Source organism: Lucilia sericata, unplaced genomic scaffold (genome assembly GCF_015586225.1).
Source record: "Lucilia sericata isolate MDLA Ls3-8-SP2 unplaced genomic scaffold, ASM1558622v1 Contig001932F_arrow, whole genome shotgun sequence".
Lineage (NCBI taxonomy): Eukaryota > Metazoa > Arthropoda > Insecta > Diptera > Calliphoridae > Lucilia > Lucilia sericata.
Window position 1 is genome coordinate 15298 of NW_023995808.1, and position 72089 is coordinate 87386.

The following is a 72089-nucleotide window of genomic DNA, read 5'->3' on the forward strand; positions in this document are numbered from 1 at the left end:
CTAGTCTATAGTCTAGTCTATAGTCTAGTCTATAGTCTAGTCTATAGTCTAGTCTATAGTCTAGTCTATAGTCTAGTCTATAGTCTAGTCTATAGTCTAGTCTATAGTCTAGTCTATAGTGTAGTCTGTAGTCTAGTCTATAGTCTAGTCTATTCAAGTGGAGTCTAGTCTACGGCCTAATCTAGTCTAGTCTATAATGTAGTCTATAATCTAGTCTAGTATATAGCCTAGTCTATAATCTAGACATGTCAAGTGATAATATATTTAATTAGTGTACCTATAATTATTCCCTTAAATGTTAAAATGTAAAAACCAGCACCACTATTTTTTAGTTGTTTCTTAAAAAATGTTTCATAAATAAATAAAACAACTATATTAAAATTTATTGTTTAACGTAATAACAATTTCTATAACGAACAGATGTAAGTTTTTTTGCAAATTGTTTTATTGGGTTTTTTATCTTGTAAGACCGCGCGTGGTTTACATTATTCACGCGTTAATAGTAACTTGATGTTAATTATTATTTTTATACTTTATCCGTTATTAGAACTAAAGTGAAAATGTTTATAACGATTATTACGTTTACAAAAGATTAATCAACAAATCAAAATTACAATTTGTTACATAAAACACTACTAAAAACAAGTGGTAAAACAATTAACAAAATAAGTATTTATTAATGGGGTTTTAATACATTTATAATATTAATATGTATAGTAAGTGTGAAAACAAATCAATTTTGAAATGTTTACGGAAATCTTTGAAATGTCTATGCAAAACATTTCATATCTATTTTTATTTAGTCGATAGTTAGTTAATAAGGATCTAATTATTAAACTTGAATTTCATGGGGTTTTAACGAAATATTACGGCTATTAAACAATTATTAAATAATTTTTTTTTTTTTTTTTTACTTAATGTATAAAATGTTTATTAATAGTTTAATTGATCTTTGTTATAAACCTTTTAAAATTGGTTTCCTACCATGACGAAAAATATCAATAAATTTAAATCACCTGTTAAAAATTGAGGAAAAGTAAATGTAACGCTTGATTTGTGTGGCTAATTAGAATTTTATATAAAAATTACTTCATTTTTATTGATATTACTTATTTTTTTTTCAATTAAGTTGTAATCTTTTTTAATTAAATAATATTATTTTTAATATTAGCTAAAACAATAGAATTTAGGCAGCACGTTTTTGGTTGTTAATTACTTTTTTATAATTTTATATAATTTTCCTATAAGTTTCATTGTCGTGTATGTTTAAAGCTCAATGGAATTCTAAAAATAGCTTAAAATATTTACAATCATTGCATGTTGTCAAAATATTAGATTGAAGGTTAAAAATATGCCTTAGTGACCTTTATACATAACTTTTATGGGAAAATAGAGTTAATCTTCACATTTGTGTATAAAAAGGGGGGGGGGGGTCGTTTTCCGATTTTCTCAATCGGCTTCCGCTAAAGATAAACATTAGTTAATGATCATCTTAGCTAATTGCTGATAAATATGGAATGTTTTTAGAGGGAAATTTGAGACTCAGTGCCTAGGAAGTAACATCTATATTCTCCTCAGCAAACTCTGTAGTATCGTCTCTAAACACATTCATTACGACCTCAACAGTTTTTTATATATGTATGTAACTTTGTCTTTAGATACTATGGCGATCTCTTATAAACTCGTCTAAATAGTCTCGTCTTTTGTTCAAGATCTCGTTTATAAACACATTTAAATTTTCGTTTAAAAACACATCCATAAACTTGTATACGTCCCAAAAATGTATTTATTAACTCGACTAAAGTCTCGTCTGTAATCTTGTGTAAAAATTTGTTAATAGTTTCGTTTGTAGTTTCTTCTATATCCTCGTCTATAGTATCTGTATATAAACGTTTGTCTACTAACTCGTCTGTAGTTTCGTCTTTTTCATAAACTTGTCTGCCCATAAACTTTGTCATAAACACGTCGTAGGCTCCTCTATAACCTCGTTTTCATATACATCTATAGCCTCGTCTATATGTTAATGTATCGTCTAAAATAGCTTTAAACTCTTACCCCCTTATTTACAAACAACATTTTTATTTTACACAGAAAAAATAAATTTTAAAAAATTTTCAATTAAACGATTAATCAAAAATTTTAAAAGGGTTCAATTCATTTTGTATTTGAATCATAAAAATGTATAATCAAATACGTATTTAACAACAACAAAAATATAAAAAAATAAAAATTTTGTATACGAAATCAATTATAAGTAGTAATTGAATATACAATTTTTGTTATAGGTTGAACTTCAATAAATAAAGTAATTGAAAACGAGGTTTTGGTAATTGAAATCGTTTTTCAGTTTTTTCTGTGTATAAACGATTTATAAAACAAAATTTCCATATAAAATCTAATTTATAAACTGTTTATAAAATAAAAATTTTGTTTGTGAATAAGGGGGTTAATCTCGTCTCTAAGGTTGTCTACAAACTCAATTATAGTTTCGTATAAACTTAAATGTATTCTCGTCTAAAAACTAGTCTATAATATCGCCAATATAAACGTCTCGTCTAGTCTGCTGTAGTCTCTATATTTTATTGTACTTTTTTAACTCGTTCGTAATCATCCCTAAACACATCAAAAAACACATCTGATAACTAGTCATAAGTCACTCTATAACTCGTGTACAATTTGGTTCATAAACATATCTAAAAACTTGTCTGTTGACACGTCTATAATATCGGCTATAAACCCATCTCTAATCACGGTTATGGGGTCTATAAACTGGTCTGATGTATATTTAGTCCTTCTATATACTCGTCTATAAGCTCGTTTTTAATCCCATCTGTAAACTCTTTAATGGCCTCTTCTTCAGTCTGATCTATAATCTCGGCTATAAATCCATCTCTAATCACGACTATGAGGTATATAAACTCATCTAAAGTATATATAGACCTTCCATAAACTCGTTTTTAATCCCATATGTAAACTAGTTTATAGGCTCTTCTTCAGTCTGATCTACATATCTGCTGTAGTATGGTTTATATATTGTCTGTCGTCTAGTCTATAAATTTATCCATAAACTCGTCTGTAGTCTCGTTGAAAGACTAATCTGTAGTATCGTCTATAGTTTCATCCATAAATTCATCCTTTAACTCATCTGAAGTCTTCATAGCCTTTCTATAAACTCGTCGATAATCCCGTTTATAGCGCCATCTGTAATCTCGTTTATAGGCTCGTTTGCAGTTTGATCTATATACTTTTCTGTAGCACATCACATCACAAGAACTTTAACAAACATGTTGACTCGTCTAATGTCCTTCTATAACTCGTCTAAAATCTCGACTCATCTAAAAACTATTCTTTAGTTTCATCTATAAATTCATCCATTAATTCATCTGAAGTCTCCATAGCCTTTCTATAAACTCGTCGATAATCCCGTTTTTAGCGTCATCTGTAATCTCGTTTATAGGCTCGTTTGCAGTCTGATCTATATACTTTTCTGTAGCACATATATGTATATAACAAGCACTTTATCAAAAATGTTGACTCGTCTAATGTCCTTCCATAACTCGTCTATAATCTTGACTCATCTAAAAACTCTTCTTTAGTTTCATCTATAAATTCATCCATTAACTCATCTGAAGTCTCCATAGCCCTTCTATAAACTCGTCGATAATCCCGTTTTTAGCGCCATCTGCAATCTCGTTTATAGGCTCGTTTGCAGTCTGATCTATATACTTTTCTATAGCACATCACATCACAAGCACTTTAACAAACATGTTGACTCGTCTTATGTCCTTCTATTACTCATCTATAATCTCGACTCATCTAAAAACTCTTCTTTTGACAAGTCTAAAATGTCATCTATAAACTCGCCTATAATCTCGACTATAAAGTCGTCTATAGTTTCATCTATAAATTCATCCATTAACTCATCTGAAGTCTCCATATCCGTTCTATAAACTCGTCGATAATCCCGTTTTTAGCGCCATCTGTAATCTCGTTTATAGGCTCGTTTGCAGTCTGATCTATATACTTTTCTGTAGCACATATATGTATATCACAAGCACTTTAACAAACATGTTGACTCGTCTAATGTCCTTCTATAACTTGTCTATAATATCGAATCGTCTAAAAACTCTTCTTTATCTTCATCTATAAATTCATCCATTAACTCATCTGAAGTCTCCATAGCCCTTCTGTAAACTCGTCGACAATCCCGTTTTTCGCGCCATCTGTAATCTCGTTCATAGGCTCGTTTGCAGTCTGATCTATATACTTTTCTGTAGCACATATATGTATATCACAAGCACTTTAACAAACATGTTGACTCGTCTAATGTCCTTCTATAACTTGTCTACAATCTCGACTCGTCTAAAAACTCGCCTTTTGATAAGTCTATAATCTCATCTATAAACTCGCCTATAATCTCGACTATAAACTCGTTTAAAGGATCGTAGAGAAACTCATCCATTAACTCATCTGAAGTCTCTATAGCACTTCTATAAACTCGTCGATAATCTCGTTTTAAGCCGCATCTGTAAACTCGTTTATAGGCTCATCTGCAGTCTGATCTATATATATGTATGTAGCACATATGTGTATGTATATCGCATGTAGCATAGCCTATAAATCCGTTCATAAACTCGTCTAAATTCTCGTCTATAGTATTTTCTTTACCTTAACTATAATGTCGTTTACAAACTGGTCTAAAAACTCGTCTAAAGTTTCGTTTATAAAATTATCTATAAACTCATCTATATATTGTAAATATGTACTAACAGAAATTTTCTTTCATTTAAAATATTATTTAAAAACAATAATTAATCAATACTTAAGTAGTCATTAAAATATTTAACTAATAAAGTCATCTAATTAGAATGTTTTTATTTCTGTTTTTTGTTAAATAATATTAATCATAAATATCATTAGCGTTAGTAGTAAATCAGTTTAAATATTAATAACAAAATCTGTTAACACTAATAAAACGTATAAAGTGCTTAAAACACTTTCTATTAACTTTTGAAAACAAATTTAAAAAAAAAATACTACTATTACTCATTTTTTAACTCCTTGGAATTGACTTATACAATAGCAAAATAAAGTTTATTTTTGTTTGGTGTTTTTTTCTATTGGTTCCCTAAACAATTTAATAATTTAACTGTAGTTTTTTTTAATTTATTATGGTTATTTGCAATTGAAACAATATAATTATTTCAAACAATTTTTTTTTAATGAAAAATAAAATAAAATACAATGACTACAAAAAAGGTAAATAATTGGCCTTCATTTGGTATAATTTTTTTTTTTTTTTTTTTTTTTTTTGTTTGTTTATTATTAGAAATGCAAACAATTTTGCGCAAAAAAAATCAAATCAATCATAAATTTGTTTAAATTAATATTAAATAAAGAATATTTTATTCAATATTAGCTATAAGGTCAAAAAAGGTTATTGTATAAAATTCACAATTTAAATAGAAAAAAATGGAATTGAAATAAATTTGAAAAAAAAAAAATAGAAAAATATAGAAATGTTTGTGTGTAAATTTTAATTGATATAAGGATATCCGTTTATAAAATGTTTATAAATTCATACATATTTACTATGTTTGTGTATAATTTTTTTTATGTTTATTTATATTTACACATGTATAAGCAATAAAATATTATTAGTTTATAGTTAAACAATAAATACTAGTTTTATTTGTTAAAAAAAAAAAAATTAAAAAAATTTTTATAACAAGTGTAAAACCATTAATATGATTTATGATCCATGATCAATAAACTTTAATTATAATAATCATCATAAAAGAAACACTCTTTTCACATTAAAAAAAAAAAAAATAAATATAGAATTTTTACTACTATTATACAATTTCCTACGTAATTTTATTTTTAATTATTCTAATATGTTTCACAATTGTTATTGTATAAAAAACAGCAAAAAAAACGTATAATAAGGTGTTAACATTTGTTAAAAAAAAACTTTATTTTTCATTACAAATCTCAATCAAACAGCATGTTAAAAAGTTCATATTATTGATAAATTAATAAATGAAACCGTTTAAATAAATCACATAAATTATTGTTTTCTAAATGTCTATTAATTATGTTCAAAAGCTAATAAAAATTTATTTAATTAATTATAATATTATACTAATTTTCTGCTTTTTAGCTAAATGTTAAAAATTTTTAATCCTCTTAAATTATTTGCCAAATACTATTTATTTAAAAAACAACTACTATAACAAAGCTTCACATAAAATGCTTATATTTTTTTTATACATAAATAAAACAAAACATGTTTGTTTTATTTTTAAAACTATTGAAATGCTAAATTGTTAATAAATTTTAGTTGTTTATTTTCTCCTAAATAAAAGGAATTTTTAATTTAATACATGATCATTAAAGATCAAGTTTGCGTTTTTAAACATTTTTACTCATAAAACAAAAGCATACTTTAGGGAGCATTCAAAAATGCTTTTATAAAGTTACCAGATTAATTATGTTAATTTAGCAGTTTTATTGAGAGCTCTTAAATAAATCATTGTATTTACAATGCTAATATTTGTCCTACAATATAAGCTTTATAAAATCCTATATAAACTCTTCTGCAGTCTTGTCTAAACTGATTGTCTTCTATAAATTGCTTTATAATCTTGTCTCTTCTCATTTCGGCACTAAATTCGGCTCTCCGCACTCTTCTAAAAGCTCATCTCTAAACTCCTCTATAAACTGCTTTATAGTCTCGTATATAGTCTACAAAATCGGCTAAAAACTGGTCTGAAGTATCATCTATAAACTTATGAGCACAAAATCTGCAAGATCTTCTAAAAGCTCATCACTAAACTCCTGTATATGTATATAATCTATAAAATCGTCTATGAACTGATCTGAAGTATCGTCTATAAACTCATGAGCACTAAATTAGCTTAAAAACTCCCCAAGCTCTTATTTAACTTTTCTATAAACTGATTTGTGCTCTCGTATGTAGTCTACAAAATTGTCTAAACATTGGTCTGAAGTCTCATCTATACAATTATCAGCACTAAATTCGCCTAAAAACTATCGAAGCTCTTCTAAAAGCTCAACCCCAACCTCCCCTATAAACTGATCTGTGCTCTCGTATGTAGTCTACAAAATGGACTAAAAATTGATCTGAAGTATCATCTATAAACTCATCTGCACTAAATTCGCCTGAAAACTCTCGAAGCTCTTGTAAAAGCTCATCTCTAAACTCCTCTATAAACTGATCTGTAATCTTGTATGTTGTGTATAAAATTGTCTAGAAAGTGATCTGTAGTCTCGTATGTAGTCTATAAAATAGTCTAAAAACTGGTCTAAAGTAACGTTTATAAACTCATTACCACTAAATTCGCCTAAAAACTCTCGAAGCTCTTCTAAAAGCTTATCTCTAAACTTCTCTATAAAACTGATGTGTAATTTTGTATGTTGCTTATTAAATTGTCTAAAAACTAATCTGAAGTATCGCCTATAAACTCATCAGCACTACATTCGCATAAAAAATGATCTTTAGTTCAAAATCGAGCATACGAGCAGCGAAGCGAGCGAGACGAGCTATCTAGCGAGCACGAGATCTAGCGAGCGAGCGAGCTAGAGCTATCGAGGAGCGGCGAGCGATCTATCGAGCGAGCGAGCAGCAGCTAGGCACTAGCTAGCGAGCGACTATGCTACTAGATCTATCGAGATCTATCTAATCTATATCTATCTAGTATATCTAATCATCTATCTATCTATCTATCTATCTATCTATCTATCTATCTATCTATCTACTATCTATCTATCTATCTATCTATCATCTATCTATTCTATCTATCTATCTATCTATCTATTATCTATCTATCATCATCTATCTATCTATCTACTCTAATCATCTACATCTATCTATCTATCTATCATCTATATCTAATCTACTACTCTTTATCTAACTATCATATCTATCTATCTATCTATCTACTATCTATCTATCTATCTATCTATCTATCTATCTTCTTATCTATCTCTATAAAGCCTCTAAACTCTGGTCTATAAATATACTCGTTTACAACTATATAAACTGGTCTATCGATCCATCTTAAAGCTCCTTTTTTATCCTTTTAAATAACAAAACACATTTAGATATTTTTTTTATAAATTTTTATATATTTTTTTTCAATATGGTCAATTATATATTTTATTTTCATTACATTTTGTTTTTTGTTTTTTATTTATATTTTAATTTAATTAAACTTATTTGATAAGATGCAGAATAAAACTGCATTATTATGTTTGTGGTATTTTTTTTTAATTTTTATTTAATATAAGCCAACTATGTATGTACTCGTATGTCTGTATATTTATACGTTTTTAATAATTAATTTATATGTTTTTTGTTAATTTTTATTTTATATTAATATGTATATCATAATAAGTGTTTATTTTTTTAATGATTTTATTTAAAGTGTTTTTTTTTTTTTTTTTGAGTAATTTATTAAATATAAATATTTTTTTTGTATTATAAATTAATTGTTTGCCATTATGTTTAAATTTACACTAAGGTACTTTTACTGTGTTTTATTATTTTTATTTTTTTGTATTTATTATTTAATAGAGATTATTTGCAAAAGTTTTTTCTTTATTATTTTAAATAAAACAATTATAAAAATGAAGATAAATTATGGTTTTTTTAAAACAAAAAAAGTTAAAAAAATATAATAGTTTACAATATTTATGATTAAGTTAATAAGGTATTTATAATTAAAAAAATATTAAAAAGTATTTAACAATTGAAATAATTAAATATAAAACGTTTTATATTTAAATGTAGTTAATATGTATGTATGTTTGTTAGAGAGTATGTAAAACATAAAAAGCATTTATTTACTATGTATGTATTTGCTTTTTTATTTAGATGTTTTTAACTTTTTCAAGAATGAAGCACAAAGATCTAATTTATAATTTTATTTTTGACTTTTTTTTATAAATTTAATATAAATAACGAAAACTAAGACACTTTTTTTTTAAATGATTTTTTTTGTTTGTTTTTGTGAGAGCTTTTTAATTTGAGGTTTATTATTTATTATATTTATGTATGTTTGTGTTTGTTTTGTTAAGCTAAAGCTACTAATATGACATGAGTTTTATTTAGAATATTTCAAATAATGAAATATTTTTTTTATTTAATAAGTTGTTTTTTTGTTATAAAAACGTTATTTTATTTTAAAGTTAACAAATTGTTTTTTTGTTTTTTTTATTTTTATTTAAATATGTTACCAGGAATGTTAACTTTATTTGTTTTATTTGCTCAAAAACTCAAAATTATTTCCCAAATAAAAAAATCATATGAAACCATAACAAACTTATTTGTTTATTTACACTGTTTTTTTTTTATATAAAAATAAACTATTAGTTTTTTTAATAAAATTACAAAGAAATTAAAAAATGTACAAAATGTATTTATTGTTTTTGTGTTGTTTTAAATTTAATTTAAAATTATTTTGTACAAATTAGTTTAATAGTTTTTTTTCTTTTATATTTCAAAATTAACATTTTAGAAAAAATATTTATAATTTTTGTTTAGAATTAGAAAAGGGGTAATATAACATAATTAATCACTTCACTTTATGTTTTGTAACTAAAAAATTCAAAATTATTTTGAAAAATTTTCATCTCTAAACTAGTCTATGGAATCTTTTTTATACACTCTTCTATAGTCTTTTTGATAAACTGGTCTATAATCTTTAATTCGACATTACAATTTGAAAATTCGCTTATTTGCAATTTAAAATACGTTTTCATTCGATATATAATGAACATTTTGAATTTTGGGATGATGTCATTCTATAACGAACAAGAAAATCGAAGTCAATTCGTTTCGAAATCGAACTATTGGCGAAAAATCTAATAATAGAGATGAATATGTTAAAGCCGAACAAAAATTGGAAATTTCAATAGAATTTTTATTCGAATAGAAATTTAATAGAAGTTCGAATTTTCAATAGAAATTCGAAATTTTGTTAGAAAATTGAATATTATAAAAAAAATTTTCAATTTCGATCTAAATATCAATTTTTTCATAGAAAATTGATTTTCGTAAAGATTTGAAATTTCGATAGAAATTCTAAATTTCGATTGGAATTGAAAATATCGATACAAATTCGTGTAATCAAATATTTGAAATAGAAAATCGAATATTATAAAAAATGTTTTAATTTCGATAGAAATTCTAATTCCAAACTGAATATCAATTTCTGATAGAAAATTGAAATTTCGAAAAGATTCGAAATTGAATTCAAAGTTTTGATAGATTTTCGATATTTTTATAAGAACTCAAGAATTCTATTTTAAATTCGAAATTTTGAAGAAATTTAAGATTTTGATAGAAATTCAAGATTTTCATAAAAATTCAAGATTTCGATAGAAATTAAAAATTTCGTTAGAAATACAAAATTTTTATAGAAATTCAAAATGTTGATAGAAATTCAAAATGTTGATAGAATTTCAATATTTTGATAGATTTTCGATATTTTGATAAAAACTCAAGAATTCTTTTTAAATTCAAAATTTCAAAGAAATTTAAGATTTTAATAGAAACTCAAGATTTCGATAGAAATTTAAGATTTCGATAGAAATTCAAAATTTCTATTTAAATTCAAAATTTCGAAAGAAATTCAAAATTTCGATAAAAATTCAAGATTTTGATAGAAATTCAAGATTTTGATAAAAATTCAAATTTCGAATAAAATTCGAGATTTCAAGATTTTGATAAAAATTCAAAATTTCGATAGAAATTCAAAATTTTGATAAAAATTCCAATTTCGAAAGAAATTCGAATTTTTTATAGAAATTCAAAATTTCGATAGAAATTCAAAATTTCGATAGAAATTCAAAATTTTTATAGAAATTTAAAATTTTGATAGAATTTCGCTATTTTGATAGATTTTCGATGTTTTGATTTCAAAGTTTTGATAGATTTTCGATAGAAATTCGATATTTTGATAAAAACTCAAGAATTCTATTTCGAAATTTCATAAAAATTCAAGATTTCTATAGAAATTCAAAATTTTGATAGAATTTCGATATTTTGATAAAAATTCAAGTTTTCTATTTAAATTCAAAATTTCGATAGAAATTTAAAATTTTGATAGAAAATTCCAAATTCGAAAGAAATTCGAATTTTTTATAGAAATTTTAAATTTTGAAAGAAAATTGATTTTTTTATGGAAAATCAAAAATTTTTTAGTAAATAGAAATTTTGATTGAAATTTAAGATTTCGATAGATATTTCTATAGAAATTCAAAATTTCGAAAGAGATTCAAATTTCAGAAAATCGATGTAAATTCTAAATTTCAAAAGAAATTCAAATTTCGAAATAAATTCAAATTTCGAAAGAAATTCAAATTTCGAAAGAAATTCAAATTTCGAAAGAAATTCAAATTTCGAAAGAAATTCAAATTTCGAAAGAAATTCAAATTTCGAAAGAAATTCAAATTTCGAAAGAAATTCAAATTTCGAAAGAAATTCAAATTTCGAAAGAAATTCAAATTTCGAAATAAATTCCAATTTCGAAAGAAATTCAAATTTCGAAAGAAATTCCAAATTTTGAAAGAAATTCAAAATTTTGAAAAAAATCCAAATTTTGAAAAAAAAATCATAATTACGAAAGAGATTCAAATATTGAAAGAAATTCAAATTTCGAAAGAAATTCCATTTCAAATTCAAAATTTTTATGGAAGATCAAAAATTATGTAGAAAATCTTGAAACTTCGATAAAAATTCAAACAGAATTTTCAGAAAAAAGTAGAATTTTTGAATCGAAACAGATAAGTTTTTTAGGAAATTTTTGATTTTAGAAGAAATATAAAATTTTTGAAGAATTGAGTTTTCAAATAAAAATCTAAATTTTCAAAAGAATTTTTCTCAAATGTTCAAAAAAAAGTTACTTCGAAATCGAACATGCGGACAAAATCTAATTCTTGAAAAATTAAGTTTTCAAAGAAATATCGAAATTTTAATGGAATTTTTGAAATGGTTGAAAAAATGTCCTTATTGCGGAGAAAAACTAATTGAATTTTAAGACAAAAAATCGAATTTCGGAAAAAAAATCTAAGAAATTAAGTTTTCAAAGAAATTTTATTTAGTAGAATTTCGAAATGTTTATAGAAAAATCTAAAAATTTTAAAAAAAAAAATTTTAGAATATAGAAATTTAGTTTTCTATTTGTATAGAAATATTGAAAAAATAACACTTAAACTTCAATAAAAATCTAAATTTTCTATAAACAATAAAAATTTCTTAAGAAAAATTTTATTTTTAGTAAAAATTTACCAAAAAAAAAAATTTCAAAACTTTTGATGAAAAACTTGACTTGCTTACTTAAAAAAGTTTAGATTTTAGCAATTTTTTTGTTTAAATTTTCTTATATATTTTTGAAAAGAAAATCATTCAAAATCATAATTTTCTAATTACAAAACTCGGTGAAATGTAGTGTTTTTAACTGGTTTTATCAATAATCTTAACTTTTGCTTTTGTTTTCTTTCTTTCTTTTAATTACAAATAATTTAGTTTCTGGCTATAATCTTAAAAACACATTTTATTTTTTTAATATATTTTTGCAATTCAACAATTTAATAGTTTTAATCTAAATCATAGTTATTTTCTTTTTTTATAGATTTTCTTCAAAATTACTTAAAATAACTTAAAGATTAAGGTGAATAAGTAATATGTTTTTTATGTATGTATGTATGTTGTATCTTAAAATTTAAAACGTAAATTTTTAAGGTTTTTAGTTTAATATTTAAAGTTTTGGTTGTTTTAAACTTAATGCTAAAAAGAAGAAAACTTAATAATAAAATTAATCTTATCAAAAAAAAAACAACTACAAATATATATATTTTATATTTTTTTGTGTTTTTCTTTCTATCTCTACTTTTGTTATTTTAGATTTTGTATTTGTCTTCTTAGCTAATGAGTTGAAAATGTTAGATTTTGAACTTTAAATATTTGTTTTAATGAAATTTTAAAGTTTTCTTTTTTTTGTGGTTTTTGTTTTAATGTTTAGTTTGTAAATTTAATGTATTAATGTTAAATATTTTTTTGTTTCTTTATTTAAAAAAAGAAATAATAAAGTCATATGTATGTATATGCAGTTGTATGTGTGTGTTAAGTCATTTTGAGCTATTGTATAGTAAAGTTAATAATAAAACAAACAAAAAATTAATTTGAATTTCAGTTCAAAAATTGCACTTGGAAAGTTATAATAATAATAAAAAACAAAACAATATTGAAAATGTTTAATTTACTTTTAGTATTTGAAAATTTATAGTTATAATAAAACATAAAGAAATAATATATAATTTACATGATTTCCAATGAATCCGAAATATTTATATAACTCAGTGGTAACAGTTAAAAAAAAAACTTTAAGTTTTTGTTATAATTTGTCTAGTAAAAGGCGGTTTTTAATGGTTAAACGTATTTTTGAAACAATAACAGCAATAATGATGAAAAATGTTTTAAGTCTAAAACATTTTAGACAAATTTGTGTAAAACAATTTTAACTTTTTCCAAATCTTTTAAAAATGAAAAAGAAATGTGTGTGAATGTTTAATTATAGAAAATATTCCCACGACCAGCGTTGAAATCCCCAACATTACTTTAATGTAATTGATTGTTTTGATGAGAATTATGATGAGTATGAGCAGTGTTATCTTGCTGTTGTTGTGAAGACATCATATTCATTTGTTCGGCTGTAGCTTCCGCATCTAAGGATGTTGATTGTTGTTGTTGCTGTTGCTGCTGTTGTTGTTGTTGCCCATTTTGGGCGCACTGCTAGAACCATGGTCTAGGATTTGCTGCATCATATGGTTTAGGCATACCCAACGATGAAGATCTATAGGCCGATGGCGGCGGTTGACCATAACCAGCCGCAGCAGCTGCTGCCGCTGCAGTTGCTGGACCACCCAACAGTGACGAAGGATTAAATATCATACGTGTATGATAATCATCATGTCGTAAATATTGTTGATACAACTGTGAATTGGCAGCATCCAATTGTGAGGCAGCATTCATAAAGTAAGGCGAGGCTCTGGTTGAGGGATGTGCTGCTAGAAAACTATAAGGATTGGGTGTGGCTGCTGGATTTAAGGCGGCCTGGGTTTTATCCATAACACTGGCTGCTGCAGCCGCTGATGAAGCTGAAGCATCATTGGCTGTGGCACTTCTGCTGTGGGCGGGTGCTGGTGGCATATAGTAGGGATTAGAGGCATCTCTAAATTGATCTAAATAACTGCTACCAGTTTGATCGCCATATAAACCCAGAGTACTGGCTGTATGGCCAAAGTTGAAAGCACTTCCTGGCACCATGCCAGCGGCAGTTTTTAATGAAATGGCGGCTGCATCTAAAGCAGATGTAGCCGAAGATGAGGTGGTCGATGAAGAGTTATTGTTGGCATTTGTACTGGAGTTTTGTGATCCCACAGTAGCTTGAGATGAATTTGAGGTGGATAGTGGAGAACCAACGCCGGTCGATTTGAGGCCAGCATAAAGTTGAAAACTTTGCAAAGCTTGCATATGATGGGCTGTAGCGGAGGCTGTGGAATTTTGTGTATTGGGATTGTATTGTGAGGAGTGTAGCGCCTGCTGCTGCTGTTGTTGTTGTTGCTGCTGCTGATGAGCCGCTTGGGATTGATGATGTTGGTGTTGTTGTGCTTGATGCTGTTGCTGCTGCTGCTGTTGTTGTTGCTGTAATTGTTGGGCCTGTTGTTGGGCTTGTTGTTGAGCCTGTTGCTGCTGAGCTTTGGCTGCGGCGGCTGCCTGCTCTGCTGCTATAGTAGAGGCCTTCTTTTTGCGTCCTCTTTTGGCGGGTGGTGGCTTTTGAGGTTCTACATGTTGTGTATGTTGTTGTTGTTGTTGCTGCTGCTGTTGGGCTTGCTGAGCTGCAGCATTGGCCTGCGCATTATTACCCGCCAAATTATGTAAATAACTAGAGGCAGAGGGCATTTGATGTGGATTACCATAGATACTGGCACCCGCTGTACTGGCCGCATTACCCGCCGATTGCATAGAATTCAAATAAAGTTGTGAAGCTGCTGAGGTCAGCCCTTTAGAGGCTGTAGACGCTGCTGTTGCTGAATTGTAGGTATGAGCAGCCGGTGGCATAGTTTTGTCATAATAATTACTGGCCGCCGATTGGCCGGTAAGACCCATTAAAGAGGGATCTCCCAAGGGGTGTAGAAGAGAAGCTGCTGGATTATTGTAGGTTTGCGCTGGGGGTGGTGGTGGTGTGGGTTTATTATAGGCCGACAAATGATGTGTATGCGTTAGATGATGGGAGGCTGTCATGGCATTTAGCAAAGGATTATTTGAGGCCGATACCGCATTTGCCGACGTGGAGGATTCATGAGTGTTTACAGAAGAGTTGTTGTTGGCGGTAGAAGCTGAGTTTTTATCGTTCGCTGTGGTAGAGTGTTTTTGGCTTTGCGTCTGATGTTGTTGTTGTTGACCATAATTATGGCTTAATTGTTGATGTTGCTGCTGTTGGGTTGTTTGTTGCTGTTGTGAGTTTTGTGCTAATTTACTTGCATTGCTATTGTATAAGCTATGTTGTTGTTGTTGCTGCTGCTGTTGTTGTTGTGAGTGCATTGTATGATGTTGCTGATGTGCCATATAGGTGTTGTCTGTGTTAGACATATTTAAAGGTTGTTGCAAAGAGGATTCGCTCGATTTTTGTTGCTGCTGCTGTTGATTATGTTGCTGCATTATATTGCCACCAGCTGAAGCACTTGAAGTTGCATAACCCATGGGATTTTTGTTTAACATATCTAAAGTTGATTTATTTTGATGCTGCTGTTGCATAGTTTGATTTTGTTGTAGAGACGACTGTTGTTGCTGTTCTGCTGTAGTCTGCTGTGGCTGTTGTTGTTGGTGCTGCTGCATTAAATGTGCTGCCAAATGTTTATTTTGTTCTTGCTGCAGGCTCTTGTGAGCCTGTTGCTGCGTCTGTTGTTGCTGCTGGGACGTTTGTTGTTGCTGTTGCATTTGACACGCTTGTGTATCTTTGGTATAGTCTTTAGGGAAACCCAGGGAAGCAGCATGATTGTACATGGCAAAGGCTTTTTCAGGAGCTATATTGCCCAATTGTTTGCCAAATGCCATGGAGCCCAAGAAAGAATCAAACATTTGAGAATATTTACTCAATTGTTGTTGTTGCTGCTGCTGCTGTTGTTGATCTTGTTGGGAGGTAACAGCTTGAGTTTGTTGTTGTTGCTGTTGTTGGGATTGTGTTGATTGTTGTTGCATTTGCTGTTGAGATTGCTGCAACTGCTGTTGTTGAGTTTGTTGTGGCGCTTGACTTAACAAAGCCGAAAGAGTAGATTGTTGCTGCTGCTGTTGAGAAGGTTGATGTTGTTGATTATTTTGCTGTGTTGCCACTTTATTTTGCTGTGTTATTTGCTGCTGCTGCTGCTGCTGTTGTGTTGCTTGTGTCTCATCACATTTCTGCATTTTCCTAGCAGTGCCTCCACTATAATCCATTCCTAAAAGATCATCTCCAGGTCGTTTTAATGGATTTGCGACATGTTGAGATTTTTGTGCATGTGCCTGTTGATGCATATGTTGCATAAATGCAGCCATATCACCAGAATTCGAGCAAGATCCCAAACTACTGGGAGTATTCGCCTGCATACTATAACTTTGTGCAGCCGGAGATGAGGCTGCCGTTGCAGCTGATGAGGAGGAATTGGAGGAAAGACTATTATTACTTGTCTTATTTTCTTGATTCAATTCATCGATTGTTGAGGTGGTGGCTGCCGATTGTTTACTGGCCGCCTCTGCTTGATATTGGGCGTATGTGGGATATGACGGTTTTGTTATTAATGATTGTTGCTGTGTTAGATTTGTTAATAGGTTATGTTGCTGCTGTTGTGTTTGACCTTGTTGTGTATTTTGGTTTGTTGCCGCTGTCATGGTGGTATCCCTCCACTCAGTAGGTTTATTCTCTGTTGTTGTTTTGCTATTATTGCTGTTCAATAGAGAAGGATTGTAAAGATTGTGTAAGGTATCATTTGTTTGCAGTTGTTGTGTTTCTTTAGCATGTTGTTGCTGTTGAGACTGTTGTTGTTGCTGTTGTGTTGTCTGTTGCAACTGCTGTGTTACCTTCGAAATGGGTGGCACATATGAATTGCTATTAGCATTCATTGTTTGTCCCAAATTTCCCGCATTATCCGTCATTTGTGAGGAATACATTCCTGTAGATTGTTGTTGCTGTTTCTGTTGTTGTTCTTCCAATGTGGAAGATTGTGTTTGTAGTGGATTTGTGGTGGAGCTCTTATTAGGCTCTCCATAACCCATTACAGTGGCAGCCCCAGTAGTATTGTGATAATTTGGCGTTGTGTTTGACAAAGAAGTCTGACTGTATGTGGGCGGTTGAGGTTGCGGTATAATTGTCTGTTGTTGCTGCTGCTGTTGAGATCCCACACTAGGAGGTTGCTGTTGATAGGGTGACATAACTGGTTGTTGATATGGTGAATGTTGTTGTGGCTGTTCGGCTGGGGAGTTCGCCAGAGGAGTGGGTGGTTGTGTGGCCGCTGATGAGGCTGGTGAGTCAATGCAGGCCAAAGGACTGTGTTGCTGCTGATTCAAAGGAGAATGAACACTGGAAGCTGCCGATCCGACAACAGGTGTATGAGCCGCCGGACTATGGGCATGATTGGCGGTTGTATAAGGCGACTGTTGCGGCTGTTGATATGGAGAATTCGGTGGATGATAGGGACTTTGATGAGGCTGTGGTGTAGTATGAGGCGTAGTATAGGGAGAATTTTGCGGTTGCTGATAGGGTGAGTGGGGATTGGGTGTACTTGGACTCATAGAACTGTTATAATCCGATTCTTGAGATTTCGGTTGTTTATATTGATCATATAGATTTGGCAAAGGTGAAGTAGAAGAGTATACTGGTGTCTTAGAGGCTTCCGAACCAGATGGATTGTAACTATTCGCTCCCCCATAAGGTGAAGTACCACTTAACTCGGGCGTCGAAACATTTGGTGAAGATGCTGAGGAATATATATGCTGCGAGTACTGGGGATAGGGAGAAGGCATTTCCCTGGGACTACAACTTTTATCAGGACTACTCTTGGTGGTAGTGTCCTGATAGAAATTAACTTTAATCGTGCCATTTAAGGGATAAGGAGAAGCCGGTTTGGTTATGTCATCCGGTTTGGGTGATACCATTATGGGCGATGCTCCGATAGGTGAAGCACCAATTGGTGAGGTATAAGAGCCAGCATTGTAGGAGCCATAACGATCTTCTATAGTTATGCGTGGTGAATCAGGATCCTGTGAAAAACTGGAACGTTCTGATATAGTGCTGCCAGTGCTGGCTTTGCGTTGTCTGGGTGCAGAGGGTAGCGAAAAGGTTTCTCCTATTAATGAGCTAGAAGTGGGACTTTTGGCTGCTGTAGCATTATTTGAAACAGAAGACAACGAGCTTTTTTCTTGTGACTTCTCCGAGGAGTTTTCATTACTTTCGGTTTGCTGTTGCTTTTCCTCTTCCTCTGATTTTTTAGCCTTTTTGGGTGCGCCAAAAGCTTTAAACCAGGCACTTAAGTTAGGTTTTTCCTTGGCAGCATCAGCTGCCGTCGTAGAGGCGCTATTATTCGAATCAACTGCTTTTTCATTAGCTGTTGTGGGAGAGTTTGCAGAGGTTAAAGTTGTTGCATTTAAAGCAGACAATGTTGCTGTTAAGGTCTCAAAAGGTCTGGGCTTTTCTGCTGATGAAGTGGACTTCAAATCTTCCTCTAACTTCTTGTCTTTTTCTTCGTTTGTTAGCAAATGTGTCGAGCTAGTTAGTGAGGAGCCAATTTTGGGGAATGGCAGTAAACCTTCCAAAATGTTTTCTTTTGGTTTTGATTTCTCTTCCAATTCCTTTTCTTTTTCACTATTCAAAGCTGGACTTAATGCTGCTTTATTTACCGTCTTCGAGGCCAATTCATCTATGAACGAAGGCGTCGAACCCATGGCAAAATCGTCGGTTTTTATAACAGTGCCCAAACTTAATTTTGGCACATTGTCTGCAGTTTCCACTATTAAGGAATTTTTAACTTCTTTAGTTTTAGCTGCCACTGGTCCCAGGGGAAACAGTTCATCTGGTTTATTGACATTTTGTATAAGATTTCCCTTAGCCTTGCCGGGCTGCAAGCGGTCAATAGTACGCAATAAATTATCTTTTCTTCTGGTATTCGAGGCCGCTTGCAGTTTTTCTTTCAGAGACTTTCTCTTGTCCTCCTTTGCCATTTGTTTTTTGATGTGAGGCGGTGGCGGAGGATGTAACAAGAGTTGGGTGGTAGTGGGTTCCTTTGGCTTGGGCATAGTTACCGTAGTCAAAGAAGGAGCTATGGTTGTGGGTGGAGGTATGAGTAGAGGAGTATTTGCTACAGCTACCGAACTTAAGGAAGCAATAGAAGGCGCATTTATTGTGGATGAATTCGAGGAGGCATTAACCGAAGTACTGCCTACCGAATTGCCCGAAGTAGTTGAATGAGGTGGTGAGGTGTTAAGTCTAGCTGCTGCTGCTACTGGCAGCAATTCACTTATAATGTCTTTCTTTGGTAAGTTCGAGTCTGATGAGGAATTATTGTCCGCCACTAGTTCATCAAAGGCCTCTTGTAGTTTTACTGGCATTAAGTCATCTTTGGGATTCGAAGGACCATCCAATTTAGCAGTTATGGCCGGATCGAAATCATCCATCATATAGCGAGAGGGTGAATTAGAGGCGGATGAGAATTCAGAGAATCTGGGTGTATGTTCCAGCCAGCGATTAATATCTTTAAGTGTCTGTTCAGTTTCCACATCCAGAGCTTCTAGATTGGCAGAATTATTGTTGGCAGAGGGCTTTTGATTATTTAAATTGTTTGCCGCATTGTTTTTAGTTGATTTTTTATTGTTATTTTGATTTGCGGTAGCTTTTTTCTGCAAAGCTTTTTTAGGTGGAGGAGGAGCTTGTGGCTTCTCTTTTTCTTTTTCCTTTTCTTCCACTCTGGGTGGTTCTTTAATTTCCACTATTTCTTTTATAACCTCACAAATGGCCACAGATTGCGCTGTGCTGGCCAACGGTGATAAAGGTGGCGAGTCTTCTATTAAAGCCGCTTTTAGTTTTTCTTTCTTTTTTGGTGGTAATTTATCATTCGCAACAGATTTCTTATCTTTTACCGCAGGCACTGCTGTTGCTGGCAATTTGAAGGATTTTTCCTCATCTTCTTGCTCTTCTTCGGCCATTATTACCTCCTCGGGTTCTGCTGGCTTTTCTAATGGTTTTTCTATTTCAGTAGTTTTCTTTGTCTCTTGTGTTGGCTCCTCTACAATTTTTTCCGGTTCTGGTTTGGTTTCGGGTACTTCCAAAGCCTTTTCCAAATTCTTTTTAGCTTTTTTATTATCACGCGACTTTTTACCTCTTGTTGTCTCTGTGGCCGGTTTCTCTGGGGTTTTATCGGAGGCTTCTGAAACCGTCTTACTAGATGAGTCGCGTTTTCTAGAGCTCTGAGTTTTAGTAGTCGTTTTTGTTTCGGCAGCCAAATTCTGTTGATTGAGTAAAGCTCTGCTACGGCGGTATTTAATGAGTTCGTATTTATCCAAGAAAGGCAGTAACATTTCCAGTTCAGCTTGTTCGGCAGCTGCTGCAGCAGCCGCTTTCTCTTTTTCTGTCAGTTTTTTCTTATCACTAGATGTTGTTGTTGTCGTGTTGGCGGTGGAGGATGAAGATGTTGATCTTTTACGTTTGTTTTCTTTTTCCTTTTTATTGTTTTTGTTATTTTTTGGTGTGGCTTTCTTTTTCACAGGTTCGGGTGAGGGTTCTCTAGATTCCTCGGTTGTATGACTAGAAGTGGATTTTAAATCTTCATTATCGGATTCAGGGCTTGCTTGTGGTTGCAAATTGTTTAAAGAAGTGCTTTGCACTTTCTTTACGGTTGTCAAAAGTTCAGAGAGATCTTCGTTAAGGGCACTTTTTGAGTATTTTTTGTGTAAATCTACTTTGAAGGGTGACATGCTGCGGCTGTCCTCATCTAGTATATCTTCTTCCAATTCCGAGGCAGAAGCATTTAAGGCAGCTATAGCGGGTGGTGGCAAATCCTTGTTAGTTAACAGGGAGGTTTTTCTCTTGTTTGCAGCCTTCGTGGGTGTGGGAGGTGGTGGTGGATCTTCTTCGGGTTCTTCAGGCTCAGATTTTATATCTTTATCTTCATCTGCTTCCGAGTTGGAGTCTTCCTGTTCGGATTCTGTGATTTCGGCCTTGGATTTATATTTACCTGCTGTTTTTGTGGAATCTTTCGTTTTGGTTTTACTTTTGGAATTGTCTTTTTTCTTTCTACCCGTTCCCTTTTTCTTTTGATTTGCCGTTTTTCCTGCTTTTGACTTTCCTTTTTTCGTAGACTTTAGTTCAAAATTCTCATCGTCTTCATCATCTGGCTCTTCTTCAGATTCTGCATTTATGAAATCTTCCTCTTCTTCGGTTAAATCCATATCATCCTCTTCAGCCTTTTGTTTAGATTTCGTCGACTTTTTTGATGACTTTTTAGATTTGGCATTTGATTTGGAATTTTTCTTATCATGTTTTGATTTCTTATCCTTCTTCGTAGAAGAGTCCTTATAAGTTTTGGACTTTTTCGAAGAGTTTCTACTCTCTTCCAAATCCTGTATGTCTTCAAATTCATCGTCATCATCTTTGAATTCATACTGATCTTCCTCTTCACTCTGTCTATCATCTTTACGCTGTGTTTTGGATTTTCTCTTACGTTTTTTATCCTTATCTTTACGTTTCCTTTTGGCATTAGAGCTCTTATGATCACTTTCCTCTTCATCCTGTTTCTCATCATCTTCACTCTCTTTGCCAACGCCGCCGATATTCTCCTCCTCATCGCTAGTCACGACCTCTTTTGTTTTATCCTTCTTGCCATGTTTCTTTTTATCTGTGGGTTTATGGTTGTTGCTTTTCTTATTGGCCATTTCCTGATTTTCTTTATCTTTAGCCTTTTTATTGAAATATTTCTCACGGAAAACATTCATTTTTGCATCGGCCGCCGGATAACTTAAATTCGGATCATCTTCGTCGTCATCGGATAAATGATCGAAATATTTTTTGGTGGCTTTGTCAAAGGCTTCTTGCAGTTTATTCACCATTTCGGTGTATTCTATAAGAAGAAAGCATATATTTTTATGAGCTCTTATTAGGAATTGTTTGGAGTGAAAACTTACCATTGTCATTGCCATTATATAAACGACAATTGTTAACAATTAATTTGAAATCATTACGGAAATCACTGAATTTTTGATATTCGCCATTATCGAGTTTATCTTCCATTTTCAAAAGATCCATAGGTCTGAAATAGTGAACAAATTAAGATCAATTTTATGCCAATTGAAAATAGATTATAAATCGTTTACAAAAAAACAACTTTTTCTCCTTAATATAAAAAAGCTTTCTTTTACCAATAAAGAACTTTTTTATAAAACAAGTTTTGTTAAGTGAAAAATATTGCTTTTCACTTAAAAAAGCTTTTTTCTAAAAAAATTTGTTTCCCAAAAAGTTTTTTACAAATATTTTCAAAAGCTCTTGTCAAAAAAAACAAAATTTTTGTGAAAAAATACTTTTTCGAAAAAACGCTTTTTTTCTTAAATTTTTTTATGTATGTTTTACAAAAAACTTTTCTCCATAAAAAAGCTTTTTTCACCAAAAAGCTTTATATCAGAAAAAGCTTTTCCACAAAACGTTCTTTCTCAAAAAGCTTTTTCCATAAAAAAACTTCGTTGCAAAAAGGCTTTTCCTACAAAAAGCTTTATATCAAAAAAAACTTTTCCACAAAACTTTCTTTCTCAAAAAGCTTTTTCCACAAAAAGCTTTGTTGCAAAAAAGCTTTTCCCACAAAAAGCTTTGTTGCAAAAAAGCTTTTCCTACAAAAAGCTTTGTTGCAAAAAAAAATTTTTCAATAAAAGCTTTTCTAAAAAAGAACTTTTAGAAAAAATTTAAAAAAAATCCAAAAAAGTTTTAAAAGTTTTTTATATTAAAAAAAAACCTTTTTGCTGAAAAAGCTTTTTCGCCAAATAGCTATTCCTCAAAAAAGCTTTTTTTACTACAAAGAAAAGATGATTTTCCTTAAAAGAAAAACTTACCTCCTTATAATGGAATAATATCTGGGTGCAATATCTTCCTCTACTGGATCCATAAATGGCCAAGCGTCACGATGATTCTTAACATAGACCAGTACCTTGTGCATACCAATTTGTAGAACTTCTTCGGTTTCGGTAAAGCTAAGAACATTTGGTGTGATGGATTTTTTGTTCAAACAATAATTGTTGTAGAAAGTATTATGTTGGTGGTGATGGGATGTTGATGATTTTGTTGTTGGTTGTGGTGGTGGCATATGGTTGTGATGATTTAGATTGTGATGTTGTTGTTGTTTTTGATATTTATGATAAGAGGTTGATGATTTTTTATGTACATAAGAATCAGAGGATATAGTTGTAGAGGAATTGTGATTGTGGTGGTGATGGTGTTGGATTTGGTTTTGGTGATTGTGTTGGGAAAAATGTGCATTATTATTAGTATTAGAATGGAAATAATTATCATTAGAGGTAGTGTTGTTGTTGTTGTGATTGGTAGTACTAGTGGGAGAAGTGATAGTAGTAGTGCTGTTGTTGTTGTTGTAAGTGTGATTGTTAGTATTATGTTTTAAATAACGTTTGGTTGGTGGTATGGCGGCAACTGTAGTTGTTGTTTCATTAACATTTTTATTCTTATTATTATTTTTATTATTATTATTGTTACTGTTGTTGTTATTATGATTATTGATCGTGACATAGTGTTGTTGTTCTTGGTCTTGTTGTTGTAGTTGATACTGGTTGCTGTTGTTGCTACATATTACATTTCTACACGGAATTTTTTTTTTTTTTTTTTGATATTTGATTTTTATGGTGTGGATGAAGGGATGTTTGATTTTTTTGATATAGAGGAACATAGATATTTTTTGGTTTTTGCAAATTGTTATACATTGATTTTTGTTGTTTGATGATTTTTTTTATAAAATGTGGAATAAAAATTCAAGAGGGAAGGAGCAATAAAATACAATTGGTATTTTTTAAAATGATTGATTATTTACAAATGGATTTAAATATAAAATTCAAAGTAAATTACGGAAAAAAGCATGCATTAAAAATTGGCAAAAAGCAAATGTTTTCTATTTAAATGATTTGAGGCAAAATAAAAAAAATAAATAAAAATTAAAAAGCTGTTTTACTAAAGCTTTTAATCCAAAGTTTAAAAAATTAAATAAAATTTTTTATATAAACTTTTTGCAGCCAAATTAATTTGTTATTAAGAAATCTCTCGTTTATTAAAGCCAAGATTTTGAATATGATGCTGATAAGCTAAGGAAGAAATGTGAAGATCTTTCGCATATTCCAACAGCTCTAAAAGGACATCTGCTATAATTTAGAGAAATAATGCTTTTCGTTTAATCGAAAATCTCTCCAAAGTACATTATTTTTTAGCTAAAAAGCTCTTTTAGTATTTTTCACAAAAAAAAAGCCTTTTTATACTATTAAAAAGCTTTTTAATAAAAGACTTCTTCGCTAAAAAAAATTTCACGTAAAAGCTTTTTAGTAAGAAAAGCTTCTTTAAAAATAAAGCTTTTTTTAAAAAGCTTCAAAAATATCCTTTTCACCAAAATAACCTTTTTACTAAAAAAAAATTTCCTTTTCACTAAAAAGATTTTCCGCATATACCAAAAGCTCTAAAAGGACATCTGCTATAATTTATACAGATTTTAAGAAATTGGAGCAATAATGCTTTTCGTTTAATAGAAAATCTCTATAAAGTACATTATTTTTTTTTTTTTTTTTTTTTGCTAAAAAAAAGCTTTTTTACTAAAAAGAATTTTCCTTAAAAAAGCTCTTTTAGTATTTTTCACCAAAAAAGCTTTTTTTCACTATTGAAAAGCTTTTTAGTATTTCTTCCCTAAAATAAAATTTCACGAAAAAGCTTTTTAGTAAGAAAAGCTTCTTAAAAAATAAAGCTTTTTTAAAAAGCTAATAACCCTTTTACTAAAAAAGCTTCTTTAGTAAAATGGATATTCAGAAAAACTTTATATTAAGAAGACTTCCTCATGAAAAAGCGTTTTTTCTGAAAAGTATTTTCTACAAAAATTTCAGACGTCCCCAAAATAGGTGAAATATAAGAAACGTTCCCAATTTCTAATCCCATTTAGAAGGAATATCCATGTATTTTGATATCTTAATTATTTTCGAATCATGGCCCGATTTGCAACATTCTGAAACCTTCACTATGACTTCGATCAAGAAGTCAAGGTAAAATATTTTTATTTATCAGTTTGACATCAACGTTCACAAACTAAAACAAGAGCATTTCGGATCTGGTCTAAATTTATTCTAAAATTTAGTCTTAAATATTTCTTTTGTACCTAGTCCACACAACTTTCTTTATTAATTCCTAACAACAAGATAAATGTTAAAGAAATAAAAAAAACATGCATACGAATGTCAATAGAAACAAATAACATTAAAAGTCAATAGAGAGAGATAGTAAAGCAAAAAAATAGCAACAATTAATTAAATATGATTAAGGTGGTAGTAGATATATAGAGAGAAAGGAGTGAAAAAGTTGGAATTTGTATAAAACAAATACTACTACTATAACGATATATAAAAGAATATTTATACAAATAGAATTAAAAAAAAACTCACTCATCAGCACTTTTGTCCGAATTTTGTGATGAATTTGAATTCGACTTGGTCATTGTTAAATCATCACGATCACTTGCCGCTTCTTGCTTTACCGAGGAGACTGTATTTGAGTTCTTCTTTTTAGGGCCACCTGTTTGTTTTCCCCCAGAATTTGTATTGCTATCCGTGGATTTTTGTTTTCTATTTGCCATGTTGGAATTTTTTGTTTTATTTGTATCTTTGAGGGATTGTTGTTGTTGTTGTGTTGTGGCTGTTGTTGTGGCACCCGTTGAAGTAGAAGATGATGTAGCTGAAGTTGAGGTGGCTGTAGTGGAATCTTGTAAAGTAGTTGGTATGAAAATATTACCCGTTAATGAAGAGAGAGAATTGTTAGTTTGACGTCCCGGCAATTTCATATTTGTAGCTGGTGCCATATCATAAACTACGGCCGTACAATCTTTTTCCTTTTTTATATTTACAACGGTAGAGTTTAATTGCAAATCGATATGGTTGTTGTTGTTGTTGTGGTGATGATGATGATGATGATGCTCTTGTCCAGTTGTTTCCAAATCGTTAGCAATAGTAGTATTGTGTTGATTGTTGTTGTTGTGATTGTTGTGTAAATGTAAAAGACTTTCTGTGGGTACTACACCGATAGCACGACAGAAATTTTCCTTATCTTCTGGACTTAATACTGGTTCTTCTTCATCGATTGTAGGATATTTTGTGTGTTTAGTAGAAGTAGAAGAACGTGTGGGCAATTGTTGTTTATCTTGTGATTGAGGCTGCTGCTGTTGCTGTGGTTGTGTTTGAGATTGTTGTTGCTGTTGATTTATTTCAGTTTCTTGTTGTTGTGGTTGAGTTGTTGCTGTTGTAAGCTCGTTTTGATGTTTATCTGAGTGTTTGTGTTTCCTGCGATGTTCTTTAGATTTTTTCTTTTGCTTTTTCTGTGATTTTTTCTTTTTATGATGATGATGGTGGTGGTGATGAGATTTTCTATTTGTTTTGTTTTGATTAAATTCCTCTACAAGTTTTTCGTCGTTTTCTTCTTGTTCAACTACTTCGACTTGAGTTCTTGTATCGGCTGTAACTGTTGTTGTATTGTTGTCGTCTTTATTTTGATTATCGTTATGATTTTGTTGTAAAGCTTTATATTTATTTATTAATATATTTTGTTCGTTTTCCCCGTCTTCGTCTTCCTCTGTTACTGGCGCCGCTTCGTCTAAATTGTCAGCCGGTTCTAATTTAATATTTTTTAAAAGATTTAAATGTTCATCGGTCAATAACGTTGCGGTATCGTCTATTGGCCTTTTATGATGATCTTCTAAATCGTAATCACGTTCCTGTTGATAATTGCGATTTTGTCGATATTCGTTATCTAGTTCTTCTTCAGCCTCTTCGTCGTCTTCTTCTTCCTCTTCGTCCTCGTCTTCGGGTGTTAGACAGAAGGTCTCACGATGTCCCAAAAAATCACTTGAATTAGTGGTTATGGTGCGTCTTAAAGAACTGGCATAGGTCGAAATGCCACTAGCAGTTGAGGTGGATTGCGAGCTAAATGTTGTTGTGTTAGAAAAATGGAAAATGTTTTTATTTTGTTTAAATATGTGATTAATAGTGATATTTTTAAACTCAATGTTAACATGCGTTTAGTGTTATGAATTGTGAAGGTGTTAAAACTAAAAGCAGATTGAAATTTATGATGGGTTCTGAAATTGGGTTGAAAGCTCCTAAATATATTTCAATACTATTTTTCTCATACGTATAGCATTATCCCCAAAATTCATCAAAACGCCTTTTCTTCATCAAAATTAAATTAAGTTTTTTCACAAAAAAGCTTTTTTGCAGTTTTACAGGAAAAGCTTTATTTTTATAAAAAGCTTTTCAAATTATTGAAAAAAACGTTTAAAAACCTCTTTTTCAATATTTTTATTAAGAAAAGCTTTCAAAAATGTTTTTGCAAAAAAACTTGTAAAAGCTTTTTGATAAAGCTTTTTACACTTAAAAGCTCCTAAAATTCATTAAAAAAGCTTTTCGTTCATCAAAATTAAAAAGTGTTCATGAAAAAAATAATTTTTTACAAAAATTATAAATAAAAGTTTTCATCTAAAGAGTTATTTTTAAAGCTTTTTAATAAAAAAAGCTCTTTTATATATTAAAAATACCTTTTTAATTATAAAAGCCCTAAAATATTTTCATTTAAAAACTTTTATTCTAAAAGCTTTTTGCTCTTTGCAAATTTAGTTAAGAAGTGCTATAAAACTATCTCTCAAAAAAGCTTTTACTGTACTAGACCTACATGGTTTATTTTCTGAGGATTCCTTTGACCATAGTTCCGACTAATTTTCTTTTAAATCTTAATTACTAAAATCAATTAAAATTCAACTTCTTTCTAACATTATGAAATAATATTTTAAATGAACCCTTTAATATGTTTTAATTTGAAATAAAGTAAAAATAAAAACAATTAAAAATGCTCATAAATTAAATGAATTTTTGCACAAAAATATATAAATAAAAAATAAATAAAGAAAGTTATAAAAATAATTATAAATAAAGCATGCTTACATAATTTGTTAAAAACCAAATGTTTTGAAACTGTAGAGAATCAATCAATCCAATCATAAGCCGAAACAAGATGATGTTAAGAACACAATTATAAAATTAATTAATAATTTATTATATATCTTTTTTTTTTTGTTTTTGCGGTAAGACAAAGAAATACAAATTAAACGCCGGCCACACTTGTTGACAGTTGGTTAAGCCACTTTTAGTTCAGAAGACTAGGGGGAGTAGTTGTTGCCAAAAAAATAATTAAACAATTATTTAAATCCTTTTGTTTTAATTGTTACTTTTAATTAAATTACTGTTATAGAAGATTAATTTGTTTTATCTTGAATGAAATGTGATTTTATGATTTGATTTTTTTTAATAAATTTGCTGGTGGCGGGCATGTATTCTTTTTCTTAATGAAAATTATAAAGAAAAACTTATAAAAAGAAAAGCCAAATAAAAAAACTGATCGAAAAGATGTACTCAAGTTTGTATGAAGTTTTGTAATAAAAATAAAGTGCATTGAGTTTTTTTTAAGAAATGTAATGTTTTGAGTGTGAGTGTGGTTTTGAGTATGTAAGAATGAAATTATGTATTTCTTTTGTAGTACACAATTTAGATATTTTTTTCTTTTGATTTGGGTGTTTTTTGGCTTTAATTTTATGGTTTTCTAGGAGAGTTTATTTTGTCGTTCTAACCATCTGCGTGCTCTAGTTTGAGAGCTTGTTGCTGCTGTTGTGGTTGCCGCAGCTGTAGTTGAAGAAGATGTTAGAGGCAACACTGACGTTTTAGCAGGTTGCGGTTGTTCGAAAGGATATCGTTGACGTTCTCTTTGCTGGCGTTCTTGACGTTCTTGTTCTTGGCGAGCTTTCAACTCGACCAGATTACGAATACGACTGGAATTGCGAACTTGAAAGAGTCTGGAATAAAAAAGTTTTTTTAGAGAAACTAATATTTTTAAAATCAAATAAGAAATTATACTTTAAGCGTAAAGTGCTTTTTCGATTCTAGTTCAGTTCTATTTCAGTTCTAGTTCAGTTCTATTTCAGTTCTAGTTCAGTTCTAGTTCAGTTCTAGTTCAGTTCTAGTTCAGTTCTAGTTCAGTTCTAGTTCAGTTCTAGTTCAGTTCTAGTTCAGTTCTAGTTCAGTTCTAGTTCAGTTCTAGTTCAGTTCTAGTTCAGTTCTAGTTCAGTTCTAGTTCAGTTCTAGTTCAGTTCTAGTTCAGTTCTAGTTCAGTTCTAGTTCAGTTCTAGTTCAGTTCTAGTTCAGTTCTAGTTCAGTTCTAGTTCAGTTCTAGTTCAGTTCTAGTTCAGTTCTAGTTCAGTTCTAGTTCAGTTCTAGTTCAGTTCTAGTTCAGTTCTAGTTCAGTTCTAGTTCAGTTCTAGTTCAGTTTCGTTCAGTTTTAGTTCAGTTCTAGTTCAGTTCTAGTTCAGTTCTAGTTCAGTTTTAGTTCAGTTAGTTCTAGTTCAGTTCTAGTTCAGTTCTAGTTCAGTTCTAGTTCAGTTCAGTTCTAGTTCAGTTCTAGTTCAGTTCTAGTTCAGTTCTAGTTCAGTTCTAGTTCAGTTCTAGTTCAGTTCTAGTTCAGTTCTAGTTCAGTTCTAGTTCAGTTCTAGTTCAGTTCTAGTTCAGTTCTAGTTCAGTTCTAGTTCAGTTCTAGTTCAGTTCTAGTTCAGTTCTAGTTCAGTTCTAGTTCAGTTCTAGTTCAGTTCTAGTTCAGTTCTAGTTCAGTTCTAGTTCAGTTCTAGTTCAGTTCAGTTCTAGTTCAGTTCTAGTTCAGTTCTAGTTCAGTTCTAGTTCAGTTCTAGTTCAGTTCTAGTTCAGTTCTAGTTCAGTTTTAGTTCAGTTCTAGTTCAGTTCTAGTTCAGTTCTAGTTCAGTTCAGTTCTAGTTCAGTTCTAGTTCAGTTCTAGTTCAGTTCTAGTTCAGTTCTAGTTCAGTTTTAGTTCAGTTCTAGTTCAGTTCTAGTTCAGTTCTAGTTCAGTTCTAGTTCAGTTCAGTTCTAGTTCAGTTCTAGTTCAGTTCTAGTTCAGTTCTAGTTCAGTTCTAGTTCAGTTCTAGTTCAGTTCTAGTTCAGTTCTAGTTCAGTTCTAGTTCAGTTCTAGTTCAGTTCTAGTTCAGTTCTAGTTCAGTTCAGTTCTAGTTCAGTTCTAGTTCAGTTCTAGTTCAGTTCTAGTTCAGTTCTAGTTCAGTTCTAGTTCAGTTCTAGTTCAGTTCTAGTTCAGTTCTAGTTCAGTTCTAGTTCAGTTCTAGTTCAGTTCTAGTTCAGTTCTAGTTCAGTTCTAGTTCAGTTCTAGTTCAGTTCTAGTTCAGTTCTAGTTCAGTTCAGTTCTAGTTCAGTTCTAGTTCAGTTCTAGTTCAGTTCTAGTTCAGTTCTAGTTCAGTTTTAGTTCAGTTCTAGTTCAGTTCTAGTTCAGTTCTAGTTCAGTTCTAGTTCAGTTCAGTTCTAGTTCAGTTCGTTCAGTTCTAGTTCAGTTCTAGTTCAGTTCTAGTTCAGTTCTAGTTCAGTTCTAGTTCAGTTCTAGTTCAGTTCTAGTTCAGTTCTAGTTCAGTTCTAGTTCAGTTCAGTTCTAGTTCAGTTCTAGTTCAGTTCTAGTTCAGTTCTAGTTCAGTTCTAGTTCAGTTCTAGTTCAGTTCTAGTTCAGTTCTAGTTCAGTTCTAGTTCAGTTCTAGTTCAGTTCTAGTTCAGTTCTAGTTCAGTTCTAGTTCAGTTCTAGTTCAGTTCTATTTCAGTTCTAGTTCAGTTCTAGTTCAGTTCTAGTTCAGTTCTAGTTCAGTTATAGTTCAGTTCTAGTTCAGTTCTAGTTCAGTTCTAGTTCAGTTCTAGTTCAGTTCTAGTTCAGTTCTAGTTCAGTTCTAGTTCAGTTCTAGTTCAGTTCTAGTTCAGTTCTAGCTCAGTTCTAGTTCAGTTCTAGTTCAGTAGTTCAGTTCTAGTTCAGTTTTAGTTCAGTTTTAGTTCAGTTCTAGTTCAGTTAGTTCAGTTCTAGTTCAGTTCTAGTTCAGTTCTAGTTCAGTTCTAGTTCAGTTCTAGTTCAGTTCTAGTTCAGTTCTAGTTCAGTTCAGTTCTAGTAGTTCAGTTCTAGTTCAGTTCTAGTTCAGTTCTAGTTCAGTTCTAGTTCAGTTCTCAGTTCTAGTTCAGTTCTAGTTCAGTTCTAGTTCAGTTCTAGTTCAGTTCTAGTTCAGTTCTAGTTCAGTTCTAGTTCAGTTCTAGTTCAGTTCTAGTTCAGTTCTAGTTCAGTTCTAGTTCAGTTCTAGTTCAGTTCTAGTTCAGTTCTAGTTCAGTTCTAGTTTAGTTCTAATTCAGTTCTAGTTCTAGTTCAGTTCTAGTTCAGTTCTAGTTCAGTTCTAGTTCAGTTCTAGTTCAGTTCTAGTTCAGTTCTAGTTCAGTTCTAGTTCAGTTCTAGTTCAGTTCTAGTTCAGTTCTAGTTCAGTTCTAGTTCAGTTCTAGTTCAGTTCTAGTTCAGTTCTAGTTCAGTTAGTTTTTTTCCTAGTTCAGTTCTAGTTCAGTTCTAGCTCAGTTCTAGTTCAGTTCTAGTTCAGTTCAGAACTTACGTTTCCTGGGCAGTGAAATATTCAGTGAAAATAAAACTTACTTTCTCCTCCTTAAACGTTCACGTTCACGAAAAAGTTGTGGCAACTTTGGTAGAAAATTTTCATCCAATATCTGATAGAGTTCCTTTTCTTTGGCATTCGTCGATGCCTTAAATTTCGTTGCCAAATTTTGCCAATCCTCTTCAGTAAAACAGATCACTTGCCAAACCGAATTCGATTTGAAACTATTTGAAGCGGCCGGTTTATCTTCACGATACAAACGTGTACCGTAAAAATACCAATAGCCAGAATTTTTCGAATCGTAACCCAACGGTTCGACACGTAAACTATCCGATTCTAAATTATTTAAAATCACTTGTACATCGGCCGAATCGAGGCGAAAATGACAGAGATCGTAGAGAATAAGAAGACGTTTGCGTACGGGTAAAGATTGAAAATCAATATCGGTATCGAAATGATTCTCGGTATTATGAAGACGACACTGTTGGCGTAGGAAACGCCTTAAAAACATTTGATAATTACTATGGGTTATTTCTTTTGCTACCGAATGTAAAGCATCGCAACCTTTTAATAAGCGTACAATAAGTTCAGGCACTAAAGCAATATGATGTTCATCATCTGTTGTTGTACCATCGGATAATAAAGCGGATTCTAAATCCTGGAAAAAAAAACAATATAAATTAGTGAACCTTTTTAAATAATAATTATTATTATTAATTACCTCAATATCTATATCTGGCAAATCAAATGCTGAACTAAACAATGAACAAAAATGTGAAATACACGGTATCTCCCACCATGATTGTATATCTGCAAATATTTCATTTTAGTTTTACGAATTCTTTTAATTAATTGTTTATTAATGCCTCACCCAAAAGTCCTATGAAAGTAGAAACCATTTATGTTTACTTTCACAATGTTTTTATTGCTGTTGTGTGTTTCTTCTTATTAAGCTGCAAATGTACGTTTAGAGTTGTATGTGAATGTTCGAAAAAAGGCCGCTCGATTATAATTAATCCTTTTGTAATTTCTTATAAATTAAGTTAAAAATTTTCTTTCTTTTAACAAATTATCTTTGGTTAATTTTCTAATGTTATTGGTCTGCATTTAATGCATTTTCTTTTCAAAATTCAGCAAATGTTTTTTTAAGAATTACCTGGAAATAGATCCAAAGGAAATAAATATCTGTAAGTTATTGACAATATCGAATTTATTTTCTTTAACTTATTTTAATATAAAATATGGATCGAATATGAAGGATAAAAAAGTCGTCCAATATTTTTAAACCGAATGAAAAAGTATTAACTTGTTCTGGAGGATAAGTCAACAATAATACAATGGCCAGACTATAAATTAGACTATAGACTAGACGAGAGATTAGACTATAGACTAGACTATAGACTAGACTATAGACTAGACTAGACTAGACTAGACTATAGACTAGACTATAGACTAGACTATAGACTAGACTATAGACTAGACTATAGACTAGACTAGACTATAGACTAGACTATAGACTAGACTATAGACTAGACTATAGACTAGACTATAGACTAGACTATAGACTAGACTATAGACTAGACTATAGACTAGACTATAGACTAGACTATAGACTAGACTATAGACTAGACTATAGACTAGACTATAGACTAGACTATAGACTAGACTATAGACTAGACTATAGACTAGACTATAGACTAGACTATAGACTAGACTATAGACTAGACTATAGACTAGACTATAGACTAGACTATAGACTAGACTATAGACTAGACTATAGACTAGACTATAGACTAGACTATAGACTAGACTATAGACTAGACTATAGACTAGACTATAGACTAGACTATAGACTAGACTATAGACTAGACTATAGACTAGACTATAGACTAGACTATAGACTAGACTATAGACTAGACTATAGACTAGACTATAGACTAGACTATAGACTAGACTAGACTAGACTATAGACTAGACTATAGACTAGACTATAGACTACAGACTAGACTATAGACTACAGACTAGACTATAGACTACAGACTAGACTATAGACTAGACTATAGACTTGACTATAGACTTAGACTATAGACTAGACTATAGACTAGACTATAGACTAGAATATAGACTAGACTATAGACTAGACTATAGACTAGACTATAGACTAGACTAGACTAGACTATAGACTAGACTATAGACTAGACTATAGACTAGACTATAGACTAGACTATAGACTAGACTATAGACTAGACTATAGACTAGACTATAGACTAGACTATAGACTAGACTATAGACTAGACTATAGACTAGACTATAGACTAGACTATAGACTAGACTATAGACTAGACTATAGACTAGACTATAGACTAGACTATAGACTAGACTATAGACTAGACTATAGACTAGACTATAGACTAGACTATAGACTAGACTATAGACTAGACTATAGACTAGACTATAGACTAGACTATAGACTACAGACTAGACTATAGACTAGACTATAGACTACAGACTAGACTATAGACTACAGACTAGACTATAGACTACAGACTAGACTATAGACTACAGACTAGACTATAGACTAGACTATAGACTACAGACTAGACTAGTCTACACATATAAACTATAGACTAGAATTTAAGTCTTAACGGAAATAAAGAATTGGTATTGTTTTATATTAATCATGTACCCAAACTACCCTAAGTAAAGTACAAATTGTTACCTATTTTAAATTCAAAATCACTAAATGATTCAGTCATAACTGAGATCCTAGAGTACATTACGTTTTAAAAATTTCTAGCATTATCGAAAACATAGACATTTTGGTGTCCGATAAGAAACAATCAGAGCACCACTGACCTTCATATTGATATTGATTTAATTATATTGGAGAACCTGTACCATAAAAATCTTTCGGTTATTCTACTGTTGTTGAGGTGGCAAATTTTATCTTAAAATGATCCAATTCTACTGGGAACTAGGTATATAAATAACTTTGCTTTGTAACAGCTAGCCCTACAATTTCTTCCCAACATTAACGAATATTTATCAATATGTATTTAAAAAAGAGTAAAATCTTTTATCTTTAAAAAACTCTCTAATATTTAATAATTCACAAATTTCTTTAAAAAAAGAAACAATTCCACAATTGTTAAAACAAAATTTCTCAAAATAAAATGTTTTAAAAAGTAGTACAACCATTTAGCACCCCACATAGAAATATAGAAGAAAACAAAAAACAGAAAAATGATGTAAAAGAATTTGGCGCAAAATATTTATGTATAAAATCTTATTAATTGGATAAAGCGCGGGAAAAAATATAATTATCAATAGAAGGTACGATGAGAGTATTATGTCGTTGAAAACGTACACAATCCAACAGGTGGGATGAAGGGGCGTCAAAGTTTGAAGGGGTTACAAAGTTAGACAAACAAACACACAAAATGAAAACATATGGCAAATGCAAACAAACACACACACTAGCGGTCACAATAAAAATAAACAAAACAAAGGGCCACAAAATTTAATACAAATGATAACAAATTAAAATAACAAATATTTCTAAAAATTTTTAATATTATTATGTTTAAAACTAATAAAATTATCTCTAATATTTTAAGAAACAAAACTGCAAACTTTAAAACATAAAAAACATGTGTTTATCATAGTGGTGTTAAGAAAAAAATTGAATTGTTTTGATTTTTTTCTTTTATCATACAAAAACAATACGGTATTTTTTTTTGTTATTCTCTTTGCTCTCTGCATAGAAGAGTGAAGTAGTATGTGGTGAATTAATATAGTTATCTCTTTCTAAAAGAAAATGAAAGAGTTAAAAAGATATATACATCATGTTTATTCGCCGATTATAAACAACCAAAATAGAGCAGCAAAAACATTTAAAAGTTAAAGAGCAAACGGTTAGACATGAGTACATAAAAAACATATGTTTGCATAAGTTATTAATAGGCGTGAAGAGAGCCACACTTGGCCATAAAAGAAAATTGAAAAAATTGGTATATTTTCGTTTCCCGTTTGTTGAAAAAAAATCGAAGTGAAATTTTTCTGCAATTATATTTTTTTTCATTTCTACTCAAATGTAAGACTACTAATTAACTAGTTTTTAGGTTTTTATTTAAAGATTTAATAGTTTCTATTTTAGTAGTTTATTTTCACTCTTAATTTGTTTTGTACCATTTTTCGTTTCTTAAATAATGTCTACTTTTTTACATTTATATATGTAAATAACAGTGATGTCTACTTTGGCGTTTTTTTTATAGTTTTTTTCATAGAAAACGAAGTATTTTTTGAAAGTATGGAAATAATGCGGTATATTATGGAAAAATCGATATATCGAAAAAGATTTAATCGATCACCACCACTTGTTTTACTTTTGTTTTCAAGATATTGTCTTTTTTTACATAAAGGCCCTGTTTGTTAAAGATTTACTTTACTTGTAAGCCCTGAAATAAAGAATTTCGACATTCATATACATATGTATATACATAGCATAAAATTACACAAACTTCGTTGATATAGGAGAACTTTCAGTAAATTTACCAAAAAGGTACCAAAACAAAAATGTTCCTCCTTTTCACCTTTAAAAGGAACCAAAAATCTTTTAGTTTGGATTTTTCAAACATAATAACTACGTGGAAAGGTAACAATTTTCATTTAGAAGATATAAAATTCTCCTTTTTTTCATTGTAAATTTAGAAGGCTTGAGCGTAAAATACCTCTAAAAAACGAATTTTTCAAATGTCAAAAGTATCGATTTTGCCAATTTTCCCCATTTTAACCATTTTTGTTCACGTTTAAGTCCAACTTTCGCAAAGCAACTTCAGTAATAAATATTTCCTAACCTTCAAAATGCTAAATTGAAAATACTTTAGCAGTAGATCAGATAAAAATCAGACTTCATTTTTCGCATCGCAATATATATGTCAAATATGGGATAAACTTCTGAAAGTGCAAAGTAAGAATACCTATAATATCTGATATATTTTGTTCTTAATTCATAATTCAATGTACGATAACTTAGTAGATAGGATTTCTAAAGAATTAAAAAATCTTTATTAAAAGTTAGTAATTAAATAAAGAAGAAAGTTGAGAAAAATAAAATTTTCTCTAATTTATATTTATGTATATATTATAACTCAAAAAAGGAACAATATAGATATATCAGAATTTGAATAAAACAAGATCTCAAAACACATTGTAATTTAAATAATACAAATCTTAAAAAAAGAAACGTAACTTCCGTAACAACGTCTAAAATGTGACAAACCGACTTTTTAACACTTTAGGCTTAGGCATTTCTTGAGACAAATATTGGAACCTAGTTCGGATTCAACCTAACTTAATACTTGAAATTTCAGTTCTTCCAAATGCTATTTTAAGCATGCAAAAATAATTTCCAAAAAAAAAACGATAATTTTTAAATAATAGTTTTTTCTATGTTAAAATGACGATTTTTTTTCTCTACATAAGCCGACAGGCAAGTTGACATCACACTTTTTGTACCTTCTTACTTCTTGCCCTCTCTGTATGTCTAAAAGGTTGCTGACTTTTTCGTCGTCCACTTCTTCTACGGGCTGTTTTTTATTCCTCTTCTTCTTCAATACACACACTCCTCTTTTAGCAAGTAGGAAAAAAATTTTATATTGCGTTTAAATTTTTTTTGTTTAATTCTTTTTACACTACAACACAACTTCACTTAAAAACTAAAATTATTTAAATATATATTTTTATTCAGATTTCTTTACAAACTATTGCTTTTCTTTAAAAAAACATTTTATCTTTTTTATATTTTCAATATTTAAAAAATTTCTTCTTTCAATTTTAATGATTTTTTCTTCACTACATTGGTTCAATACGTGTGTGTGTGTCGGATTCTTTTTTCTTAATTTTTATTTGCCACAAAAATTCACTATTTTTTCACTTTTTTTATTATTTTACTTATTTTTAACGACCACACAACCGAATCCGCGTAGAACAATTTGTAAACTGAAGAAATTTTCTAGTTGTTTTGAAACATTTTCATTTTTCATAGTAAATACAGTGTGTTAGAGCGGGACAATTGTATGGGTTTGGTGATAATGTTGGTCTTGTTTCTCTTGCGAAAGAGGGAAAATATATGGTTGCAAAAATTGTGTGCAAAAACCAATTGTAAATTATGGGGTTTTTGTCTTGGATATTATGCAGTCACATAATCGGCGATAAAAGTTAGTGATGGGTTATTTTTTATAGTCATTCTTGTTTAATTCACATATCCTTTTTCCTTTAAATTTGGAATAAATAAAGATAAAAATTAAAGAAAAACATTTTGCAGAATTTTAAAAATGTGAGTGAATTAGAAAATTGATTGTGTTGAATTTAAAATCGCAGAGTTTTGACAATTCATTTTTTAACCTTAAAAATTGTGTTGAATTTTAAACCGTGAAATTATTTTGGTTCATCTAATAAATAATAAAAAAAGACATTTGAAAACAGTAGTGAATTTGAAATGGTGGTGAATTCTTAAAATCGTGGTAAAGTTAAAAGAAATATTGTGGTGTATTTAAAATCATATTGATTTGATTGATTGAAAACTGTATAAAAATAAAAATAGGGTTTAAATTGTTTAATAAAAATTGTCGAGAATTTATAGTTGTGAATTTAAAGAACTGTGCTGAATGTTTAAAATATAAATATTAAAACAGTACGTGAATAAATTTAAAATTCTGGAAATATAATGATAGAATTTTAAAGAATTTTTAAAAATTTTGGTGAATTGAAATAAGTCTTTGCAAATTCTAAAAATAGTGGAAAATTTAATTGAAGAAAAAATCTGCACGATCAAATAAAATGAGGTAATATTATACATCGTTAGAAAGACGATTCGGTGTACTCTTCAACAATTTATATATACATACATATGTAGTCTAGTATAAACTTTATTCCTCTCAAGAAAACAACAACAATTAACTAATACTGAATAAAAATCTTAATTGTATATACTTTAACCCTTTCCGTGATTTTGTCAAATATATTCGACATTACAACAGACTATGTTTTAAAGCATTTTTTGGGTATAATATTTACCTATAATAATAATTTTTACTTTTAGATGAAAATTAAGACTTATTTATATATTTATAATTGAGATTTTGAAAGATCTTTCGTATTTTTAAAGTCTTTTAAAACCTGGCTTTAAGAAATTGTCACTTATGACAACTTTTTAACAACGTTTAAAAACTGTATTTTAGGAGATCGTACTATACAGATTTAAAATGTATTTTATTGATATTTACAAAATAATATTCATAAAAGATAATGGTGGTACTTTTTGTTGACTGTTTTTCGAATGTCGAATTTATTCGACATTAAACATTGACCTTCTATAATTCACTAGGGTAAACTCAAATTCCAAAAGTTTTTCCCGTACTCATCATACTCAAATTATCTTAAATATAAGTTTTCAAGTTTTTCTCGACATAAATTATTTTTGACCCTGAAAGGGTTAAATAATTTAACCTATAATATCATCCTATTTTTAGTCTTGTTAAAAAACTCTATATAAAATCTACTTTTTTTTGGGATTGGTTCTCAATGGATTAATAAATGGGGTCATATTATATATCTTTGAAAAGGCATTTCAAAACTCTTTCAAACGATATATGTATATATTATCGGTTCATGAATAGGGAAGATATTGATATATAAATACCACATATTATATATATAACTCCAAAACTAAACATTTTTTTTACCAAAAGACATATAACACAAAACATAGAATTAAAAGTTCTATAAGTGATCATTTTTTTCCAACATTGGAGAGTTATATCTAATGTATACTAGTTCCAAGTCCACTGACTACATATTTTATTCTAACAATTTTTTGTAGGTATAAAAATATTACAGAAAACATTAAAAATACAAGAATTGAAACAAAAAACATCCAAATTGACAACATTGAATGGTAGTGATGATAAATCGCTGATAACATATAGTTTATGGTAGTGATGACACAAGTATGTAAGTTATGGTGAATTTCAAATTTGTGTAGAATTAAAAAATCTTGGTGAATTGGACGTTGTTTTTTTCGAGAATGACGGCCGTGCTCTCCATCTCCATAATCCTCCAGCTTTAAAAGAATAGCACATAACTGCAATATTCCGCTGCAATAAACTAATTATCAATTTAGTTGGAGTTCTGTGATTGTAATGATTATTTATTTATTAATTTCTATGTCGTGAGGTCCGTTTTTTAAAATAATAAATATAACTTAACAACAATGTAAAACAAAAGAATTTCGTAAGTGAATCTGTGAAACCAATGAAAACAAACAGCTGATTATGATAAATACCCGATAAACATTAGAGATGACACTCATTCAATCGTAATTCGTGTAATTCGCAGCTGAAACTTTCTATGGCCAATCAGTATCATGGTGTACTGAATACAAGGTGTCATCGCTCTGATCATTGTTTACAATTTTTTATACATAGACTTGTATGCAGGCTTAAACCGCACGTTTGTCAAACTCCATATAAAAAAATTTGACAATCGTGCGGTTGCTCTCAAGTGCTGGTACCTTGTTAAGTATACCGTGATCAGCAAAATTAGTCACAAATAAACTCAATTTTATTATTATCTTTTGCGTGTTTTGAATTGTATAAAAATCGCATTAAAAGAATAAAAAATCGTAGCGAATAAAAAGTAAATTAACCACAAATCCCGTTATGTCAAATTTTTCAAGATCATTGGAGTTTGACTATCCTAAAAGTATGATCTGCTTCTTATTTTCATCCTAAAAATATACTGCTTTTAGTAAAAAATAAATAGCATTGCCAACCTATAATCATAGCACAAATCATATGTATTCAACCCATTGTTCCACTCCCATTCAGTGCTATTTACTACAACTTTGTTTTATCTTACTCTTCCTATACAACTCTGCAGCTAATTATCTCAATAACAGGGTAGTATTTTTTTCGTACCAACAACTAAATAATTTATTTCGTACGCAGAAGCCGGAGGAAAACGACGTTAGTAATAGATAACGCGGAAAAAAGTAATTTTCACACTGTATATTAAAGGAAAAAAGAAAAAAAACAACAAAAAAGTTTTACTAATTTTTCTCTATACAATAAATGGAAAAATTGAATTAATACTTGTAAAATATTTAACAGATAAATAAAAAAACTCTAAACAAGTGGAAACTAACGAAATAAAAGAGATAAACGAATAAATAAATTATTATAAAAGTAAAGTGTTTACAAAAGTGTTAAAAAATGTATTAACGACTTTTTATACTGATTTTTTTTTGCTAACGGGTGTGACAAATACAACTACAAAAACACAATACAAAAAATTCAACAAACAAAAAAAAGAACAATCCCCTCATATACTATTATAACAAATAAAAAAAAACATAAATTAAATCTAAATCTACCAGCCTGCTGGTTTTTAGCAATATACAACAACAATAAAAATAAAGTTAAAACAGCAAAAAAAATTAAATAAAAGAAGCACCAAGGCAAAACGAAATAAGTTTTTTTTTTGTTTTTGCATTCATTCATTTAGCGAAAGGTAATAATAAAATAATATATAGAAAAAAATTTAAGTGAAATATTAAAAATACATATTGTTTTTGTTGCTGCTGCTACTAGTGCTGCAGCTACTAAACCAGTTTGCAAATAAACAAAAACAACTACAGCGGCAGCATAAAAAATTTAAAAGAAATGAAATTTTTACTAATTACTTGTATGTACTTGCTAAAAAAAATAAAAACAACAACAGCAACAAAATAAACGAGAGAGAAATGTAAAAAACACCTGAATTAAAAAAGGAAAATACATGTTGTTGTAATTTACCACAACTACAAAAATGTTAATAAATTCGTATTATAAAAGAAAGTAGCTGCTGGATGTTTGTTGTCTTTGCTATATTTATAAGAAGTTATTTTGCCTTTTTTGCAAAATTGCCTTAATTAAGAAACAAAATAAGAGAAAATTTTAACAAGAAATTTATATTTTTAATAAGTGTTGTCAATTACTATAACTTGTTATTTATCCTTTAATTTTAAAGAAATAACCCCCTTTATAACTCCCCTACAAGGGTTGGTAAGTTTTTATTTGACATTAAATTTTGCTGAGATGGTGAAAATGATGCAATTGTAGATGATTAAATAAGTTGAGAAACAATTTTTTGAATTTTTTAAACATTATTTAATAATTAACATTTTAAGTGTTTAAATACAAAAATTAAGTACCTATAAAGTTTAGGGATAATTTAATTAAAAAATTACCATATGCGAGCACAATATAAAAATGAAGTGGAAATGTGTTACGAAATAAAATTTTTTATCTGAAATATCTTTGGGAAAATTCTTATGCAAAAAATAATATAAGTACTTAATATTGTGAAAAATTAAATATAAGATATTGAATATCGGATAAGCCTATTTCTATACGGCTGTGCAATATGTTTTTATAACAAAGCTGATTTGATGATTATGCTTAGTTTTTTAGTTCAATTCTAGTCCAGTTCTAGTTGAGTTCTAGTTCAGTTCTAGTTCAGATCTAGTTCAGTTCTAGTTCAGTTCTAGTTGAGTTCTAGTTCAGTTCTAGTTCAGTTCTAGTTCAGTTCTAGTTCAGTTCTAGTTCAGTTCTAGTTCAGTTCTAGTTCAGTTCTAGTTCAGTTCTAGTTCATTTCTAGTTCAGTTCTAGTTCAGTTCTTTTTCAGTTCTAGTTCAGTTCTAGTTCAGTTCTAGTTCAGTACTAGTTCCGTTCTAGTTCAGTTCTAGTTCAGTTCTAGTTCAATTCTAGTTCAGTTCTAGTTCTAGTTCAGTTCTAGTTCAGTTCTAGTTCAGTTCTAGTTCAGTTCTAGTTCAGTTCTAGTTCAGTTCTAGTTCAGTTCTAGTTCAGTTCTAGTTCAGTTCTAGTTCAGTTCTAGTTCAGTTCTAGTTCAGTTCTAGTTCAGTTCTAGTTCAGTTCTAGTTCAGTTCTAGTTCAGTTCTAGTTCAGTTCTAGTTCAGTTCTAGTTCAGTTCTAGTTCAGTTCTAGTTCAGTTCTAGTTCAGTTCTAGTTCAGTTCTAGTTCAGTTCTAGTTCAGTTCTAGTTCAGTTCTAGTTCAGTTCTAGTTCAGTTCTAGTTCAGTTCTAGTTCAGTTCTAGTTCAGTTCTAGTTCAGTTCTAGTTCAGTTCTAGTTCAGTTCTAGTTCAGTTCTAGTTCAGTTCTAGTTCAGTTCTAGTTCAGTTCTAGTTCAGTTCTAGTTCAGTTCTAGTTCAGTTCTAGTTCAGTTCTAGTTCAGTTCTAGTTCAGTTCTAGTTCAGTTCTAGTTCAGTTCTAGTTCAGTTCTAGTTCAGTTCTAGTTCAGTTCTAGTTCAGTTCTAGTTCAGTTCTAGTTCAGTTCTAGTTCAGTTCTAGTTCAGTTCTAGTTCAATTCTAGTTCAGTTCTAGTTCAGTTCTAGTTCAGTTCTAGTTCAGTTCTAGTTCAGTTCTAGTTCAGTTCTAGTTCAGTTCTAGTTCAGTTCTAGTTCAGTTCAAGTTCAGTTCTAGTTCAATTCTAGTTCAGTTCTAGTTCAGTTCTAGTTCAGCTCTAGTTCTAGTTCAGTTCTAGTTCAGTTCTAGTTCAGTTCTGTTCTAGTTCTGTTCTAGTTCAGTTCTAGTTCAGTTCTAGTTCAGTTCTAGTTCAGTTCTAGTTCAGTTCTAGTTCAGTTCTAGTTCAGTTCTAGTTCAGTTCTTGTTCAGTTCTAGTTCTGTTTTAGTTCTGTTCTAGTTCAGTTCTAGTTGAATATCAGAGATGTTTACAATTTTTTCTCGGAAACAGATAAAAATGGCAAAAAGTAGATAAAGTATAAAAATTGCGATTCGACATTGTACGCTGAAATAAAGTTAATATGTATGTATATTTTATTATTTTAAATTTTTGTACAATAAAATACTTGTTTTTTTTTTTTTTTTTTTTTTGGTAGTATACTCTTATCTTTTATTAAATCTTTAATCAATTGCTCAATATAATCACTGTATTTATTATTAAATTATTTTGAAGTTGAAATGTATTTTTTTTCATTATTATGACGATAGATAAGATTTTTAGTTCGCCGCGGCTGTTGAAAATTTGATAAAGCTACATCATAGCTTTAAATATATTCGCATGATAAATTATAATTTTTTAAGAAGTGTAAACAAAACGTTTTACCTAAATTTTGTGCTACATGTAATTACTGATGAAGATTAATTTAAAAATTATTTCTCAAAAATATTCAAGTTTTAAAATTTTTCAGATTTATTTTACTGTTTATTGAAACCAATTCACTCACATCAACTTAAAGAAATCGTATAAAACAGTTTTTTGTCTACTATGGCAACTCTTTTGTATCTCTTGTTATGATGCAAAATAATAACTAAGAAAAAAATACAGATTTCTTTTTACACTCTTTTATTTGTTTTTGGTATTTTGATGCATTTTTTTAATTTCATTTTGAGATGACTGAAATCAAAATGAAAATATAGTTTTTTTTTTTTCGTTTACGAACATATTTGATTTCTCATGGAATTTAGTTTACTCACAAATAAAGAAAAAACTTAAATACATACATACACTCACATAATGTACATTTAGTATTATTTTAACCCCCATTAAAAGTAAATAAAAAAAGCAACAAAATAACTACTGCAATAAAAACATCAGCAAGTGCACTTTTTCCATGTATTATTTTACTACAACAGTTAATTACATAAATTTATACACATTTACATTATGTACATAGAGAGCAATACGTGAACATACACTTGTTTGTATGTATTAACATATTTATTACAACAATACCGCTATTGTATTTTCTCTTTTTCTTATTTTTTTATATATTAATGAGTTTGTAATTGTTGTATGTTTTTGTTGTTTATTTTGTAGTTTTAATTTAAGAGAATGTCTTTAAGTCAAGGACATTTTAATAAGATGCTTTAATTTATTTTAATTTTTTCCTCTTTTTTCCAAACATTTGTATATTAATTGTATTTTTACTTAAAATATGTTTAAATGTGTGCTTTTTCTTTATTCATGTGTATTTCATTTTAATAAAATTAAATTTTGCTATTTATTTTTTTATTTGCTAAAATTTCCATTATTCTATCTTTTTTATATTTTATCAAAACAGCTGTTTGCCATTTAACTGTCATTATCTCTTTTTCCTTGCGGCTTTTTTGGAATTGACATACAAAAACGAGAGCGAATAAAAATCAATATTTGTCTGGGATTTTATTCACTTGTACTTTTTTTGTTTATCTTTTTTTTGTGAAATAAAAAACATAATTCGCACTTTTGCTTTATAATTGTTTAAATATGTTCAAATTAAAAAAGTATTGGAGCCATAGTTGTTTACATTTATTATTTTTGGTTTGGTTTCAAATTTTCGAGTAAGGAATTGAATTAGTTCTATATGAAAAAAATGTTGTATAAATTCTCCTAGTTCAGTTCTATTTCAGTTCTAATTCAGTTCTAGATCAGTTCTAGTTCAGTTCTAGTTCAGTTCTAGTTCAGTTCTAGTTCAGTTCTAGTTCAGTTCTAGTTCAGTTCTAGTTCAGTTATAGTTCAGTTCTAGTTCAGTTCTAGTTCAGTTCTAGTTCAGTTCTAGTTCAGTTCTAGTTCAGTTCTAGTTCAGTTCTAGTTCAGTTCTTGTTCAGTTCTAGTTCAGTTCTAGTTCAGTTCTAGTTCAGTTCTAGTTCAGTTCTAGTTCAGTTCTAGTTCAGTTCTAGTTCAGTTCTAGTTCAGTTCTAGTTCAGTTCTAGTTCAGTTCTAGTTCAGTTCTAGTTCAGTTCTAGTTCAGTTCTAGTTCAGTTCTAGTTCAGTTCTAGTTCAGTTCTAGTTCAGTTCTAGTTCAGTTCTACTTCAGTTCTAGTTTAGTTCTAGTTCAGTTCTATTTCAGTTCTAGTTCAGTTCTAGTTCAGTTCTAGTTCAGTTCTAGTTCAGTTCTAGTTCAGTTCTAGTTCAGTTCTAGTTCAGTTCTAGTTCAGTTCTAGTTCAGTTCTAGTTCAGTTCTAGTTCAGTTCTAGTTCAGTTCTAGTTCAGTTCTAGTTCAGTTCTAGTTCAGTTCTAGTTCAGTTCTAGTCAGTTCTAGTTCAGTTCTAGTTCAGTTCTAGTTCAGTTCTAGTTCAGTTCTAGTTCAGTTCTAGTTCAGTTCTAGTTCAGTTTCTAGTTCAGTTCTAGTTCAGTTCTAGTTCAGTTCTAGTTCAGTTCTAGTTCAGTTCTAGTTCAGTTCTAGTTCAGTTCTAGTTCAGTTCTAGTTCAGTTCTAGTTCAGTTCTAGTTCAGTTCTAGTTCAGTTCTAGTTCAGTTCTAGTTCAGTTCTAGTTCAGTTCTAGTTCAGTTCTAGTTCAGTTCTAGTTCAGTTCTAGTTCAGTTCTAGTTCAGTTCTAGTTCAGTTCTAGTTCAGTTCTAGTTCAGTTCTAGTTCAGTTCTAGTTCAGTTCTAGTTCAGTTCTAGTTCAGTTCTAGTTCAGTTCTAGTTCAGTTCTAGTTCAGTTCTAGTTCAGTTCTAGTTCAGTTCTAGTTCAGTTCTAGTTCAGTTCTAGTTCAGTTCTAGTTCAGTTCTAGTTCAGTTCTAGTTCAGTTCTAGTTCAGTTCTAGTTCAGTTCTAGTTCAGTTCTAGTTCAGTTCTAGTTCAGTTCTAGTTCAGTTCTAGTTCAGTTCTAGTTCAGTTCTAGTTCAGTTCTAGTTCAGTTCTAGTTCAGTTCTAGTTCAGTTCTAGTTCTAGTTCAGTTCTAGTTCAGTTCTAGTTCAGTTCTAGTTCAGTTCTAGTTCAGTTCTAGTTCAGTTCTAGTTCAGTTCTAGTTCAGTTCCAGTTCAGTTCCAGTTCAGTTCTAGTTCAGTTCTAGTTCAGTTCTACTTCAGTTCTAGTTCAGTTCTAGTTCAGTTCTAGTTCAGTTCTAGTTCAGTTCTAGTTCAGTTCTAGTTCAGTTCTACTTCAGTTCTAGTTCAGTTCTAGTTCAGTTCTAGTTCAGTTCTAGTTCAGTTCTAGTTCTAGTTCAGTTCTAGTTCAGTTCTAGTTCAGTTCTACTTCAGTTCTAGTTCAGTTCTAGTTCAGTTCTAGTTCAGTTCTAGTTCAGTTCTAGTTCAGTTCTAGTTCAGTTCTAGTTCAGTTCTAGTTCAGTTCTAGTTCAGTTCTAGTTCAGTTCTAGTTCAGTTCCAGTTCAGTTCCAGTTCAGTTCTAGGTAAGTTCTAGTTTCGATAGTTTTTTATATTTACAATAAATTCGTTTGATTCATATAATCCCTAGGCTTGGCTTTAGTTTTTTAAAAATGTAATTATTATTTTAATACTCCTCACAAATTGACTATTGACCCAGCCTTAAATAAAATATTGCAACAAAAGTTAACTTTATTACCCATAAAAACTCTCACTTGTTTTGTGTAAAAAGACTCTCTTCTTTTAATATCAAGTACACGCCATAATTGACCCACATATCATTAGCCAAAAGTCAAAGTCAAAAAACAAATAAAAAGTAAACATTTAAATTAAGTATTTTGCTTAGTTAAACGATACAACACGCGTTTGAAAAAAACAAATAAAAATTATTGTATAATATTAAATATCACTACTAACACTAAACCCAAAATATAAACTTTATAGATACAAACATACAAATTTTTTGTTTTAATTTTTTTATGATTCTTTTTGTATTTTGGCCAACAAACTGGTCTGGTCATCATAATGACGTTGATGATTCATGCCGTTTTTTTTCACTTGAAAATCAGCAAAACAAAAAAATTTCTTTTTGGCAAATTGCTTTATGCTTATAATTTCTTGTTCTTTTTCATGATTATTTTTGAGTATTATTTTTCGGCTTCTTCTTAATTTAAATAAAAAAACTCTTCTGTCTAATATTAATGTTTAAATATTTGTTATAAGCAATAAATAGACATATTATTAAATGAACGCAAAAAATATTAGAAAGAAACAGGTTTTTGAAATGTCAAAAGTTAAAGAAAGGGGTTGCAAAGGAACACGATACGTTTTATTAAGCTTAAAATCCAAAGTCTGTAAGTGTATAGTACATATTTCCAAAATTTGTTTTTGTGGGTCCACAAATTTGTCAGTGAGTATGACTCATTTTTATCATGTTGAACATGTGCTACTTGCACCATCCCTTTATGCTATTTTATTTGTTCGTATTTTAGCTTGAATTTTAACATGTTTGTTTTTCCTTTCTCCTTTTTGGGGTTTTTTGTAGCAAAAGAAAAATTACAAAAATTTATTTTATTCATTTCGTTTTCATTTCAAAAAAATTTAAGTTTTCCGTTTTTTACTGGCAAATATATAGAATATTTTTTAGCACTTGTATATAGGGGACGTAATAAAATTGATTAATACAAAACTATTTGTTTATTTTTATAAAATATGTTTGAAAGGGGAAATACATTTCTTTCGAAGAAGAATGCAAGAAAAGTGCATCTGTTCAAAACTTGGCCGAAAAGTACGAGGTTAACTATTTACATTTTAAGAAATTTGCCAAATTTGACGATAAGTTTTTATCTCGTCTCTAACTAAACTATAGAATAGACTAGATAATAGAGTAGACTATAGTCTAGACTATAGACTAGACTATAGACTATACTAGACTAGACTATAGACTAGACTATAGACTAGACTATAGACTAGACTATAGACTAGACTATAGACTAGACTATAGACTAGACTATAGACTAGACTATAGACTAGACTATAGACTAGACTATAGACTAGACTATAGACTAGACTATAGACTAGACTATAGACTAGACTATAGACTAGACTATAGACTAGACTATAGACTAGACTATAGACTAGACTATAGACTAGACTATAGACTAGACTATAGACTAGACTATAGACTAGACTATAGACTAGACTATAGACTAGACTATAGACTAGACTATAGACTAGACTATAGACTAGACTATAGACTAGACTATAGACTAGACTATAGACTAGACTATAGACTAGACTATAGACTAGACTATAGACTAGACTATAGACTAGACTATAGACTAGACTATAGACTAGACTATAGACTAGGCTATAGACTAGACTATAGACTAGACTATAGACTAGACTATAGACTAGACTATAGACTAGACTATAGACTAGACTATAGACTAGACTATAGACTAGACTATAGACTACACTATAGACTAGACTATAGACTAGACTATAGACTAGACTATAGACTAGACTAGACTAGACTATAGACTAGACTATAGACTAGACTATAGACTAGACTATAGACTAGACTATAGACTAGACTATAGACTAGACTATAGACTAGACTATAGACTAGACTATAGACTAGACTATAGACTAGACTATAGACTAGACTATAGACTAGACTATAGACTAGACTATAGACTAGACTATAGACTAGACTATAGACTAGACTATAGACTAGACTATAGACTAGACTATAGACTAGACTATAGACTAGACTATAGACTAGACTATAGACTAGACTATAGACTAGACTAGACTAGACTATGAAATAAACTGTTTACGAAACTATAGTCTGGAAAGTATCTTCAATTTGTTATTGAACTCCCTTTATTAATTCCAAAATTGTATTTTTGCAGTCCCTATAACGATCTAGGTGTATTCTTCGGATCTGATTTAATATATGTAGCTTTCAACCTAACCTATATCAAATTCTTCACTCAATCTCAAATTTTAACACAAATACGACATATAAATTTTTACATCTTGACAGTTTTTAAAATTGTCATAAATGTTTAACCTTGATCACTTTATTGTTCCATCTCTACTCAATGACTAATTAGACCCTCTTCAACTCTGTTGTTTTAAATATTGTATTTTTGATTGTAAATTTAATCTTAAATCAAATCATCATAAAATCATTCGACTAAAAATAAGCCTATATCAATAAATATTTTTATAAAATTTAATTTCAAGTTATTTTTTAACAAATATTATTTTGTCTCTCCCATAAAATATCATTTTTTTGTTAGCATCCCCAACTCCTCTAACCCCTCATTTACTTTTTTCTATTAATTAAGCAGATTATCTCTATAAATAATTCACATAATTGTTCACACCCAAAAAGTCGTGTTTACCTGCTAATACAAATTACAAAAACACAAAAAAAGAAATAAAAATAAAAGTGTCAAGATTAAATAACAGAAAATTGAAAAAAAAAATGTGTAAAAAGATGTAAAAAAGTATTAAATTTGAAATTTTATGGAAGCAGACACACGCCCCTATTAACCCGCAGCAAATAGCGCAAAATTCTAACTATTAATAATTTTCCAGGCAATCAGCTCATATTTTTTATTACAATTTCTCTTAATAGAAGAATTATTTTCTTGAATAAATATTTATTGACATTTGATAATGTGTTTATAATATAGATTTAAAACAAAATTTTTATATCAAATTTAACAAAATAAATGGCTGAGTAGAAGAAGAAGGCAGCAGAATATTTTTGTATAAAAATGTCTACTGAAGTAGAACAATCGTTTTACATTCTTTCAAACATATATGAAGGAGATAGGAAAATACACTTAACGAATTATTGTAAACATATACTAGATTATAGACTAGATAGGACTAGAGAGTAGACTATAGGCAAGACTGTAGACTAGAATATATACTAGACTATATACTAGATTATAGACTAGATAAGAATAGAGAGTAACTATAGACTAGACTATAGACTAGACTATAGACTAGACTATAGACTAGACTATAGACTAGACTATAGACTAGACTATAGACTAGACTATAGACTAGACTATAGACTACTAGACTAGACTATAGACTAGACTATAGACTAGACTATAGACTAGACTATAGACTAGACTATAGACTAGACTATAGACTAGACTATAGACTAGACTATAGACTAGACTATAGACTAGACTATAGACTAGACTATAGACTAGACTATAGACTAGACTATAGACTAGACTATAGACTAGACTATAGACTAGACTATAGACTAGACTATAGACTATAGACTAGACTATAGACTAGACTATAGACTAGACTATAGACTAGACTAATAGACTAGACTATAGACTAGACTATAGACTAGACTATAGACTAGACTATAGACTAGACTATAGACTAGACTATAGACTAGACTATAGACTAGACTATAGACTAGACTAGACTAGACTATAGACTAGACTATAGACTAGACTATAGACTAGACTATAGACTAGACTATAGACTAGACTATAGACTAGACTATAGACTAGACTATAGACTAGACTATAGACTAGACTATAGACTAGACTATAGACTAGACTATAGACTAGACTATAGACTAGACTATAGACTAGACTATAGACTAGACTTTAGACTAGACTATAGACTAGACTATAGACTAGACTATAGACTAGACTATAGACTAGACTATAGACTAGACTATAGACTAGACTCGTTCAATTGCAACATTTTCAAGAGATATTCTAAAAATTTTTTTCAGTGTAGTTGTGATTTCTTATACGTATGTATTTTGATTTGATATTGTTTCTATTAAATAAACATAAGATTGCATATTGTTAATATAAAAATAGTTGACTTTATACAAACATTTTTTTAAAGAATGATAAGGTACTGAGTATTACCCAACAACAAAAATATTGAAGACTTTATAGACATTGTATTTGTTTAAAGTATTATGGAAATATACAACTTAAAAAAAAAACACACTTGTACAATATACAAATAATACTTCATACATATTTATTTGTCGTTGAACTAAATTTTTATGATTTTTAAAAGAAAGTTTTTGTTTAAGAAAAGATTAACTTTTCACATACAAAGTAAACTAAATGATAAAGAAATAGTTAAATGAAGGTTTTATGAGGTATTTAATCTAGAAAAAATATAAACGCAGTTTATGAAAAAAGTGCAATGCCATAAATTGTGGCGAAGAAACCTACATAAATATTCTAGGTAAAAGTAATAATACACATTCATGTAAGGTACTTGACATTTTTATGAAAGAACTTTTTTATTATTGAGCTAGGTACACGACATTAAAATATGGTTTAATTTTAGAATGAGGCACAAAAAGATATTAGTATGACAACCACGCAAAATTTTTAAAGGTTTTGTGGATATAATTTTTTTTAAAGAAGTCTAGACTTCTGAGTTGAATATCATTGAAGGAAGAACAAATTAAAAATGTTTATATGATAAATAAATAGAATAAGCTTAGTTTAAAATTCTATTTAGGAACAAACAAAAAATATTGAAAAATTCAAAACTAAGTATGTAGTAAAATTTTAGATTTCTTTAAGGGGATTTCAATTTTTTGTTAAAGAACTGAACTAGTGCTGAACTAGAATTGAAATAGAATTAGAACTGAAAAAGAACTGAATTAGAACAGAACTAGAACTGAACTAGAACTGAACTAGAACTGAACTAGAACTGGACTAAAACTGAACTAGAACTGAACTAGAACTGAACTAGAACTGAACTAGAACTGAACTAGAACTGAACTAGAACTGAACTAGAACTGAACTAGAACTGAACTAGAACTGAACTAGAACTGAACTAGAACTGAACTAGAACTGAACTAGAACTGAACTAGAACTGAACTAGAACTGACTAGAACTGAACTAGAACTGAACTAGAACTGAACTAGAACTGAACTAGAACTGAACTAGAACTGAACTAGAACTGAACTAGAACTGAAACTAGAACTGAACTAGAACTGAACTAGAACTGAGTATGTAGTAAAATTTTAGATTTCTTTAAGGGGATTTCAATTTTTTGTTAAAGAACTGAACTAGTGCTGAACTAGAATTGAAATAGAATTAGAACTGAGTTAGAACTGAACTAGAACTGAACTAGAACTGAACTAGAACTGAACTAGAACTGGACTAGAACTGAACTAGAACTGAACTAGAACTAGAACTAGAACTGAACTAGAACTGAACTAGAACTGAACTAGAACTGAACTAGAACTGAACTAGAACTGAACTAGAACTGAACTAGAACTGAACTAGAACTGAACTAGAACTGAACTAGAACTGAACTAGAACTGAACTGAACTAGAACTGAACTAGAACTGAACTAGAACTGAACTAGAACTGAACTAGAACTGAACTAGAACTGAACTAGAACTGAACTAGAACTGAACTAGAACTGAACTAGAACTGAACTAGAACTGAACTAGAACTGAACTAGAACTGAACTAGAACTGAACTAGACTAGACTGAACTAGAACTGAACTAGAACTGAACTAGAACTCAACTAGAACTCAACTAGAACTGTACTAGAACTGAACCAGAACTGAACTAGAACTAGAATTGAACTAGAACTGAACTAGAACTGAACTAGAACTGAACTAGAACTGAACTAGAACTGAACTAGAACTGAACCAGAACTGAACTAGAATGTGTAAATGAAATTTGTTGATCGATTATATAATATTGAACTGTAAATCTGGTCTTAACTTCACATGGCTTCAAAAACCAATAAATTTGAAACTTGCTAAAAAATCTTTAAATTCTCACATAGTTATTAATAATTTTTGGAAATCTATATAATTACTTGCCTACTGAATTGTTACTACCATTAACATTACACCATTTTTTCTAATAATTATTCATAAAGTACTTGTAGCTACACAAATATGGTAAAAATAACTTAATAACTTTTCTCCTACACAATTCAACAACAACAAAATCATAGAACCGATTATAATAAAAACCGCCACAAAGATAAATCTCATCTCGAATCATAACAAGTCTTAAATAAAAAAAAAATATTATTAATAATAAATGCGCAAAAAAAATGTGATTAATACTCGCAAATGCTGCAGCGTAGTAAACCGCAAAAGTTATTATAAAATATTTGAAAATCTGTCTCTATCTTGTATAAATTTTTTCTATTAATAAATAAATGACAATTTTAATTATATTTGGCATGTACTATACAATTATTAAAAGAGAAATTTATTTGGTTGAATTTAAACTGCACAATAAGAAAGATTTTTCCTATATAGATATTACTAAAAATACTTAGTTGCTCTAACAAAACTCTTTTGAGGCAATTAAATTGAACTGTTCTTGAAGTAAGAAAACTTAACTTAATTTCGAATTTTAAACTTAAGTTAGTTTTAATTCGTTGAATATTGTATTTCAATTTTATGATTTTGATCTTAACCACATTTTTTACTAGATTTATAGTGGAAATCATATAAGGAAGCGCTTTAAATTTAATCGATTTCAAAGAGAAGCAACAGAAACTTGTAAAAAAAAATCAACAACAAATGATTTAACGCCCTTACACTGAATGTTAAAAAAAATAAATAATTAAAAATAACATATGGAGGAGGGAAGGTCCACAAACACTTAGTGTTTGTTATCACCCAACAACACACTTCAAATGACGTCATTTCAAACTACAAACAAAATTTTCAAGCAAAAAAGAGTAATAGAAATTAAAAGACAAACTGTGGTGGTTGTTTAACAACAATTACATTTAAAATATAATAAAATTAAATTATTTTTGGGTGTTTTTTTTTTGTTTGCTATTTTTGGTAAAAGCACACGCACTAAAATTTAACAAAAAAATCTAATAAGAAAAAAAACGAAATAATGGATATTAAACCACTTTTAAAAGTGCTGTTGTACGAGAAAACTAAACAATTCAAGTCAATGAACCTTATTTAGTTTCATTAGTTTTCTGTTACTGTTTTATTTCTAATTTTTTTTTTCATTTCTTATTTGTTTAATATGAATGTGTGTAAACACCAAATCTAAAAAAAATGCTCTGGTTTTATTTTTGGTTAATTTATATTGATTTTTCTTGCAACACATTATATTTTATAAAAAAATAATAAATTTTGTTGTTATTGTTTATCAAGGAAATGAAAATTAATACCAGCGTCGTTATTAATATTGGTTAAGGGTAGAAATAAATTCTAGATCGTTTTCTTAGAAGATAATTCTTGGCGAAATGTCCTAAAAAATGGTACTAAATTTTAGTTAAATTTACCTAAAAATACCAAAAATAGGTTTTAAATTATATTTTTATGCTTTTTATTGTAAAGCTAATACTTTTTGCTTCATTTTAGGCTATAATTTTTAATTTCGAAAATTCGAACTTTAGTTGTAGTTGTGCCAAAAAAGTTATAAATTTAAATTTTATGAATTTTTTTGTAAGTTTAATAATTTTTCCTTTATTTTGAGCATAATTTTCAAATTTCGAAAATTCGAACTTAACTTCGAAACTTTAGAAATGGTCAGAAAGTCTAATAAATTAAAATTTTATGATTTTTATTGTAAAACTAATTGATTTTCCTTCATTTTATGTACAATTTCTTAATTTCGAAAATTCGAACTTAATTTCGAAATTTTTTAAATGTACTAAAAATTAAGCAAATTTAAATTTTATTAATTATTATTGTAACACTAATGTTTTTCTCTTAATTTTAGGCATAATTTTCAAATTTCGAACTTAACTTCGAAACTTTTAAAATGGTTTAATGGTGTAATCAATTTAAATTTTATGATTTTTATTGTAAAACTAATTGGTTTTCCTTCATTTTATGTACAATTTCCTAATTTCGAAAATTCGAAACTAAGTTCAAAATTGCTAAAGAGTACTGAAAATGTAGCAAATTTCAATTTTATGATTTCTTATTTCTTAGAAAATTCAAACTTAACTTCGAAATTTCCTAAATTATCTTAAAATTATATTTTATTTAATTTTTAGGCCTGTTTTATTGAAAACCATATTGTTTCTTCATTTTGGGCATGATTTTCTAATTTCGAAAATTCGAACTTAACTTCGAAATGTCCAAAATCGCTTAAAAATCTCAAAAATTTTAATTCTATGTTTGATTACAATAAAATAATGCCAAATTGCAATTTTTTCTAATTTTTGAGCATAATTTTTTAAATTCGAAAATTCGAACTTATGTAAGTTCGAAATTGCTTAAAAGTACTGAAAATGAAGCAAATTTATCTTTCATAATTTGTAATTGTAAAACTAATGTGTTTTCCTTAACTTTAGGCATAATTTTCTTATTTCGAAAATTCGAACTTAACTTCGTAATTTCGTAAATTATCAAAAAATATATTTTATTAAATTATTATGCTTGTTTTATGGTAATACCAATATTTCTCTTAATTTTGAACATGATTTCTTAATTTCGAAAATTCGAACTTAATTTCGAAATCTCCAAAACTGCCCAAATATCTTAAAATTAAAATTTTATGCTTGATTGTAATAAAATTATAACACTTGGCAATTTTTTCTACTTTTTGAGCGTAATTTTTTAATTTCGAAAATTCGAACTTAATTTCGAAATCTCCAAAAATCTCTAAAATTTGAAATTTGTACTCATTTCTGATAAAATAATCATTAGTATATAATATTTTAATAAATTTAATAAAAATTTTGAATTTTCGAAAATTCTAACTCAAGTTCGAAATTGCATATAGGTTAAAAAAATCGCTTAAAATGAATTTTCAGTTATTTAGTGTTAAACTAGTGGATTTTTCTTCATTTTGACAATTGTTTTTTTAATTTCGAAAATTCGAACTTAATTTCGAAATTTTCGAAAATGTCTTTAAGTTATCCAAATTTAAATTTTCATATTTTTTTATTAAAAAACTAAAGCTCTATGATAAATTTTACTTCATTTTAACATAATTTTTAATATTCGAAAATTTTGAACTTAATTTCGAAATTTAAACAAAAATTCTAAAATTATCAAAAATTTTAATTTTATGCTGTTTAATAAAAATGTTAAGATATAAAGCAAGTTTAACTTAAATTTAGCGTAATTTATAATATACGAAAATTCGTACTTATTTTCTAAAATTTCAAAATTGTTTAAAAAATCTTTCAAACTTAAAATTTTTTAATTTTAATTATTACAATTCAAGTTTTTCGTAATATTAACTTGATTTTACAGTTCCGAAAATATTAAAGAAATTACTTTTCCCCTTCACTGGCTTTTTTTTTCTCCGCCAAACTAAAAACAAGTTGGCCAATTGGTTATTGACTCTTGTAAATACACACGCTCATATCATTGTCCCCAATTATTAACGTATTAATTTATGAAATTTATACAAATATTTAATTTTTGTTTATGTGTGTGTGTGTTCATCAATAGTGCAATTAATAATGTTTGAAAAAAAAATCCAACAAAAACCAACCACTGGTGTTCGTGCTAATTATAACAAAAACCATAGATATTAATAAATATTGTTGCGAAAAAGAAATCACTAAACAATATTCAAACAATTTGCTCAACAGAAATATTTCTTCCAGGCACGCATGTCATAACTCCTCATAATATTTTACCAACATCCATCGTTCACACATGTTATAACTAACTCAATGTCATCACACACCAACCATATAAAAGCTTCGTATGGATATACCCACCGACCGACCGACCGTATGTCTGACCACATTAAAGAAATCAACCTATTGTCATAATTTCTTTATTTTGTTTTATAGTAAATCATGGTTTAAAGTGTTTTAAGGTGTAAACGATTGGTTGTATTTCTCTCTCGATACGCTGATGAAGTGTTGAATAGTTGGAGTTGGGAAAAAGGAAGGAAATCAGTGAGAAGATTTATTATATTATAGGGTATTCACAGTTAGACTAGTTAAAAACTGAAAGTATATTTCAAACATCTGTTTTAATGTTTCCCCAACAGTGATTACCCCTACTATAGACAGGCGTTTTATTAGCTAAGGTGATGTGATGTTATATGATGATGATGATGATGATGATGTCCATTTATTTATTTATTATAACCTAATTTTTTTGTCCCTTTTGATCTATCAAAATTAAAATAACAAAAACTATAAAAAAAAATATTGCCATTATGAAACGTAACACAAACATCAATAAATTAAAAATCCCATCAAAACATAATAAAATTCATATTAAATTAAGTTTGTTTTCTATTAAAGCGAAAGAAAAGCAACAACGACAAAAAAGAAACACAATATAATAACAATTTAAAGGTTCGTTAACTTTTGATCCGTTAAATAAAATTGTATCTACTACACGTAAGTAGTATTCATATTGAAATGTTAAATTTAAACAAAAATTTAACAATATTAACATGAGAAACATCATAAACAACAACATAAATTTCTCTTGACTTGGCAAATCAAAAAATTTTTTAAAAAAAAGTGCTTTAGTTAATTTTTTATCAAATACAGTCTCTATAGATACGCCTAAGTTTATTTTTAATTTTCAATTTAAAACTAATAATAAACGTCATGCAAAATTGAAATCAATGTCTTGACAAGAAGAAAATAATGTTGAAAAAATGCCGACAATCGGACGCATGTTTTTGTTTATGATGTGTTAATAATTGTGCAAGAAATGGGTGGTTTGTTAGAGAGAGAGAGAGAAAGGTGAAACAACAATTTTAATGAATAAAACATAAAATATTAGACAGACAATTTTTATATTAAAAAATTTTAAAATTTTTCCATAATTTGTTAAAACATGTTTAAATAAATTATTAATTTAATTTTATTTACATATATTGGAACAATATTTTTTTAATTTCGAAAATTTTGCCTTCTAATCTGATGTTTTAGTTAAGGGACTAGTCTGTAGTACAGTCTACAGTCTAGTCTATGGTGTAGTCTATAGTCTAGTCTATGGTGTAGTCTATAGTCTAGTCTATAGTCTAGTCTATAGTCTAGTCTATAGTCTAGTCTATAGTCCAGTCTATAGTCTAGTCTATAGTCTAGTCTATAGTCTAGTCTATAGTCTAGTCTATAGTCTAGTCTATAGTCTAGTCTATAGTCTAGTCTATAGTCTAGTCTATAGTCTAGTCTATAGTCCAGTCTATAGTCTAGTCTATAGTCTAGTCTATAGTCTAGTCTATAGTCTAGTCTATAGTCTAGTCTATAGTCTAGTCTATAGTCTAGTCTATAGTCTAGTCTATAGTCTAGTCTATAGTCTAGTATATAGTCTAGTCTAGTCTATAGTCTAGTCTATAGTCTAGTATATAGTCTAGTCTAGTCTATAGTCTAGTCTATAGTCTAGTCTATAGTCTAGTCTATAGTCTAGTCTATAGTCTAGTCTATAGTCTAGTCTATAGTCTAGTCAATAGTCTAGTCAATAGTCTAGTCTATAGTCTAGTCTATAGTCTAGTCTATAGTCTAGTCTATAGTCTCTATTCTAGTCTATAGTCTAGTCTATAGTCTAGTCTATAGTCTAGTCTATAGTCTAGTCTATAGTCTAGTCTATAGTCTAGTCTATAGTCTAGTCTATAGTCTAGTCTATAGTCTAGTCTATAGTCTAGTCTATAGTCTAGTCTATAGTCTAGTCTATAGTCTAGTCTATAGTCTAGTCTATAGTCTAGTCTATAGTCTAGTCTATAGTCTAGTCTATAGTCTAGTCTATAGTCTAGTCTATTCTAGTCTATAGTCTAGTCTATAGTCTAGTCTATAGTCTAGTCTATAGTCTAGTCTATAGTCTAGTCTATAGTCTAGTCTATAGTCTAGTCTATAGTCTAGTCTATAGTCTAGTCTATAGTCTAGTCTATAGTCTAGTCTATAGTCTAGTCTAGTCTAGTCTATAGTCTAGTCTATAGTCTAGTCTATAGTCTAGTCTATAGTCTAGTCTATAGTCTAGTCTATAGTCTAGTCTATAGTCTAGTCTATAGTCTAGTCTATAGTCTAGTCTATAGTCTAGTCTATAGTCTAGTCTATAGTCTAGTCTATAGTCTAGTCTATAGTCTAGTCTATAGTCTAGTCTATAGTCTAGTCTATAGTCTAGTCTATAGTCTAGTCTATAGTCTAGTCTATAGTCTAGTCTATAGTCTAGTCTATAGTCTAGTCTATAGTCTAGTCTATAGTCTAGTCTATAGTCTAGTCTATAGTCTAGTCTATAGTCTAGTCTATAGTCTAGTCTATAGTCTAGTCTATAGTCTAGTCTATAGTCTAGTCTATAGTCTAGTCTATAGTCTAGTCTATAGTCTAGTCTATAGTCTAGTCTATAGTCTAGTCTATAGTCTAGTCTATAGTCTAGTCTATAGTCTAGTCTATAGTCTATAGTCTAGTCTATAGTCTAGTCTATAGTCTAGTCTATAGTCTAGTCTATAGTCTAGTCTATAGTCTAGTCTATAGTCTAGTCTATAGTCTAGTCTATAGTCTAGTCTATAGTCTAGTCTATAGTCTAGTCTATAGTCTAGTCTATAGTCTAGTCTATAGTCTAGTCTATAGTCTAGTCTATAGTCTAGTCTATAGTCTAGTCTATAGTCTAGTCTATAGTCTAGTCTATAGTCTGGTCTATAGTCTAGTCTAGTCTATAGTCTAGTCTATAGTCTAGTCTATAGTCTGGTCTATAGTCTAGTCTATTTTCTAGTCTATAGTCTAGTCTATAGTCTAGTCTATAGTCTAGTCTATAGTCTAGTCTATAGTCTAGTCTATAGTCTAGTCTATAGTCTAGTCTATAGTCTAGTCTATAGTCTAGTCTATAGTCTAGTCTATAGTCTAGTCTATAGTCTAGTCTATAGTCTAGTCTATAGTCTAGTCTATAGTCTAGTCTATAGTCTAGTCTATAGTCTAGTCTATAGTCTAGTCTATAGTCTAGTCTATAGTCTAGTCTATAGTCTAGTCTATAGTCTAGTCTATAGTCTAGTCTATAGTCTAGTCTATAGTCTAGTCTATAGTCTAGTCTATAGTCTAGTCTATAGTCTAGTCTATAGTCTAATCTATAGTCTAGTCTATAGTCTAGTCTATAGTCTAGTCTATAGTCTAGTCTATAGTCTAGTCTATAGTCTAGTCTATAGTCTAGTCTATAGTCTAGTCTATAGTCTAGTCTATAGTCTAGTCTATAGTCTAGTCTATAGTCTAGTCTATAGTCTAGTCTATAGTCTAGTCTATAGTCTAGTCTATAGTCTAGTCTATAGTCTAGTCTATAGTCTAGTCTATAGTCTAGTCTATAGTCTAGTCTATAGTCTAGTCTATAGTCTAGTCTATAGTCTAGTCTATAGTCTAGTCTATAGTCTAGTCTATAGTCTAGTCTATAGTCTAGTCCATAGTCTAGTCCATAGTCTAGTCTAGTCTAGTCTATAGTCTAGTCCATAGTCTAGTCTATAGTCTATAGACTAGACTATAGACTAGACTATGGACTAGACTATAGACTAGACTATAGACTAGACTACAGATTATACTATAGATCATACTATAGATTAGACTATAGATTAGTGTATAGTCCAGTCTATAGTCTAGTCTACAGTCTAGTCTAGACTAGACTATACTATAGACTTCCAGTCTAGTCTGTAGTCTAGTCTATAGACTAGTTATAGTCTAGTCTATAGTCCAGGCTATAGCCTAGTCTATGGTCTAGTCTGAAAGCTTTATAATATTTTATTAAATTATTAGTAACATAGCTCTTTTTGAATATCATTGTTTTAAAACTGTTAGGTTTCATATTAAAGTTATCTCTAATAAAACGAACTTTGTATTAATCATAACGTCAAACAGTTAGTTAATTTATTTCTTTGATTTTTTTATAAATTTTAATCTTGTTATTATCAGTTGTATTATTAATTTTTAATTATTTTTTTTTTTTACTTTCTTAATTTATATTTCAAGCAGATAACTATGACTTTAAGGCGATTACATTTAGTTTAATAATTAAAAACATGAGTTAAATACAAATATATGAATTTAATGTTAATAACTTAAACTCCTTTTTGCTAACGAAAACAACAAGTAAAAGTGATATAATGAAAGTTTATTTTCAAAACTTTTCTTTATGCAAGTTTAAAAAAAATATATATTTATAAAATCCAGCCAAATAAACCCACATTTGAACATAAATAAATTTGTACCAGAAACAAAAGGAAAAAAATTGTGAAAAAAAATCAGGCTAATAATTCACTTTAAAGCAATTTATTGCAATTGGTATCAATTGCTTTTTTAAGTAGCAAACAAGAAAAAAGAGAAAAAATTATAGCAAATCAAATAAATAACCAACAGTGAGTGAGGAAAAACAGCAAAAACTAATTATGAAAATTGTAGGCAATAAAATTTAAAAAAAAGTTAACTGAATTTAAAAAAAAACTATACAATTGTTCATACTAATACAGCTAAATTTAAGTAGAAGTGTTTTTGTGTTTATAATTTAAACTAAATATAAATGGAGATTTCTATCAAATTGTTTAAAACTACAAAAAAAAAAAAAAACTTAATGCGCTCTAATAATTTTCTCTTTTTTTTTTTTTTTTTTTTGTAAGTTTTAGAAAAACTAACTTAAATTATAAATATGAAGTTATGATTTGATTTTTTTGTTTTGCTTTATCTAAACATACATAATTAGCTATTGTGTTTAATTTTTTTAATAGACAAAAAAATTCTATTGTAATTAAACTAATTATCACATTATGTAAAAGTTGAGTAAACAAATTTTTTTATATATAAAAATTATATAAAATGTATAAATATATTTAGGCAATTATTGCTATGAGTTTGAGTTGTTTTGGCCTTGATTAAAGTAAAAAATATACATTTTCAAATTTACAGAAAAAAGAAATCTAAATCAATTTGAATAAATTGTAATGCATAAAAACTTTGTTAATTTCATCATTTGTAAGAAGGGAACCTTTTAATAAATTAACAACAAGAGATTTTGTTTAGCAAAAAAACTGAAAATTTTTTTAAAAAGCAATAAAATTAAATTTTTAGGCAAAATGTAAAGGAAAAATTTCATCGAAAATTTTTTATGAAATGAAAAATTAATGTTTCGAAAATTTTAATTTTTATCTAGAAATTTTATCAAAAACGATATTTTCTATAAATAAAACAAAACTTATCAAAAATTTTCTAAAAAAAACATTTTTGTCAAAAATTAAAAAAAAAAAAATTTTTGTCGAAAATTTTCTAAAAAAGAAAAAAATTTCTATAAAAAGAATCGTTTTTATCGAAAATTTTCTATAAAAAGAAAATTTGTATCGAAAATTTGTATCGAAAATTTTCTATAAAAAAAAATATTTGTATTGAAAATTTTCTATAGAAGGAAACTTTTTATCGATAACTTTCTATCAACAGAATATTTTTATCGATAACTTTCTATCAACATAATATTTTTATCGATAAATTTCTATCAAAAGTACATTTTTATCGATAAATTTCTATCAAAAGTACATTTTTATCGAAAATTTTCTATAAAAAGAAAATTTTTATCGAAAATTTTCTCTAAAAAGAAAATTTTTATCGAAAATTTTCTAAAAAAAGAAAAATTTTATCGAAAATTTTCTATAAAAAAAATTTTATCGAAAATTTTCTATAAAAAGAAAAATTTTATCGAAAATATTCTATAAAAAGAAAATTTTTATAGAAAATTTTCTAAAAAAAAAAATATCGAAAATTTTCTAAAGATAGAAAAAGTTATCGAAATTTTTCTATAAAAAGAAAATTTTTATCGTAAATTCTCTATTAAAAGAAAACTTTTATCGAATATTTTCCATAAAAAGAAAATTTTTATCGAAAATTTTCTAAAGAAGCAACAATTTTATCGAAAGTTTTCTATATAAAAAAAAATTTATCGAAAGTTTTCTATATAAAGTAAAATTATCGAAAGTTTTCTATATAAAGTAAAAATTATCGAAAGTTTTCTATATAAAGTAAAAATTATCGAAAATTTTCTATATAAAGAAAAAATTTATCGAAAATTTTCTATAAAAAGAAAATTTTTATCGAAAATTTTCTAAAAAAGAAAATTTTTATCGAAAATTTTCTAAAAAAAGAAAATTTTTATCGAAAATTTTCTATAAAAGAAAATTTTATCGAAATTTCTATTAAAAGAAAATTTTATCGAAAATTTTCTATTAAAGAAAATTTTATCGAAAATTTTCTATTAAAGAAAATTTTATCGAAAATTTTCTATTAAAAGAAAATTTTATCGAAAATTTTCTATAAAAAGAAAATTTTATCGAAAATTTTCTATAAAAAGAAAATTTTATCGAAAATTTTCTATAAAAGAAAATTTTATCGAAAATTTTCTATAAAAAGAAAATTTTATCGAAAATTTTCTATAAAAAGAAAATTTTATCGAAAATTTTCTATAAAAGAAAATTTTATCGAAAATTTTCTATAAAAAGAAAATTTTATCGAAAATTTTCTATAAAAAGAAAATTTTATCGAAAATTTTCTATAAAAAGAAAATTTTATCGAAAATTTTCTATAAAAGAAAATTTTATCGAAAATTTTCTATAGAAAGAAAATTTTTATCAAAAATTTTCTAAAGAAAGAAAAAATTATCGAAATTTTTCTATAAAAAGAAAATTTGTATCGAAAATTCTCTATTAAAAGAAAACTTTTGTAAATATTTCTATAGAAAGAAAATTTTTATCGATTTTTCTATAGAAAATTTCCTATAAAACGAAAATTTTTATCAAAGATTTTCTATAAAAAGCCAATATTTATCACAAATTTTATATAAAAAGCCAATTTTTATCGAAAATTTTCTATAAAAAGGAAGAATTTTATCGAAATTTTTCTATAAAAAGAACATTTTTATCGAAAATAAACAAATTTTCGATAATAAAAATATTCAATAAAAAGATATTTTTTATTGAAAATTTTCTATAAAAAGAAAAATTTTATTTAAAATTTTCTGTAAAAATAACATTGTTTGCGAAAATTTTCTACAAAAACAAAAAAATTTCTATAAAAAGAAAATTTATTGAATAATTTCTATAAAAAGAAAAAAGGTCGTTCATCTGGAAAACTGCTTTAGAAAGCCCAAATTTTGCACGATCAACTTTCACAAAATGGGCGTAACACCTCACATTTCGTATATTTAGGAATCTATAACAGAGTTCTCAAATTTTGTGCGAGTAAATTTATATTTTGGACAAAAATGGAAGCACCAGCAATAAAGGGCGTGGCAACTTCTATATGAAGTAAATACATGAAAACTATAACAGCTAGAGTCCTTACATTGACAAAATAGGCTAACAAGTAATAATGGGCGTGTTACCTCCCATATGAAGTAAATATTTAAAATCTTATAGCTGTGATAGATCTAATATCCCCAAAGTTTGTAAGTATTAAAAAATGTATATAAAATAAAACAATTTGAAATGTTTTCAACATAAAAAATATAAATTTTTAATTAAAAACGTTTATTTTTATAGCAAATACATATTTTCCTTCCCCTTTCTTTGGCTCTTCTAGATATTTTGCTCCCCTTATCTACAATTCAAAAATGTGCGTCTGTAAATTTCGATTTCACTTTTATCAAAAATAAATATTTCAATGACATACAAGTGAAAATACGTATAATTTTTTTCTGCAATAAAAACAAGACCTCTGCAAAACAAAAAAATAAATAAAAATGCAATAATTTTAAAATATATAATTTTTTTTTTTCGTATATTAAAAGTATCTGTACAAGTATCTGTCTATATGCTAAACAACAACAACAAAATCAAAATAAAACTTGCACTTATTTTCAAGTCAATCATATTATAAATTTTGTTGTAGTTGTAATGCTTGTGGCTGTTTTTTTTTTATTTTAAAAAATTTTATGTGGCGTATATATTCATACTCTACACTTGACACTGAAGTAGATATTTTCATTGCTGCTGCTGCGGCTGCTGGTTGTTTTGCGGCAAGTGTGGATGGGGTTGGCAGAAAAAAAAACACAAAACCAAACTACTACACACTACTGCACACACAATTTGATCAGTTTTACAATGAGAGAGTAAAAAAAATCAGATACAACAAATATAATGACAACTGCTGCTGCAATGTTAGCATCACCAACAGCAGAATATATCGAATTAATATGAAAAAATTGTGTTGGCAGACATTATCGCATTTTCTTGACAAGTGAATATTATAAATTTATTTATTTTTGCTTGACTTTTAAAGAGCAAGTTTGCTGGCTATATTTTCAATATAAAATATAAAAAGTGACCAAGCCATATACAAATTCTTTGACATATTATAAGTCTTCTGTTTTGTACAGCATATAAGGATTCCCAAAAGAGTGAAAATGTTTGTAAAAAGTTAAATTTTTACTGCAGTCACACCCATTAAATATTAAAAAAATGAAGATTTTTATGTAGATTAAATGATTTTACATCATCTGCTATATGTATGTATTTTAAAATATTTATGGTTACTAGATAATGATTTCTTGGAAAGCAGTTAAAAAGCATATTTTCTTAAATACTTAATTATGGAATAATTTGAAAATTATAGGTTAACATTGTACATTAGATCTTAGATATATCTAATTAGGTTGGTGCAGAGAATACAAAGCGAAATATAGGATACATAAGTCTTTCCGTACAGTTCTAGTTCAGTTCTAGTTCAGTTCTAGTTCAGTTCTAGTTCAGTTCTAGTTCAGTTCTAGTTCAGTTCTAGTTCAGTTCTAGTTCAGTTCTAGTTCAGTTCTAGTTCAGTTTCTAGTTCAGTTCTAGTTCAGTTTCTAGTTCAGTTCTAGTTCAGTTCTAGATTCAGTTCTAAGTTCAGTTCTAGTTCAGTTCTAGTTCAGTTCTAGTCCAGTTGCTAGTTCAGTTCTAAGTTCAGTTCTAGTTCAGTTCTAGTTCAGTTCTAGTTCAGTTCTAGTTCAGTTCTAGTTCAGTTCTAGTTCAGTTCTAGTTCAGTTCTAGTTCAGTTCTAGTTCAGTTCTAGTTCAGTTCTAGTTCGTCTAGTTCAGTTCTAGTTCAGTTCTAGTTCAGTTCTAGTTCAGTTCTAGTTCAGTTCTAGTTCAGTTCTAGTTCAGTTCTAGTTCAGTTCTAGTTCAGTTCTAGTTCAGTTCTAGTTCAGTTCTAGTTCAGTTCTAGTTCAGTTCTAGTTCAGTTCTAGTTCAGTTCTAGTTCAGTTCTAGTTCAGTTCTAGTTCAGTTCTAGTTCAGTTCTAGTTCAGTTCTAGTTCAGTTCTAGTTCAGTTCTAGTTCAGTTCTAGTTCAGTTCTAGTTCAGTTCTAGTTCAGTTCTAGTTCAGTTCTAGTTCAGTTCTAGTTCAGTTCTAGTTCAGTTCTAGTTCAGTTCTAGTTCAGTTCTAGTTCAGTTCTAGTTCAGTTCTAGTTCAGTTCTAGTTCAGTTCTAGTTCAGTTCTAGTTCAGTTCTAGTTCAGTTCTAGTTCAGTTCTAGTTCAGTTCTAGTTCAGTTCTAGTTCAGTTCTAGTTCAGTTCTAGTTCAGTTCTAGTTCAGTTCTAGTTCAGTTCTAGTTCAGTTCTAGTTCAGTTCTAGTTCAGTTCTAGTTCAGTTCTAGTTCAGTTCTAGTTCAGTTCTAGTTCAGTTCTAGTTCAGTTCTAGTTCAGTTCTAGTTCAGTTCTAGTTCAGTTCTAGTTCAGTTCTAGTTCAGTTCTAGTTCAGTTCTAGTTCAGTTCTAGTTCAGTTCTAGTTCAGTTCTAGTTCAGTTCTAGTTCAGTTCTAGTTCAGTTCTAGTTCAGTTCTAGTTCAGTTCTAGTTCAGTTCTAGTTCAGTTCTAGTTTCAGTTCTAGTTCAGTTCTAGTTCAGTTCTAGTTCAGTTCTAGTTCAGTTCTAGTTCAGTTCTAGTTCAGTTCTAGTTCAGTTCTAGTTCAGTTCTAGTTCAGTTCTAGTTCAGTTCTAGTTCAGTTCTAGTTCAGTTCTAGTTCAGTTCTAGTTCAGTTCTAGTTCAGTTCTAGTTCAGTTCTAGTTCAGTTCTAGTTCAGTTCTAGTTCAGTTCTAGTTCAGTTCTAGTTCAGTTCTAGTCAGTTCTAGTTCAGTTCTAGTTCAGTTCTAGTTCAGTTCTAGTTCAGTTCTAGTTCAGTTCTAGTTCAGTTCTAGTCAGTTCTAGTTCAGTTCTAGTTCAGTTCTAGTTCAGTTCTAGTTCAGTTCTAGTTCAGTTCTAGCCAGTTCTAGTTCAGTTCTAGTTCAGTTCTAGTTCAGTTCTAGTTCAGTTCTAGTTCAGTTCTAGTTCAGTTCTAATTCAGTTCTAATTCAGTTCTAGTTCAGTTCTAATTCAGTTCTAATTCAGTTCTAATTCAGTTCTAGTTCAGTTCTATATCGGTTCTAGTTCAAATATGTTCTACTTTCCTAAAAAAGAAATTCCCTTTGCTTTTCTTACATAACTTCGTGTTTAAACAATGGATTATGCAACCTGCAACATTTTTCTATGCTGCAGGTTACATAAACCTCTCAATCTATAGAATAATTTAACTATTTTTATAATATTAATTATTTTTTATGCCTTAAATCAAATCTAATAATAGAATTTAATAATAAAAAAATAAGTTTTAAATTAACTTAAACATACAAAAAATAATAATAAAAATACGACTTCCCTACGTGCATAGAATATTTTCTAGTTTCCATTTTTTCTCATTTGTGTTCTAGCACTCTCTGAATAGTAAAAAAAATATAAAATTACAAAACTGTGAAAATATTTCTGCCATTTAATAAAATGAAAATAACTACAACAACAATTACAATAAAATGACATCATCGTGAAAATTTTATAAAAACAGATGGACAGACAGATACTACCACATTACATTCACTTAACCAACATACATATGTATGTACGTACATTCATATGTGGCAAGTGTTGATGTCTGTCTGTTTGGTTTAGGGTGTTTGGGGGGTTTAATCAGCATAAATTAACCAAACCCAAGTTTTTCCATAATTTAAATCATAGAATTGTTATGTAATTTGTTGTTTTTTTTTCGTTCATTGTATGTAAGACTTGTCTATAAAATGTTGTAATTAATCAATAGTTTCCCGCTTGTGGTTTTTATTGATATTTTTGTTAAGGAAGTTATTTAAATTCAATATCATCCATCAATTTAGTAACCTACGATGCATTTTACATAAAAAATAACATTTTATTTTATATTTATTACCTTGTCTAGTTTGTTTTTTATTTTATTTCTATTTCTGTCCAAAAAAAAAAAAAAAAACAAATTGAGGCAGGTTCTGGTATTATAAACTAACTTGTGCCACAAATTTTTTGTGTTTGTAATCTGAAAACACCTTTAAGCATATTCCACGTTAAACCATCAACGACAACAACAACGCAACAAAATATAAATGATAAAAAATCATAAACTATTAGCTTGGGTAATAAATAATTTCTTTGTTTTTATGGGAATTTGGAAGATTTTTTTTGTTTTTATCAAGTTTCACAAAAAGTTCTATTTTGCTAAAACTGTTAAGTTCAGTTCTAGTTCAGTTCTAGTTCAGTTCTAATTCAGTTCTAGTTCAGTTCTAGTTCAGTTCTAGTTCAGTTCTAGTTCAGTTCTAGTTCAGTTCTAGTTCAGTTCTAGTTCAGTTCTAGTTCAGTTCTAGTTCAGTTCTAGTTCAGTTCTAGTTCAGTTCTAGTTCAGTTCTAGTTCAGTTCTAGTTCAGTTCTAGTTCAGATCTAGTTCAGTTCTAGTTCAGTTCTAGTTCAGTTCTAGTTCAGTTCTAGTTCAGTTCTAGTTCAGTTCTAGTTCAGTTCTAGTTCAGTTCTAGTTCAGTTCTAGTTCAGTTCTAGTTCAGTTCTAGTTCAGTTCTAGTTCAGTTCTAGTTCAGTTCTAGTTCAGTTTAGTTCAGTTCTAGTTCAGTTCTAGTTCAGTTCTAGTTCAGTTCTAGTTCAGTTCTAGTTCAGTTCTAGTTCAGTTCTAGTTCAGTTCTAGTTCAGTTCTAGTTCAGTTCTAGTTCAGTTCTAGTTCAGTTCTAGTTCAGTTCTAGTTCAGTTCTAGTTCAGTTCTAGTTCAGTTCTAGTTCAGTTCTAGTTCAGTTCTAGTTCAGTTCTAGTTCAGTTCTAGTTCAGTTCTAGTTCAGTTCTAGTTCAGTTCTAGTTCAGTTCAGTTCAGTTCAAGTTCAGTTCTAGTTCAGTTCTAGTTCAGTTCTAGTTCAGTTCTAGTTCAGTTCTAGTTCAGTTCTAGTTCAGTTCTAGTTCAGTTCTAGTTCAGTTCTAGTTCAGTTCTAGTTCAGTTCTAGTTCAGTTCTAGTTCAGTTCTAGTTCAGTTCTAGTTCAGTTCTACTTCAGTTCTAGTTCAGTTCTAGTTCAGTTCTATTTCAGTTCTAGTTCAGTTCTAGTTCAGTTCTAGTTCAGTTCTAGTTCAGTTCTAGTTCAGTTCTAGTTCAGTTCTAGTTCAGTTCTAGTTCAGTTCTAGTTCAGTTCTAGTTCAGTTCTAGTTCAGTTCTAGTTCAGTTCTAGTTCAGTTCTAGTTCAGTTCTAATTCAGTTCTAGTTCAGTTCTAGTTCAGTTCTAGTTCAGTTCTAGTTCAGTTCTAGTTCAGTTCAAGTTCAGTTCAAGTTCAGTTCTAGTTCAGTTCTAGTTCAGTTCTAGTTCATTCTAGTTCAGTTCTAGTTCAGTTCTAGTTCAGTTCTAGTTCAGTTGTAGTTCATTCTAGTTCAGTTCTAGTTCAGTTCTAGTTCAGTACTAGTTCAGTTCTAGTTCAGTTCTAGTTCAGTTCTAGTTCAGTTCTAGTTCAGTTCTAGTTCAGTTCTAGTTCAGTTCTAGTTCAGTTCTAGTTCAGTTCTAGTTCAGTTCTAGTTCAGTTCTAGTTCAGTTCTAGTACAGTTCTAGTTCAGTTCTAGTTCAGTTCTAGTTCAGTTCTAGCTCAGTTCTAGCTGTCAATTCTCTTTAAAATCAATTTAGTTTACAAGAAATTTTGGTTACCCTTACCCAATAACCTGCATACATATGACGACGATAATGACGATGTGTAATATGTATTAAACTTAAGTGGAACTCAACCATAAATTTTTTGCTGTTGTCATATATTGCGGCATGCAAACACCAAACAGATGATCTTCATCATCGTCAACATAATCGTCACCAAATATCTAAAAACAAAACAAACAAATAAATAAAACACCAACAAAATTTACTGTCAAAAATTTGTCAAAATTCATTTAAAAGTATGACTGACTAACTTGTTTTTCCAAATAAAATACCTACAAACCTCCACAACATGTGTGTGGTTGATTTTGAATGTTTGCTCCACAATAGCGGAGCGACTGAACGACTGACAGTTAGTCAGACAGCGTGAATTACAGTGAGTGTTAGTACGGTTTAAAACAGTTTGTTTATACTACAATTTGTGTGTGTTATTTTCAGTTAAGTAGAAATTTTTCTAAGTAGGTTAGTACTTTAAATTTTGTCTGATTAGTTTTTAGTTCGTCTAGCTCTCTTTAACGTAGCGGAACTTTTAAGGCGGCCATTTTTGAATACGGGCATTCTCTCTTTTTAGCAAAACGCCTTTGTCGGTCAGTCATTAGTGTTTTTTAATTATTTTCGATTTTTGGTTGAGAAATTAAAATTAAATTTTGTGTTCAACTTGAATAATTGTAAATCAATGGGTTTGCCCTTTATGTTGTACATATTTAACCATTAGTGTTGAATTGTCTTTATTTTATCTATAAAGTGATATCAAAGTGTATTTAAAAAAAATAAACTTTCAATTTTACTTTCAATTTAAATTTCTTTTTGTTTAATAACAACATTTGTTATGGTGTCATTATGTTATGTGTAATAAATAAAATATTAATAGAAAAATAGAGAAATTATCTTAAAAATATTTTAATTGAAAAGCAACATACAACTTTTTCACACCTCCCAACCAACCATCACTTTTATTTCTACGTAAATTATAGTTGAGGCTTCGCTGTCAGTAAAAAGCGTTTTACTTCATTGATTCTGTGGAAATTCAATATTTGCAGGTAATTTCATTCATCCATGTGTTATTGTTGTTAAATAGTATTTAGTATTTATACAAATTCATACGATATAAACATATATTTTTTGAAGTCAAGCATTAAATTTTGAGAAAAAAACATTTGACGTAGTTGCACCTCTTGGGTGTTAATTTATTAAGTCTGTGTTATATTTACATTTATAATAGATAAATTCTTTTGAATAAAAAGATAATCATCGAGATAAATTAAGATGATTTAATAATATTTAACAATTATTCATATATTTGTTAGATTTCGCATATTAGTAATTTCTCAGTTGAACAGTGTGTGAAAAAATGATGCTTCGAATATCCCTAATATCAGATTTGTCCAGACTATAGACAATCTGGACTGTAGGCAATTCTGACTATAGACTATTCTATAGTCCAGACTATAGACTATTCTATAGTCCAGACTATAGACTATTCTATAGTCCAGACTATAGACTATTCTATAGTCCAGACTATAGACTATTCTATAGTCCAGACTATAAAGTATTCTATAGTCCAGACTATAGACTATTCTATAGTCCAGACTATAGACTATTCTATAGTCCAGACTATAGACTATTCTATAGTCCAGACTATAGACTATTCTATAGTCCAGACTATAGACTATTCTATAGTCCAGACTATAGACTATTCT

General features: G+C 29.2%; 1 protein-coding gene across 7 annotated transcripts; it reads right to left on the reverse strand.

The window, feature by feature from the left end:
• Positions 1 to 12342: 12342 nt before the first annotated feature.
• On the reverse strand, positions 12343 to 37812 carry LOC119613030 (protein split ends). Of its 7 annotated transcripts, none has more exons than XM_037968967.1 (10): positions 37673 to 37812; positions 37333 to 37532; positions 32687 to 32971; positions 32537 to 32625; positions 31857 to 32473; positions 28966 to 29187; positions 25739 to 27268; positions 23150 to 23287; positions 22235 to 22359; positions 12343 to 22170 (listed from the first exon to the last, which is right to left on the reverse strand). In XM_037968967.1, the coding sequence occupies exons 3-10, from the start codon at positions 32712 to 32714 to the stop codon at positions 13820 to 13822; spliced, it is 11100 nt and encodes a 3699-aa protein (XP_037824895.1). In that variant the 5' UTR covers positions 32715 to 32971; positions 37333 to 37532; positions 37673 to 37812; the 3' UTR covers positions 12343 to 13819. The 7 variants fall into 7 exon arrangements, with proteins under 7 accessions (XP_037824895.1, XP_037824899.1, XP_037824896.1 ...); XM_037968971.1 differs by having other exon boundaries at positions 25739 to 26027; positions 26085 to 27268; positions 37333 to 37812; XM_037968968.1 differs by having other exon boundaries at positions 37341 to 37812.
• Positions 37813 to 72089: the final 34277 nt, after the last annotated feature.

What these genes read in the sequence shown, in the direction of transcription:
- LOC119613030 (XM_037968967.1), bottom strand. Translation starts at nt 32,714, where the DNA reads ATGGTTTCTACTTTCATAGGACTTTTGG. An exon ending in GAACGTTTAAGGAGGAGAAA is followed by an intron (nt 29,188 to 31,856) that starts GTAAGTTTTATT and finishes TTTTTATTCCAG; the next exon opens with ACTCTTTCAAGTTCGCAATT. An exon ending in TCGGACAAAAGTGCTGATGA is followed by an intron (nt 23,288 to 25,738) that starts GTGAGTTTTTTT and finishes AAATGTTCTTAG; the next exon opens with CTTTACCGAAACCGAAGAAG.